The sequence below is a fragment of the Lutjanus erythropterus genome, chromosome 5 (genome assembly GCF_056507025.1).
Source record: "Lutjanus erythropterus isolate fLutEry1 chromosome 5, fLutEry1.hap2, whole genome shotgun sequence".
Taxonomy (NCBI): Eukaryota; Metazoa; Chordata; class Actinopteri; order Lutjaniformes; family Lutjanidae; genus Lutjanus; species Lutjanus erythropterus.
In genome coordinates this window covers 23468072-23525745 of record NC_139321.1, presented here as the reverse complement: position 1 = coordinate 23525745, position 57674 = coordinate 23468072, and the positions used below count along the sequence as shown (strand labels likewise).

Below are 57674 nucleotides of genomic sequence, written 5' to 3'. Positions count from 1 at the left end.
TTACATAGGTCAGGTACAACAGGGAGACAGGGAGCAGAGGAGAAAGACAGTGACAATGATGTTTGGTTGTCTTCACTTGCTACATTTTTTTCTGAGTCCCAACCTCAAAACCTGCGCATTGTTATTGGCTGGTGGGTGCGTGCCACTGTCCAAAGCCTGACGCCCAGAAACATCTCGAACAAAACAAAATATGTGAAAATACGAAAATACAGGCCGAGGGCAAGGTCTCTGCAGAGACAGACACCACCACATACTTCTGTTTTTATTAGTCTATACATTTTAGGAAAATCCTGTGCAATAAGCCCTTAAAAGAGTGTTGAACTGTCTGTTAAGGCAAACTTTCTATTTCTACTAAGATCTTGGGCTGCACATAATGATAATTTTCATTATATATTAACTCTCCTGTTGTCTTAAGGGTCAAAAATGGGCCATTAAACTGGTTTAACAGCTGAGAAAACGGCCTAAATAACACTTTTATAGCATAAAATTTGAAGACTTTTCCTGAAATAACCATTAGGAAAATCACTACCCTATTTTATGTTTTTACAAAAGCTGTAAAGCAACAGAGTGCGAAATTAGTGTCAATAAAGGAGTTATAGCATCTATAAAACATGACTGTTTCAGAAAACAAAAACTATGGAAATAATAATATTACAGCAAAAAAAAAAAAAGTATGAAAAGACAGTTATTGTCCAAATTGTTGAATGACAGATGATGTTTCTACAGGCAAAATTGATATCTAGGTTAAAATGCAATTAAGAGGCCTCTCCAGCGAGGCATGGCAGGGCCGAGTAATTTTATTACCCTTAGGGCAAGGCAAGTATACAGAATATAAAGACGTCAAGAGTGTTGATTAATCTAGAAATTGTGTTGTCTATAAATCACATGCATCACAATTTTCTCAGAGCACAACATGACATTTTGAAATAGCTTGGAGGGAAATTATACAACAACAAGTGTTTTATTAAATGATTTAATCAATTATCAAAACTATTGTTACTTAATTTTATGTCGGGTTGCTGAGTGATGAATGGACTGAACAATTTCTAACAGAATCAGCTTTTAAATTCAATTGCTTGTCCGTAAATCACTGATCACAGATCTCCTGATGCAGTATGAGCCTTGTAGAATTTTCAGTTCAGCTGATTCTGGATCACTGGCTGTTTAGAGAGTAAAAACTAAATATGGTGGAGCCACCTTTGGATTCTTTACCTTTTTTGCTGCTCAAATGTGGAACAAACTGACAGAAGACTTGAGACAATAATGATGACTTTCAAATCCAAGCTAAACACTTACCCGTTTATCATTGCTTTTAATCAATTTTCTTCTAAATCAAATTTATTTGTTAGTTTTTTATGCTCTGTGTTTTTGATTTGCTTTATTTTTTTTACTCTGTATGCTTGTGTGCTTGTCTTTATTGCTTTTATCATTTGTTTTTATGTGCTTTAGCCCGTGTTCCCTGTAAAGTACTTTGGGTTTCCTTTGGTTATAAAATGTGGTATATAAATACCAACACTTGACAACACTATTCAGATGAAACTCAATAAGGGTCAACGCCACTTAGTCAAGAATTAACTGAATTAACAAACCCCTATAATCAGTTGCAACTCTAGATGGCAGAGGGGCAAACTTGAGTCATGTAACTTGGACTTTAGTCACAAATTTAATGACTTTAGATTTGACTTGACAAAATCAAAGAGACTTGACTTGGATTTAAACACCAGGACTTGAGCCTTTTCATCTTCATGTGCATATACACTGATATTAGGGTAATATTACATATATTTATGTGCGATAATTAGTTATTCTTGTGCAATAATTATGCCCATACCACTGCAATAAGCCACTTATTATAATGCAAATATATTTATTTTTCATGTTCCAGATTACTAGTTGTTTTCCTGTGCTTACTTGTTACACTATTCATATACATATATATACATATATATATGTATATATATACGTGTATATTGCACTGGTCAGGAGTAGTGCTCCTAATTTAGTTGTATTCTGTTCAACAATAAAGGCTTTCTATTCTACTCTATTCTATTGACACAGATAATAGACAGTGTTATGTCTTGTATATTCTTTTGACATTTGATAAAAAGCCTGCAGCATAATTGTTATGCTCTCTCTGTTTTCTAACTAAAATTTCCTGCTCAAGTTCCTGTTCTCTCTAAATTGACTCCAGCTGATGTTATGAGTCTTCAGTGACTCGTTCAGGCCTGATGACATAGACGGATCAGTTTCAGCGCCTGTTCGGAGGTGATCCTCTGGCTCCACCATGTGTCTACAGATGATAATACACAAGCTGTCATCCCCAGGCTGTTTTAGGTATTAAATGTTAATGTTAAACTTTATGGATCCCCAACGGGAGATTCTCTTTTCATTTGTTGTCCTGGAGGAAAATCAAAGGTCAGGTTCGCCTACAAAACAGCACCCGTGGTGCTGATAACGGTTCAGTGTCTTACTGAAGGACACTTCAGGGGGTGAACACACTTGCTGACACAGAGACTTCAACCAAGATGGCCTCTCTAACCCACGTCTGTGTCAGGGTTGTAAAATATGCAGGCTTTTATTTCAACCCAGCATCTGCTGATTTTCATGACATTTAATTAAGTTGCTGCAGAATTTAGTTGGGATGAAAACCTGCAGCCTCCACCAGCCGTTTGACACACTTAGATCTTCAACATCAAACACCACACAATGTTCAGAATTTAAAAATTAAAGTAAAAAATCATTCATCATCAATTGTGATAATTAACTTTTTTTGGGGGTGGGGGGGGGGGGGCATTTTATGCCTTTAATGACAGGACAGCTGAAGACGTGACAGGAAATGGGGAGAGAGAATGGAGGAATGACGTGCAGCAAAGGGCCATGGGCGAGAGTCGAACCCATGGCCGCTGCAGATGACTCACAGCCTCCGTACATGGGGCGCACGCTCTACCAACTGGGCTATCCAAGCAATAATTTACTTTTGTTCAGATAACTTTAATTTGTATTTCAAATTGCTATTGATTCAGTTGTTCACTGTGAGCTATAAACCTGATTATTTGGGTGTCTGAAGTTAAATGGTTGCAATTGTAAATGTTAAATTATTAACCATTTTTCACTTTTACTTCAATGAGTTTACTCAACAGTTTTTGAAATAGTATATAGAATAGAAGTTTTTGGTGGTTTCTAAAACTCGAAGTAAGAAGAAAAATAAATTATCTCAACAAATCATTATTACTTCTTAAAACTTTTTTCAAAACCTAAGAATTTCAGTTGGGCTCAGAACAATCTATTGAGGTAAGTTACCTTGAAATTTTGAGTTTTCACAACTTCTTTGTTTGTGTGCGGCATGAGCTTGTAGTCTGCTTGCTTAAATGGCTGATACGGTCACTGGACTGAAACAGAAGAGAAAAATACAAGAAATAACCTTGTCACTTTGTGTGACACAATTAAAGGGAAAAAAAAGTTAAGAAAAGGCATAACTTCAAGGCAAATGCTTTTACTATTTTTTGAGTTTTCAATAAAGGTTTTACAGACCTATAATCTTTTGAGATAATTTATGTTTCTAATTTAGATAAACTTAAATCTTAGAAATCCCCCTATGAAAACCTGATTTGTCATTTTTTAGGTGCTTAAAAATTAAATGATTGTAAATGAAAATAAGTTAACTGATGTGGAAATTTGTATATTAATGCGTTGGAGTCACAAAGCAAATGTTTTAGCTGAAAGGGCAAAGTCTGACCCTGAATTCAAGATAGAGGTGGTCAGGTGGCCAGTCAGTTCTGTTCTCATGACCAGCATGCAACAATTAAAAAATACAGTTGAGGACAAAATTATTAGCCCCCCAATGAAATTTAAAGTTTTTTTTTTCAAAATTCTCCCAAGCGCTTTTTTAACAGAGCAAGGAATTTTCAACATAGCATTTCTAAATATACTAGTTTTCTTTAGAAAGCATAAATTATTTCTATTTGCACACAATAAAAGAATAATTTCGGAAAAAACAAAAAATACCACGGTCAATATTATTAGCCCCCTTAAGAACTGACCTTTTTATTGAGCCATAGCACAAACCACTGTTGTGCAATGATGTACTTTAACTTTGTAATGCTCAAAGCTTGTAAAATCAAGTTAAAACTGAGGATTATCTTCCAATTTACACACAGTATAAAAACTTCAGTAAGCGTTTGAGCTGTCACTTGAGAAAGCATCACGCCAAAAACAAAAGAAATCGCATTAGACTTGAGAAAAAGAATTGTTGATGCCCACAAAGCAGGAGAAGGATATACAAAGTTATCATAGCGTTTCCAAGTGTCAAGAACTGGAGTGAGAAGTATCATCAAAAATTCAAAGAGAGCCACACAGGACAGAACAAGCCTGGCAGAGGTAGGAAGTGAAAGATTTCAAAGTCTCTGGAAAGAAAACTAGTGAGATGAGTCTAAAGACCCCAGAACAACTGCCAAGACACAAATGAATGACTTAGCCAAGTCAGGAATTGTAGTCTCAAAGAAGACAATCACTAGAGCTCTGCACAGGAATGGACTGCGAGGCTACAGACCAAGAAAAACTGAAGTATGCTAAGGACAACCTAGAGAAAGATTATATATACTGAAGTGTGTTCTTCGGTCAGATGAGATGAAACTACAGCTCTTTGGCCACAGAGATGTTGCTTATGTTTGGAGAAAGAAGGGAGAGGCGTATAACCCAAAGAACACCGTCCCCACAGTGAAACATCTAGTGTTAAATCAAGTCAGAAAAACTGGGAAGAAAAAAGTTTTAAAAACAAGTAAGCAAAAGGAGGCAATACAAGGAGAACAGATATAGAATTTATTTTCAATATCCATTGCAAAGAATAAGAGGTGACACAGCTTGAAACAGATAATATAGAATTTATTTTCAACCAGAAGTAGGAAAATACATAGGTAGGTGTAAAGGAAACAAGCAGAACCTGTAGTCAAAACGGAAAAAATAAAAGAACAAAACTAGTCCAAAGAGAATCGAGAGGACGGCTAAGGGGTACAACAGAAAGCATTGTTTACCATTCAGTTTCTTTTTAAAACAGTATGTGTTGATTTGAAAACAGCTGCCTTGATTTCTCATCTGGGTTAATGGACATTCTACAACATTGTGCAAGTGTTTCATCGTTATTCTTTTTTTTTTTTGCTGGTATTTCATGAATGGTAAACAATAGTTGGTCCAGTGCATAAACACAGTGACACAGATCAATATATGTACTCAGCTGACTACAGATAGACAATCCTGATCATTGAACAACTACCACTAGATCGGCAGGGAGGAGACGAGCAAATATACAAGATGGATGATAAAGGGAGGGAGAAAAAGCATAAAAGGGTGTTCAGGTAACAAAGAAAGTCAAAGATGGAGAGTTCAAGAAGAAAAAAAAAACAACAAACGACCACAGTTTGAAAGATGAAATAGCTACATTTTCCAGATAAAATATTTAAAAACCCATTCTGAGTGTGTCTGAATGTTTCTGGGTATTATTGCCAAGTTTTTTTTGGAAAAGGGTGCATTTAAAATGAGCTGAAACTCCAACAAGAATGACAAGTATGAATATGGATGCAACGTGTTCATGTGATTCAAGGAAAGGGACGAAAGTACCTTGCTTTCCTTACAGCCCTAACATTTCATGAAGACTATGATTCGGAAAAAAAAAAACAAAAAAAAACAAAAAAAAACATGACTGGTTGGTGCAAGAAGTTGCTCTACAACAGAGAACTGAACTACAAGCAGCTTTGGTGTGCACCATTACAAAGATGCAGCCTGGGAAAATCACTCTACGTCTAACAAGCCAACTATGAAACACAATGCAACAGTGGAAAAGTACAAAGCCAACAATGTGATCACTCGCCGAAGCTCACAGGGCAACATAACGCAGCTCTGTGACTCGCCAGACTTTCAATCAGAAGCCATAGTCTGTGGTTTTAACAGGAGGGCGATGAAGAGGAGGAGGAGGGGAGTCAACAACGGAAAAGCTCTAAGAGTCAAATCAGTGACTATCAATAGTAGCTAGCTAGTGTAACAGATTTAACCACTGTGATGCACAAGAACAGAGTGAGATGGACTAGTAGTACTCAAAAATCATCACAGGACCAGTCTAGCGACCAGCGGCAGGTCATTAGCTTAGTCTTACAAACACGTTTTACACCAGTCAGAACAGTGTTCTCTAGTACTGAACTGCAGCCACTAGTAAGACAGCGCTGCTGCCCTAACCTACAGGCACTAGCACTCTCCAGCTAGTGCCACGCAACATCCAAAATAAAGCTGAAAAGTAAACAAAAAAAAGAAGAAAAACTGAATATCCCTGTGCTGAAAGTTTTTTTTTTTTGTTTTTACTGATACCAATGATGCAGGTGCTTTTCCTCCGCTCAATCCTTCATTCTACGAGGCTTCGTCAGGAACATTCTACTCCTCCAGTCAACCCGTCAAGACAACGTCTCATCATGATTTCTACAGAGGATTTGGTTTGTGATGGGAATAAGAGTATATGGGGAAAAAAAAAATTGAGTAAAAACAATGTAGCAAACATAACACCATCATAGAATTCATGATTTACACATCAACAACACAATTCAATATCTTTTTAGAAAGGAAACATGAGATACATCTTTTATTCACACTTTACAAAAAAAGCTAGCCTTTAAATCTACTACAATACTAATGCCATTCAGGAAAAAAAAAATCAAACTGGACACATTGGTTTCCATTGGAAAACAAACAAAACAAAAAAAGTTAAAAAACAAACATGTAGGGAGAAAATAAACGGGACAGAGAGACCTTGATCTGAGGACTAGACTTATACTTCCTATTTACTTGCTTCCCTCTTGCTTTAAAAAATGTCATTTCAACATGTACATTAAAGTAACGAGATCTTTATTTGCTAATATGATGGAGCAGGGAGTGAGGGGAGCTGCATCTGAATCTACTAAGTGCTCATCGTATGTTCAATCCGTGTAAAAAGCATGACCGTTGAAATAATCAACAGATTTCACTTGTTTGTTTGGGCTATAACAAATTAAGATTCATAGTGACACGTTTGCCTGGCTTTCAGAGAGAAACAGCTGAGCTCACTGGCCCTCCTCCCTCGTTCCTCCAAAAGCAAGAGCAAAGTGGGCCTTCCACCTTTTCCAATGCAGAGGTAGGGGGGGGGGGGATCCACAGATGGCACTATAGCTGCAGTGACAAGGGTAAGAGAACTATACAAAGTGGTTAAGCAAAAGGGTTTAAAAAGACACAGCTTGAGTAATATAGTGGGCAGGGGAAGTCTGAGGGTGGGGTTGGGGGTATAGGGTGATGGACAGGCTTAAGGAGGTTTAAAATTCATGGCCAGGGAGGGAGCTAAGGGCTACATTTTTTTTTTTTGGGGGGGGGGGTCCGGGCGTGGAGCTGTGCTAAGGTACAAAGAGGGAGCAAAACAATCTGAGAAGTGTGCATTTAATAAAGATAAGACATCCTACTCATGTTCCTTTAAGGAGAGGAGAAAGGGTCGGTGGAGAAAGCATACCTGATTACTAGAGAGCTCAATGAATAGGAAGGATATACACATCATCATAACATTGTCACAGCTCATAAAAAAGGAAATCAACATTAACAAAAAACCCAATAAAGGACATAAAATCTTCACAAATGTCTCAACAGTATTTAAAAATAAAAGGAGAAAAGGTTGTTCAGGCGTTCGTCGTGTGTAAATAGTGCAAGACAACGACAACTGCTACAGTGAGGCACGATGTTTTTGTTGTACATGTGGGATTTATGTATCAGGCACACGCCGCTGGTGGGAGCGCGCGTGCGTGTGAGATCTATAGATGAACAGATGTGGAGCCGGTGGTGGGCTGCGACTCATCCTTGCGTGTCCTTTTGTCTGAACTGATGGCAGCAGTGTGGATCAATGGCTTTGTTAATGGGCAAGAAGCAACAGTTTACTCAGTGTCTATTTACAATCGCAGCAATATGCCGGCAAATCAAAATCAACAGCAGAGGCAGAAGAGAGGGGGAGATTTAAAAAAAAAAAAGAAAAATCAAAACAATACTGATACATTAATTACAGTTAATCTCTAGGGAGTGCAAAGTAGTGACAGCGAACGCCTTGAACAACCTCTTCTTACGTCTTTTGTACAAGCTGGTAATATCAATTCATCTTAACATTAACTGGATAAAAATTTAGCCATAGTTTACAATACAATCTTTTTTCTCAAATCTGATCATAATTTACTCTTAGTACAAAAAACGCCAGAAAACAGGTCTTTTGTGGTTCATATACAATCATGTAAAGACTGAGTCTAGATTTCTATTCTGTACAAACACTTGTGAAAAAACCACTGCTTTTGTGTATGGAATTTATGGCTGGGGAAAGTCACTACTGGCCTCGGAGACAGTGCTACAGATCTGCCTGCAAATTACCTGTGTTATGTGTTTGTGTGTGTGTAAGCTTGCATGTGTGGAGTTGCGGATGGCAACTCCAGACAGTGAGAGGAATGCTGGTTTTACTCCTGTGTATCAGCCATTACTCGCTCTCTCTGCCTAAAAGCAACAAGACAAAGAAAAGATTTGTGATAGCCCCTCATTGCTTTGCCCATCAGCCTAAATCCATTGCCCCTTGACCACAAAGAAGAGGAAAAAAAAAATGGTGGGCCACGTGAGCTCCTAGCACAAGACTAGCCTAACAACTATACAAGCTGGGGTGAAAACAGTCTGCAAAAGGATGGTAGCTGCTCTCAGTTTCTCACCATATCCTTCCTTCATAACATACGGCCCACGTGGGCGAATGTAGTTCTCGGACGTCTTGGTTCTTGAGGCATCTGTGGGTTTTGGTAGCTAATGCACCAGGGCCGAGGTCCGAGGTGTAGACTATCTTGTAGCACCACAGGAGGCTGTGACCATGCACAAGGCCTCAGCACCACAGAATGACAGCAGGAAATCTCACCTCGTACGAGCTGCGCTACATCCACCTCGAGGGACGCTTAACTACCAGCTAACAGCTGCTCTAACCCACCGATATCCAACTCAACAAAGACTGAGAAACTACTTTGGCTGCCCCAGAGTGCAGGGAAAACAAGCTCAAGCCAATGATGGAGGTCTGAGACTGACAAGTCTGCTGTCTTTGCTGGTTTCAGATTTATACAGGACAGACAGACAGGCAGACCATCAGCTGTGGAGCTGTTCAGGTGAATGTCATCCCCTCAGCCACTTCTAAATTTCCCCTTAAACCAAACAGAGCCCCATGTGATGAATCTGAATGAGCTACCATCCCCTCTAGTTTGAAAGACAGAAGCAAACTGGGTGGGTTCGTGGGTGGATTTGAGGAGGAAAAGGGAGTCCAAAAGCACAAAATATGATACACGAACAGGACTGAATCGAGCAGTTAAAAAAAGAACAAAAAAGAAAAACGGAGAAAGAAAAAAAGAAAAATATAGAATATCTATAACATTATACGAAATCCCTGTCGGCCAGACCTCACTGTACGAATATTTTACAGGTTGTGTTTTTATGTCTTCCTCCTCCGTTAAGGTGGAAGGAAGAGCTGGTAGTGGGAGGGAGGAGGGCTGGAAAAGGGGTGAGGCTGTGGTTGCAGCTCCCCCCCCGGTGGTGTGGCAGGGACTCACTACCTGCGTGCAGGCAGATGGAGCCCGTTGACCTGGGAGGGCGCGTTGGGCAGGAGCAGCTCCAGCTGGGCAAAGAGGGAGAAGTGGTCGGAGGGGATGTGGGGGTGTGGGCAGCCAGTGACATTGTTCTCTACGAGCCAGTGGGGGTCCAGGGGGCCCAAGATGCCCAGCACGTTCAGGTGAGGCTTGGAGTAGAAAATATAGTCAATGACACCCTGTGGAGAGAAGAGGAAGAGAGGAGTCACCTCAATGGCAGTGTTTAGAGGAGCAGGTGAGGCAACAGTCTGTTGTCATGACCATGAAGGAGTCTTTCTGAAGGTATAGGATTAGGCTTGGGCGGTAGAAAGGTATTACAGTATACAAAGTTGACATTATTTGAGATGGCTTTGTATGACAACTTGACATTAACCAATAAATATAACCTGTCAGTGTTTTTTTGTCATGACAAGTTAACATTACAAGACTTAAAGAATTATTCAGTAAGCGTATTAATAACAAGTTTCATCACAATATGATATTATATCAATACTTTGGACAACAATATATTTTCTGATATTACAAAGCCTGCAATAATATGATTTCAGTTTGATTCAATTCAGGGACTTTCGATTGATATCAGCTAATATTATGTCCATTTAACATCTTTTGTTACATTTTTGTCTGAGGAAAAAAAGTAGGCATCGATCATTCAGGGCCTTTCATGTGTCACACTAATAATTCCCACCAACTGCCAACTGTGCGAACTGCAAAAACTGGGGTTCACTTTGATGGATGATTTTTAAGGATTTTTTAGGATATAAATTGTCCTATGTATTAAGGAACAAATTTGTACTAAGTACTGATACTTTTTGTATATTGCTAGAATAGTGTAACATGGTGTGCCAGAGTGCCTCAGCACTCCGTTTGGGAACCACCAGGGTAATGGAACATTAAAACATGAAGCTCAAGAGTTTCTTTAAGTTTTATATTGTCAAGCTGTCATGACAAAGACATTATTGGCTTGGTTAATGTGACACTGTCATAACAAAGGCAAACAAAATCAACTTTGGACTAAAATTGACATCACTGACCAAATGACACTTACAATCATAAACATTAAGTCCTTCATGTTCATGACAGGTGTCATGACATGGTAATGACAGTCTTATACAAACCTCTTCAAATAAAGTGATCAATAAATGCTTGATATGGTGCTTATAAAGATATGAATTCTTTGCATGTTTGTTAATTTTTCAACAGAATAAAAGCTGTACATTGCTGCCAAAGGTGCCTCTCCACTGCTTATCATCACCACTAACCACAAAAAACTAACACGTGCCATCAGTATACGCACCTTGAAGTCGAAGGTGTAGTTGGTGTAAGGCATCAGGCCGTTCTCGTAGGCGCTCTTCAGCTTGAAGCCGTGGGTGATCATGCCGTTGGACGTGCTGTTCTTGCCGTTGCAGTTGAATTTGGTCAGACTGTCGCTGTAACGAAGCTCCTTGAAGTCCTTGTGGGTACAGTCCACTCCACCAGAACTAAGGTACTCCACTACGCCTGAACAGAGCAGAGAGATGAGAAGTCATCTTCATCAGGATCAAGAAAAAGTCAAGTGGCAATTCAAGGTCTCAACAGACCAAGGCAAGTCAGATCCTTCTGTTATCATAGGGACCACTATATAGTGTTTCCTAAGGCAGAAATTTTAAATACTATAGGATAAAAACAGTATTGGCTGTAACATGAAAGTGGTTATTCAATCACAACCTACTTTGCAAGTCATGCCACCGTTTTATAGAAATGTATACAGGATCCAAAATTAACATTTTAGCTCATCAGCCAATTGTCTGGTAGCTGAAAACTCTACCTGGTAATGTTTTTTAACCAGCCAAAGTATAAAATATATATATATATATACAGCCTTTTTGTGTCACATATCATACATACATAAATAATAACTAAGGTTGGGTAGTGTTCATGTCTGAACTGATATGGTACCAATGCCAAGACCTGAAATTCAGTACCAGTATCAAATGGTACCTTTGTTTGAGAACTTTACTCTCTGTAATAACAAAAAAAAAAAAAAAAAAAAATCAACTTCAACATTGTTCTTTATTGAGATTATTTTAGTTTTTATTTTACACACAACCCTCCCCCCTTCTCCTCTCCTCTTCTCAAACCGCCCCTAGAACCTGCCTGCCACTCAGTCACAAAGCCAACACTGTTTCTGTCACGGAGAAAACACACGGGATATCCTTCCTGTTATGTTGTTGTCGTTGTGATAGTCTGCAGTTCACAAATATTGGTCTCCTACTACAGTTTCGGACATACTAATAAGACTGACACATTGTTGAGGTGTAGTAAATATAATGGTCAGGAGTTTCAGGTGAAGCTGGTAGCTGACTGCTGGTAAAGTGCAAGGACAACCAGGACAGTTATTAAGGTCAACAGCCCCGTATTCTCTTACAACAAGCCAATTAATCACCTGATGATGTCGAAGTTCTCATGCCTCGATTAAATTCTGCTGTCCATTCAGGGTTAAGATACACTGTTTAGACGCTGGCAGCGGGTGTGCTTACGACAGCTGCAGCTAAAAATGGTGCAGTCTTTAGCCTTTAGTTACACTGTATTCTGAGTTTGTTATATGTGCTGTCCTCGCCAGTTTTGCATTTCACATTACATATACTGCAGCCGGTGTTGGCACTTGGTGGGTCTTAATTTTGGACCCTGTGTACAGAAACAATTTTGTATCCGATTCCCCTTTCCAGCACATTTGCAGCAACAAACACTTCAATAAATCTGTGATATCAATCAAGCCCTGTCCTCTTGTGGGCTAAAGTTAACAATGCAGCAAAACTGAAGTAGGAAAGCTTGAATACATCTTCAGGACAACTTGACCTTCAACTGCTGCACCTCAGAGTGGCTGACATGGAAAGGGAAGGTCACAGCAATTAAAAAAGGAGCAAATCTCTGGATAATTGATTTATAAATTAGCATGGACAAGCGTGCATGTGAGGTAGGTACATCTTTCCATCTGTCCACAGATTAATTGAATACCACTTAATATGCCATCCTGCTGAGTTTAGCTTGTATTTACAAAATTTTGGAAGTAAATATATGTGCAATGTTTAGGTACAGGATATTTCGAGAGTAGCTTCATCCCATACTAGCAAAATTCAAGAACACCACTATTAATTAAATGCACTATCAATTAATCTGCAGATCATTTAACTGATTGTTTGGTGGATAAAATGTGAAAATTGTTTAAAACGTCAACCATAATTCTCCACAGCCCAAGGTGATATCTTCTAATTGTGTGTTTTGTCCAACCAGCACTCCCAAAAACCAAATATATTTAATTCATAGGGCTGTGGTCAACCAATGAAAAATCTTGGTTGACTGAAATTCTACCCACTTTTCAACCAATCGACTGGTCGACGGGGAGAAAAAAAAACTGCATGTTATCTGTAGATTAATTAAATCAGCACACTGAGTGCACTCTTCCTGCCTAAATGGGTGCTAATCAAAGTTACAGAATACTGCCAAGCACATGAATACCTGCAGCTTGACTATTACTTTAAGGAATCATTCACTCCTAGTTGGCCATCACCAGACTAATTTGCTTCCTATCAGTTCATTTTTTTTTTCATGGGCATGAACAATGGGGCAAAGACCATAATACTTCCGAACGCAATTGAATATCAATGAATACACATATGTAGGTCCATATTTTCATGTCTAAATAACCAATAGGTACATAAATATTTTGGCATTGATCCAGCAGATTGCCTCAGTCAGCAGCTGCAAAGCGTGCTGCAGAAGTAATCCCTGGTATCTTAGTATGTCCACTAAGAATGTTTGTAGGTGTAGGCTTGGATTGTTATTTAAAAGTGTCAACATTATGGAAATCCCTACAGAGATAGACTTCTTTGTTTGTGAGTAAACGGCTGTTTTATCACTTGTTCAACGCCGCGAGACTCCAATGACAAAAACAGTAATTTCACCACCCAGATCATCTCAAAACACTTCATTCAAACTCAACAGAAACATAAAACTCACCAAAACCATCTTCGTTCTTTCCACTGTTCCAATCACCAGTTCTGGTTTGGCTGAAATGAACCCTTAATTCACCAAGTTACATGTGAAAATATTATGGCTCCACACACGTTGTGATGACCGCTCTCTCACAGCCATTTTGGTTGTTTCGTATTAACCTGCCCCATATTATCTAAGCAGCTGTGACCCAACCAAGTCCAGGATGGGTGGAAATCTGTCTGAACAAGAGGGGGTCCAGACAGATCCGGAAAAACGAATCAAACATGAGCTTGCTGATTCGTCTGGTTTCCAAGTTGATTCACTCCCATTAGGTCTTTGACAAACATTTTTTGTAAATAAGGCTATACACAAGATTACTGATATAGATAAGATCTTTTAAAGATGAGATCAGTCATGAGGGTGATGCTTATTCCTTTTTCTACATGTGTAGATTACAGTCCAGTCTGCTCTTTACCTGTATTTGTTCAGCTTTGTTGTTTGGCTCTTTTGTCTATTACAGTCCAAGTACATTGAGTCAAATTCCTTGTTTGTGTACACATTCTTGGCAAATAAATCTTATTCTGTTTTTTTTCTCATTAAATTGACAAAGTAGCCATGAAATTCATTGAGATTATATTCAAATTCTGTTGTCAGATTCAGCACAGCTCCATTCAGCCTTGCTTACTTACCAGAGTCAGGCAAGGAGTTGAGGTCAGCGCACAGCACCAGTGGAATGGCATTGGTCTCACCAGAGACGGAGGACAACTTGAGGCTGCGTGTGGCCTTGTCCACTATGTTCTTCACCTCTGACAGGAACATCATGGTCTGGACCAGCTTGACGTCAGAATACTCAGGATCCCAGTGCATGTGGGCATTGGCTACCAGGAGCAGCTGCTTCTCCATGCCATGGAGCGACTTTCCAGCTGTAAGGAGGAAAAAGGGGAAAGATAAACAAATGCAGTAAAGTTTAGTGAAATGCACTGCTATACAAATAGTTAAGTATGCATCATGGACCAATTCCATTTTGGATAAGAAGGACTAGTCAATGATAAATAAAAACACACATAAATGACAGAATAAGATGGCTACTCACAGGAGACCTCCATCATCTCTTTGCGGACCTCAAGCAGTACAGCTACTCCGATGTTGTCCTTTGTCATCACCCGGTTCAGCATAGCCTCTGAGCCCTCGGAGTTAGCCATGGCCAGCTGGTTGAACTCCACTGTGTGCTTCTGCACTGCACTGAACCTGGAGATTAACAGAGGGAGACGAGGGCTTAACACTGCATTTTGTAACCACTGGTGGGAATAAAGGAATGAAAACAAGCAGATAATTTATGATGACTTATAATAATCTTCAAAATTATTGTTGCTGTATCCCACAATGGCTCATGCATGAGTACACTTAGTATTTTTTCCACATTACCAATGTAATTCAACAAGATAGCTCCCCAGACTAGGTCACATTTGGTTAATTTGCTAAAATATACAATGATTTAAATGCTAATACAGGGAACAAGTGAGAATATTTCCTACTTGCCCTTAAAAGGGTACATCCTTTATCATCACTATAACATTAATGTCATTACTATACCACAAAATGGCAGAAAATGTGAACAGATGCAGAAATTCAGTTATAAAATTTCTTACATCTACTGCTTTTTATGAGTGAGTGGAAACACGGGTGTCAACTGAAAGGTGACTGATCCGTTTCACCAAAACTTACAGCCTCAACCTCAGGTGAATACTACACTGGCCACTGCAAAACTGCTAATGGAAACTCAGGTGATGTGATGTATAACATAAAGATTGAACTGGACTTGTTTGCAGCTTGCTTTATGGAAGCACATGGCTGCAAAGTTTCTTGAATAGAATGGTTTACTGTAGCTTACAAAATTCAAGTTTGTTATGTTGTGAAACCAAGAATCAGTATTTTAGGATGATTTATTTACAGTTCATAATAGGTCATAATTCAATGTTATCACTTATTGTGTCACATAAAAAAGAGATTAAAAGTAGATTGTTCTGTATTTTTGTCTTGGTATTATTAAACAAACACTCCAGTGACTTCGCATTGCACTTTTATGACACCATCAGACTTACAGTGGACAGTTAAAAAAACAGAATCAAAATCAGTGCAGCAGAACTACACATTCAGGTTGTGATACATGGATTTTTTCAACAAAAAGCAACATATTCCCACAGAACAGGGCAGCACGTAATGTGTGTGTGCACAGAGTGAACAACAGACTGAGTGTAACAGTGAATGTTCGTGGAACAGAGGGGAAAGGTTAGCAGAAAGTCTGACAGTTAAGGTACATTTTAGTTTACAATATGTCAGATAGGCTAATAAACACTGCAGCTTCTGAAGACCAAGAAAAGTTTTGTCTGTCTGCCGGAAAGGTGACGGTGGTTAGTCCCAAAGTAAGCTGAGCAGGAATGGCTAACAATTGGCCACGTCTTTGTGCCTACAGTATCAACTCTAGTGTGACCATATTCCTTTCAGAAGCTTTGCAATCCAACCTTGAACTCCCATGTCTTTTTGGTAAAAATCTTTTTCTAAAAGAAATCCATAATGATAAATCCAACACTGAATATCCTCCAAATTAGCTGTGATGATGGTAACGAGCTCAACCCCACGGTTTAGCATCACAGGACTGCGGTATTGCGGTCATGCAGTTACTGTCACGACCCGTGCAGATTTCTTTTTCATTCTACACCCTCTTCCCTGTGCGCAAGTCTTGCCTCGCCCCACTAACCTCAAGCACAGATGAGGAGTGGTCTGGCAACTATCACTTCTTTCTGTCTCTACATCGCCAGAGTTTTATCTTTTCAAATTTGGAGACATTCAGACCCACTGACACTGTTAGAGGACATCCATACAGACTTCACACAGCTCCCTCTAGAGCCAATTTTTTCCTCATCCTTTGTCTCATATCGAAGAGTACAGACAAGAAAAGAAAAAAGGAATAGAACCCAAATTCAATTATTCCAAACTTTTGTGGTTTAGATTGTCTTAAGAGCTACCAGCCAGAGATTCTGGCATTTATCAGTCAACAAGAGATACAGGCCATAAATAGAAAATTGTAGTTACATACTTTTCCGTCTTGTAGAAAATTGCACAACCGTCCACGTGTTTACGGTCCGACTCTGACATAGTCCTGGCTCGTGACTTTGGACTGAAGAACCCGTCGTATCCCTGCTCTTTAAGTTCAGGCAAGAAGAAACTGTAGTACTGCTCCGTCTCGACTTCCTGCAATTAAGGGAAAAAACTTGTGTCAGGCTGGACATCAGGAAAGGCCAACAGTCATAACAAACATCTTCTTCCAAAAACAACATACATGGAAGAGAGCAAGATAACACAAGATGCCTTTTCATTAAAATGACACCATTTGCACAAGTTAAAGCAATAAAAATGATAATGGCTAAAAGATAGTCCCCTAGGGAAGAGCAGATGTAATACCAGCAAAAAAGGCAAATGTTTGGGAGTAACAGTGCATTGCTGAATACAGTGAAGCATCTGTGTGCAAGAGAGAAAGACCTTAACCCTGCTGCTTGTGACATGGAGCCATATAAAATTCATGTTTTTGTTTTTTGTTTTGGAATATTGTAATTTAAGTTTTTTAACTTTCTGTGAACTTTGTCCTTGTAAAAAAACTACACTGTATTTCTGCACAGTTAATCAAAATCTCAATATGGCCAAAAACAATATCCAAATCACTCCAATGAAGTACGTTAGTGCTGCCGAGATAATATGGTCAACAAATGTTCAGAGACATAAGAAAACATCATCATTTTTTGTAAGCAAAAATGAAAATTGTGATGCAGAAATTCGTATCCCCACTAGTGAATCATTGCAAACAGTCAAAATAATCACAATATGATTTTTTTTGTATTGTGCAACCCTACCATCACAACACAAAATTGAACTTAATACCACAACCAAACATCCGCCCACCACACCTCAGAAAGTAATCAAATTATGCAAAAAGTATAATAATCACAACCTAATGTAGTAAAAGCAGTCTGACCTGTGCCAGGAAAATGAGAAAATGGCCACACATCAGTGGTCAGTGTTAACACAGCATCAACACTGAACTACACAAAAGGGAATATTTACTGCACAACATTTGACAGGTGTTGCATTCATTGTGTCAACTTCACTGTGTGGTGGTCCTTGCAACCAACACCTAACCCACAATTATTTTATCTTGCTGGATCTTCACTGAAATACAAAATAACAATGATTTCTGTGAAAACCTAAACAAATATTTTGACTCCATCTCTCACCTGCAAACTGACGATGTCTGCATTGCAGCCCAGGATCTCCTGCATGATGGATTTCTTCCTGTACTCCCAGTTGAGTGCCCAAGAGGGGCAGTAGCCATATAGCTGTCGTGTGGCATACTTATCACACAGCACATTGTAGCACATCACAGAGAACAGTGCTGAAGAGAGAAACACAAAAGACATATCTTAGAAATGTTAAAGAAGCTAAAGCCTTTTTTTGGTTTCTTCAGAAACTTTTAAGATGGGGGTACAGGAACACTGTCACACTTGTTTAGATACTAGCCTTAAAATTAGATGACGAAAATAACATCGAGTTCTGTGGTGTATTCTTTTTCCTGTCTATACATTGGAAACATTCATTTTTTGTTATTTTATTTATGCAGTATTTCGTGAACAGGGTAAACTTGATACCACTTTGTAATGCGTTTCCAAAAAACATATTCAAATAGTATCTACTATTTCTAAAATTCCTTATTGACATGCAAAGCAATGGTGCAATTATCTGCAGTTTTAAACAGCATTTAGCTGACTGACTGTCAGTCAAAACAACAGTTACAGATGCTCCTAACAAGGTCAACCAGTACGACTAAGTTCTCAACCCACAAGAGACACTGAATATATTTGTGTGAGATCTATTGCTCTTTTAGCAAAAATGGCCAATAAGTTTGTTTTGCTCAGTTTCAACCACAGAAAGTGTACATATACTGCAAGTGTCAGAAGTAATGCTTTTGGTTTAAGCCCATCAATACTTCCACTACTCACACACAAAAAACATGCAGCTGCAAGGATGAATCAATTATTTATCAAAAGAAAATTTGTAGCCTATTTGAAAATCAATTAATCATTTCAGTCATTTTTAAGCAAGAATGTCAAACATTGCTGGGTAAGCATGTTAAATGAGAGGATTTGTTGCTTTTCTTTGTCATTTATGATCATAAATGCAGACTCTTTGGGTTTTGGTCTCTTGGTTGCACCAAAGAAGCAATATGAAGATGTTACTTCAGGCTCTGGGGAAATTACAATGAGCCTTTTTTTTTTTTGGACATTTTACTGACTAAACGATGAATTTCAACGATCCTCACTACTCTTGAATTGTACAATGAGGAAGTACCATTTTCTGTCTTTTCAGCTTGTTCATTTTTCCACAACAACAACAGATAAATCTGACTAACATTTTTATTGATACAAATCATATCTACATTTATGAAACGGTTATGTGTTGCAAAGCTGATTGTCCAGAGTATGTGCATCTGTTGAAGACTGTGTTTTCGTGTATGTCATCCTTACCTGAGGGCCATGTTCGGTCTGGGTCCTGGAGTGTGATCCATGACCGAGCTGGGGGCTGTTCTGTTGGTACTGCGCAGAGGGAAAAATGGTTCAATATGGATGACGAGATGAAGGCAGATGTCACAAAATGACTTCAACAAAGTTAAGGGCAAAGAAGCTGTTAAGACAAAACTTTCTCCATCTGTATGTTTATACACTGATTGGCCCATCTTTAAAACAAGTGGCAATACAAACTTCCTGTTCAGGTCTCAAAACTGCCAGACAGAGGGGATACTCACAGCGCTTGATAGCCCCTGCCAGATTGTCTAACAAGTAGTTGAGCAGTCTCCTCGTGCCATCAGGTTCCTGGTAGAGGCTCATAATTTCTTGTGCAAGTGGGTTTCCTGTTGAAGGAAAAGCAACATGGGCTGAATCACTGCTGGGGAAACAATGAGATTTCAAGGATGCAAAGGCTGCAAAACACATTGATAAGTCACTCACCTTTCAACCCCAGTGTTTGTAACTGAAACAGTTTCCCCAATTCAAATGGCAGAACCCGCAACTGGTTGTTATTTAAAAGCAGTTCCCTGTGGAGGACATAGAGGAAAATGATCGTTAAAAAGCAACCCCCCTAAGAAAAAAACATCTTTATTACCTTTCAAAAACATTATTTACTACATTGCTGTCATTAGGATTGTCTATAGCATGCTTGCCAACTTTGGATTGATTGTTAAAGGACCAGTATATAGGATTTAGTGGCAGCGAGCTTGCAGATTGCAACCACCTCAGCTCACATTCCCCTTATGCACAGGTGAAATTAAGGTGTGAGTAACAAAGCGAACAAACAGCTGTATCTAGAGCCATTGTTTGGTTTGGCCATTCTGAGCTACTGTAGAAACATGACGATACTACGTGGAGGCCCCTGTGGAAGAGGACCCACCCCCTCTGTAAATGACAATCTGCAAATGACTCATTCTAAGGTAACAAACACAATAATTCTTATTTATTTTCAGGTAATTATATGCTGATGAAAACAAGGGCTGCACAATTCTTGCCAAAAGGTGAATTGTGATTGGTCTCCCTAAGAATTGAGATCACAATTTTCTCACACAATTATTATTTTTTCAACAAAATGTGTATCGCACTCTTTCAACACTTGAGTAAAAAACAGCATCTGAGTTGCTTGCTGTTTAGACAGGGCTTTCAACATATAACATAAGCCAGTGTTTTCCCCACCATTTTAAACAAAATATTCAAATCATTTTGTGTGCTCAATTCTTCTTGTTCACACACACCCTTATTTTGAAATTACACTTTTGTTTTCATTTCCTTGTCTTCCCACTCATTCTCTGCTATGTTTTTACCATCAATAAGTTGGTGGAGTCACTGACGAAGTGCTGTCAGGTTCCTGTACCACAATTACTTTTTGTCATTATGGACGTAGTGCTGTCCTGTTGATGTTAAGTGTATTTACTGTGCCACTGTAATGTTGGTAACAGACATCAGTAATTAGCCTGTTTGGAAATTAGACATGCTATGTGTTAAGTGACCTGGCTAGCCCAGCTAACATGCCCCGTATTACTGTAAACACAAATGTAAACAAAACAAACAAATTCCAAGTAGACAAATTCCAAGACCAACCCTGCGGCAGCTACTTCATTCCATTGAGCTCAAATTAAGGTGGTAAAAACACAGCCTGAAATCACCCACCTGAGAGAAACCATGTTGCCGAGCTCTGCCGGCAGGCTCCTGATCTTATTGGATGAGAGATCCAGGTACACCAGGTTGTGTAGTTTGGCAATGTCTGGCGGGATGCGTGACAATGAGTTGTCACTGAGGTGCAGGGCAGTGAGGTGGGTGAGAGACCACAGGGCTGTGCTGAGACTCCTTACTCGGCCTGTAGTGACAGTGAGGAAAGGACACACACCAGAGAATTCAGTCCCAGCATCCAACCATTACTCCTCTTGCACCAGAGAAAAACCTTCAAGTCACTTGTTTCCCACTGGTGCAAACAGGTCAACATACATTAACTAGTTTTACTGATTTCATAGTGATAAGATGCTTGAGCATGACTGTAAGGTAGCATTCATTTCCAAAAATACGACAGACCACGGAGACAAACAAAATCATGTTAAGACTATCAATTACGCACACCATAAAACAATTTACAGTGATCTACACAAAACTCTTTGAAACCCAGTTTGGGACTACAGCTGAAATAATTAGCCAATTAATTCACAAGTCTATCAACAGAAAATTAACAGGCAACAAATGTAATAATGGATGAACAACTTAATTCAATTTTGAAGGTGAAATACCCAAGATTCACTGGTCCAAGTTTGTGTCCTGGGAGAAATATGGATATATTCCGATTGTCATCGGATTTTTCTATGATAATAAAGTGATTATCTTTGGGTTTTAGACTGCTGGAGAAAAACGAAACAAAAAAAAAAATCACATAGGGCTCTGCAAAACTGTGGTAGACATTTAAATATTACTATTTTATAGGCCAAGCAATTAATAAAAAAAAAAAAAATGGCAGATTAATTGATAATGAAAATAATCCTTAGTTGCCGCCTTATGTGGGACTTTCATGTGCAGAGCTACAAGTGGCTGTGTGTACCCGTGAATAAATATCCTGGTTCTGAACCCCTCTCGGTTTTAATCTTATTCAGGATGATGTTTACATCAAATATGAAAAACTTGTTTATTTATATCCTTGAATACATGATCTGAACAGTATCTATTTTTCTGCTAATCTGTGTGCAGTTCTATTTTGATCTCTCACTGTCTTAACCACTCAGTTCTGTACCGATAAAGAACGCTCAGAAACCAGGATAAGGTGATTACATGCTACAGTCTTCTGGTTTCTATTGGAGTACGCCAGGTAGCATATCCAGGTTTCTCAAAACCGTGAAAAGGCCTCATCCAAGCTTCAGGAAATAGGATATGATGCTTATTTGCACAAAATAGCGCTACAAGACATGGTTCCAAAAAAAAAATAAATCATATTGCTATTATTTTGACAAGTACTGTGATTGCAATATGATTAGTGGGAATTACCATTTTTGAATCACAATGTCACTGAAAAAGAGAGAGTAAAAAAAAAAACATAACAAAGAAAAACAAACAACTATTAAAATCATGATGATGTGATGTGGGGTCTGTATAAAAAAAATCCATGTTTTCTTACATCTGTAGAACAAGATTAGTAGGCCAGGGCACATCTGCAGCACTACAGTACTTATCATGATGCTATTTTCTCACAAACTTTACCTTTATCAAAATAAGTGCAGTTTGCACAATTTGAATATTGCACATGGTTAAACTGCGTTTTTCTGACAGCATTTCATTGAATTCTGCAGCCCTAGTGCAAAACACAACAAGGATACTTCAAAAACATGATAACCAGGATACTTGTGCACATGTAAATGTACTCAGTGGTGGATGCACATCTCATGTAAAACAGTGAAGATACAGTAATTACCCACACCCAATAGTGTGCCGTGAAAGGTAGATGTATCACACGCTCATTAGTATTATGCTCTTTGACACCATCAAAAGATGTGTGAACAATACAAATTCAATATAATTACATTATCTACAAAACTAAAAATCCCTAACAAAACTCACCGCTGATTTCCAGCTCAGCCCAGTATGACTTCTTCCCGTTGGCTGCCTCCTCGCTGGACATAATTGTGTACATCCGCCTGGGATCCGGCGGGTCATATTTTTCCTTGGGCATTCCTATAACACTACAAAGATAATTTTGAAATGAAATGCCATTCATCAACAGATTTAAAGATCCCCCACCACGCAGTCTATTGTAAATCGATTTAGTCATTTTATCCTCAAACTAAAGCTGAAACACTCTATATTAGGCTAAACATTATGTATAACTTAACAGATAGCCCTATTTCCATTGAGAATTTCAATAAGACACCACATGTACACATGTTGGCAAAACACATCAAATGCAACGTAATTTTTGTTTTTTACAAAGATATAGTTAGCTCTAAGTGACACGCTGTTGTCGATCGTTTAAAATGCAACATAATTAACATTTAAACAGGTTCTATGAAGACTCAGATTTGATCTGAGTTACATAATAATCAACAATAAAATGAGCAACGTGGTGCAGCATTATCCACGCTAACCCAGGCTGTTAACAACTGTGCAGCTAAAGCTTCAATTAATCAAAGAATTCAAAATGAAACTGCATTTTAAAAACGAGTAAAAGATAGCTAACGCTAGCTAAGATCGGACGATTTTTCTTCTCATTGTGGCTAACTGATTAGCCTAGCTTAACCTAAATAGGTAGCTATCAAACTATACATAACAAACGCTAAATAGCTAACGCTAGCTCGCTCGCTAACAATCATAATGCAAAACGGACACGCGAAGTTAGTGACATTAAGAAACTGGCTAACTTTGACGCCCTGCTCAAGACAGTGAGCACAAGATGTGCAAAATGATATTCAAACATACTGTACAATTGTTGTTTACATAATAGCAAAGCACTGACTTGCGCATTAACACTAGGCCACGAAACAGCGCATTAGTTAGCTGCCGCTAGCTAGCTTCCAGAAGCAATAATCACTATCTTTGAGATAAACATTGACCAAACGAGCTCACAAAGCTACACAACGCTGGGTTTGCAAGCAATTCCGAGCTATTTAGCTTAGCCAGAGTTAGCTTGCTAGCTAAAAGCTAACAGATACCAATTATTCGAAGCTGACCGACTTCTTATTCAAATAATTCCTACGTCGGATATTTGCCACATTGCTTTAGCGATATAAACAGGATTGCAGTGAAACGAGTGGAAATAGTTCAGGTCTAAAAGAAAGGATTCCACTTTTACCTGCAAGAGCATACCAAATCGCGAGGACGACTGCGTGTTCTCTTTTGTTTTCTAGCTACTTCTCGCCCGTTTCCGCTGCTGTATCATGGCGACTGTAAGGATTTTTTTTCTCTACCGATAACAGCGCCTGATCCTATTGGTCAGCGTGTAGACGGTCCAACCAGCTGTTGAGCCAGAGTAAATAAAATCCTCAAGTGATGAGTGATGGACCATGAGATGGATGGATTAAGATACCACACTTAAATTAACTGTAGCTTGTGCTTAGTTAGCAGAAACACCACTTTAGCAATAGCTGTGCAGTCAATCAAGGTAATGATGTAATGGTTGCACCTGTATCCAACATAGATTATGCTGAAACACAAAACTGGTATGTTTTTGCTGCCTAAAAGACAGTATCATTTATTAATAAATGCCAGATGTTAATACAGTTTGAGTATAAAAAACAAGGCACAGCCTTGATTCACACCCCAAAAATCTCAACTGACACTCATGCAAAAAATATTAAATATTAAAAGAATACAATTCATCAAGTCATCCAAGAACATGTCAACAACAAAGAGTGTTTTTTTAATTTAACACTGACAGACATCTAGCAGGTGATCCTGTAGGTAAGTGAGTGACTCTTCTACGTGGAGAGGTAATGCTTGGCCGATGTCGCTCTGTGATCTGAACAGGAAGGACTCCACAGCTTCACGGACAGCAGTCTTGGATATCATATCGTCCTGCTTGAAGACCAAGGTACCAACTCTGCCTCTTTGTTCAGTGACTGAGCTGCACAGGTAGTCTGGGTATAAACAGTTGAAACAAATTTAGAGTGATCCAAAGTGGGGTTGGGAGAGTCAAGGAATTTTATTAAGTGTCAAATGTTTTAATGTTAACGGATATGCTATTGTCTGACTGCTGTTCATATACAGGGCATGTGAGAGGAGAAAGGAGATGAAAGACAGATGGCTATACAGAGAGAGGCAGACATATTTATGGTACCTGTAGTGTCTCAGAGAAATCATGAGGACTGAATGTACATTTAGAAGATTTGTATCCTATTAACAGATATCAAAATCTAGGTATCAGAATTGGATTGGAACTGAAAAGAAATTGATTGTGCATCTCTGGTTTGAATGAAGTGTTTTTATATCGTATAGTCTCAGTTTTCCTTAAGATGCATGAATAGTGTATACTTAAAAATCCTTTTCACACCACTGTACTCCAGTCATTTCCATGAGTTGAAGGCCACATAGGGGAAGCAGTTCATGGAAATAACAGGAAATAAATAACAGGTAAGAAGGAAGCGCTCATGGAGGAGCTGATGATGCTGGTGTCTCAAAACTCAGAGCTGTACAACACAGCGCAAGCCACATACAAAGATGACAAGACGAAAAAGATATCAGCCACAGAGATGCCTGTCTTCTCTCCAATATGATGGGACTCAAAAATACATTTGAAAAATTCAAAACCAGTGTCTCTTTTCAAAAAACATGACCCAGTTACTCAAGATAACCCACAAATCTCGTTGTGACCAGTTTCTTGCAGGAACTGTTTTCTTTCTAATAAAAAGAAAGTAGTTCCGGTAGGTTCTAAAGTAGTTCTAGTAGTTTCTACTGCAGACAGAAAGTAGTTCCTGGATGAAACTGCTCACAAGGTCTGTGGATCATTTTGCGCAATTGGGTTATGATTTCTGAAAAGAGACACTGATTTTGAGTTGTTCAAATGTATTTTTGGTGCACCACACAGCACCACAAGTTGAATGTGCTTTAGTTCCATCATATTGGCGAGAAAGAATACATCTTTACAGTTGATATCTCCAAAACTGCGACACACACACACACACACAAAATTCTAGATGGATAAATAGCACTACGGGCTAGGAAAATGTGTATTTCTGATTTTGTGGTGAAGTGTCCCTTTAAAAACATTTGCTATTTGAGGGAACACTCTTGCAAGCAGGCAGTTGTCATGGTGGTGTTGGGGCCTCTACTGTCCAGTTAAGATGAGTTAGGAGTCAGCAGTATAAAAGTGGTATACAACTGAACAGTCATTATAACAGGTTTTTCAAAAATTGTGAACCATGCAAGGTCCTTGAACATACAATCATAAATGTATTCAAAAATGTTCATGGGTCCAGTGGTATTTAAAATAAGCTGTGGACAGATACATACATGGACACAGATAAATGCACACATACAACCAAAAGCATGTATCCTCTGGGGCTTACGCCTGGCAGAGGTAAAGAGGAGCAGCCACAGGAGTGCTTAAAAATATGCAAGGTCATCAACTATTATTTTAGATACAACATAACATAAAGAAAATTATTCAATATAACACACCCACAGATATTACAAGATATGCACCAAAGACAGAAACACATAAAGTGGGAAAATGAATGATTGAAGACAAGAATAATGTTAAGTACAGAGGAAAGGAAAAGACATTTGATTGATCAAGACAGTCCAGCTCTTATTTGATCTTTTTTAACTACACTTTTCTTTCTCTGCCGAGAAAACAGGATAATCCCATATGGTATCACACCCACATATTGCACATTCACTGGAGTCTGAGGTTTCACACAGGCTCCAAACACTGTCTGCTTCCTGGCAGCAGGGCACTGGAAGGCTGGCCTAGTCAATAAAGATGTTGGTTTTGATTCTGATCAGATCACCCAGTTAACCACATTTTTTTTTTACATTTAATGACTAACAAGACATCTGATAATAATCTTCTGAGACTCTCTTTAGTCTTTACAGAATCTTTAGCAAAATTTACCAACATCTCACCTTTCATAGCTTTGTTGTAGCTAAGCAGCAACATCCAGAGGAGATGGACCAACTCTTCCCACCTCTGCCACCTTTCAGTACCATCCTGGAGAATACAGTCATGGATCAGTTGCATCAACAGTTGCGGTTAACACTTAAGTATCATATTTTTAAAAAAATAAATCAAAGGTATCTCCTCAGAAAACTATCCTTCCTATCCATTATAAATGAGATGTCTTAATACCACTATATCTTTGACGAGCAGGGGTTGGCCAATAAGATAAGATCAAAAATAAAATACAGGATTGATATTCACCGTAGGGTCTGGTGTCAGAGTGCAGTTCTTCATAAAGTGAAGCAGAAGACTGAGCGACATGGGCAGACAGATTTTCATTGGGCATGCATAGTCCAACAGATGTTCCAACAGCTTACATCTCAGCAGTTTACTCTGCAGGCTCTCAAGCAACAACATCCTGGGTGTCAGAAACACATTAGTCAATGATAGCTTGAAAAACTGGGGAAAACAGGCAGATTTTTATTTTTATTTTTTTCTGCGTTTAATTATGAATAACTTGATTGATGTGTTTTTCAAAATGCTATTAACATTTGTAAATCATGAAAATTACTATTACATGAATGTGAATCTATGTAATATCCTTTGTTTTAAAGATGAATACAATCCTGAAATTAATAAATATGAATAAAATATCATTTAAAAAGTATTTTTGTTACTCCATTTATTAATGTGTCCTGTTTTAATATACAATTTCTAATCAATTAGTCTGCCTGGTTTAATGCCTTCAGTTTCTGTTTCACCCACACTTATCTTTAAAAAAGCCTCTCTAAAATTATAGGTACTTAGATATTTCAAGATAGAAAATCTAAGGAGGTCCATGTTAAAATGGAAAAAATTGATTTTCGATGCACTATAATGGAAGTCACTTTAGTAAATGGAATTTTTAAAAAGTTAAATTTAAAATCCTTTATGAAGATCATTTTTTTAACTATCTGAGACCAACAAAGGCCAGTCTGACGACAGGGAACACAGTACTGAAGTGGTTTTCTTGCTGAGTTTGGCTGTTGGCTTTTCGGGACTCGGTTAATACGACCGCTAGCTGTATGGCTAACCCAGCTAACTAGCTAACCACAGCTACAGTTAGCAGTTATTTTAGCAACAAGTAAGGCTATCAGTCCATCAGTAATCTCCATAAATCACCCCAGCATTGTATTCACTGCCATCAAACTGGGCTTATAACATTTAATGACATCTTCATGAAATGTGTACCACTCTATCTAAGGTGAAGGGAATTATTCACGACATGATGATAATGGCTTCATGACAGCCAAAACCAACCACATGACAGTTAAATGTAATGTTAACACATAAAGATAAATAGTCTAGCTCTTAAAGTTTGATATATAGGCCTGTTATGGCATGTTTATGACAGGTTGTGTTGTCTTAGGTCCAGTTGTCATAACAAAGACACTGACAATTTATGCTGTTGTAGTTAAAGCTACTACAAGGAGTTTTTAACTGGTTGTGAAACAGTCTCAGTTTAATACTGATGCTTCTATATGACCTACAAAAGCAAAAAAGACCATCCATGAGAACACTGGTTATTTCTATTTAGTGATTCTTGGCTACCAGCAGGTCAGATTCTCCTTGAAATCAGATGAAACAAGCCTGTGTTTACATTTACAGTGAGCATTACAATGAGAAGTACATCAGTCAGTTAAAAGGAAGCAGGAAGAGATTTTCATTTATATTTCTAACATTATATTTTGTGGTTATGGCAGTTGTAACACTAACACTTTTGTCCACAGGTCTTTGATTATTGCAGTGGTGCAATCCACAGGAAAGGGTAGGTCTTGTATATTAAAGAAAATAATTCGTCACACAGTTCACACTTAAATTTTCCTTTAAGGGGTACAAAACCTTCTTCTCTTGCTTCCCTTTACCCGTCTCATATCTCGTCCTCACCTGTGTGCTCGTAGAGGTATATTGCCGATGAGCATATGGAAGAGCTCTTGGGATAGCTTGGCAGAGGTCAGAGCGGGAGAGCGGTCAACCTCCAGAGCCAAAGACAACATCCTCTGGAAGATGGACACCATTCTGCAGGAGATAAAAACTTAAATGTGGAAAAGATGGGCATAGAAAGAAACCTTAATTTTATAACATGCGTATAAACCCGTGTAAGGTCACATTCTTAATATTTCCTTCTGCTCGAGCTGACAACCCATTATTTAAAAAAATGGTCAAGTCTTTCTTTGCAACTCACCTGACTTGTTCATCTCTCTCTCTGACTGCTTCTTTACCGTCTCTGTGCTCTGTTGATTTCATAATGGCAGAAAAGAGCCACTTGATGACATCCCTGGTAAACAAAGAAATGAAACAAAGCACAAACGGTATTACTTTAACTAATACTTTAGTACTACTAATAATTGGTTATAGATAATTGATGGACTTTTTTGATCTATGTAGCTTCAGGGCATCTAATACTGGTAATCAGAAATTACTAGCCTCACAAATCTAGTTATTGGCTGGCTGTGTTATTGTATAAAAGACAGTGTATAGGCATGATCATTTGTGTTAAGAGTTTACACATTTTGATCAGAAGTAGATTATCTGTACAGTATACAGCATACTGAGACATGTCTCTAATATTTTGTGCAGCCCAGTTATTTAAATGAGAGTAGATTAAAAATCAGAAACACTTGTAATTATAATACAATACAATGCAACAGCATCACAAATAAAAGCTTATGATCAGATTTAACAAAAACTGAACAAAAATGTTCATTATCTATGTCTTTTTTTTTTTTTACACAACAGACCCCTGTTTATCAACTTCACCTAACACGAGGGAACTGCTGATCACACGACAATGTTGCCTTGGCGATGGAGTGGTGGTGAGCAGAGGTAGAACTTTTGGCCTGGAAGTCATCCTCCATAGTCTGCACAACGTACTCAAGGAGCATGCGTACAATCTCACATCTATATCTCTTTGTGTGGTCCTATGACAACAAGAGGGCCACAGATGAAGACATGACGATCCACTGAAATCACGTTTACTGATGCTATATATTGATCTATCAGCCAGCTTTACTGTGCTTTGCTCCTAGAATAGTACCTGATTGGCCATGACTGAGGTCAACAACTCCCAGTCCCATGGAATTGTGGTTTTATCAGCCATGTGGTGTCTGCAATCAGAAAACAGCTTTACTCTCTGAATTCAAAAGGGGAAAAAGGGTGACACAAGATGGAAGACAAGATGTAAGCTACAGTCGTGTTAACCGAATATTTTCTGCCTTTTTTTTTTTGTAACAATGACAGAAAAATCTGAAGGCCATCTGTTATTGTGATGAGGATGGGTAAAGAAATCTTTCAAGTTAAATTTCTTTTTAAATTTACAACATTTTTGAAAGTTAAATGCTATACAAATGGACCATGTCTCATTATTATTAAAATTAAACCTGAAATGATGGGTAAAAAAATTATTATGACAGAACATCTAGATGGAAGAGAGTTTAAGAATAACATAAGAAAGGCTAAAAATCATATACGCATATTAGGAATTTATATAGGTGCCCTCACCTTTGTGTACGGATCAGAAGATTAAAGGCCTGCACACACAGGTGATAAGGACACTGTAGGTCCAGCAGAATGCCATGCAGCAGGTGGCAGGTGATATCTTTGGGGGGATAGTAACCAGGTTGTAGCAGGTCAGACAAAAGCTGCAAAGTGCCCTCTGTGTAGTTCTCATCAATGGTACTGTAAACCAGGCTCAGGCTCTGACGGCAAAGCATCTCTGGAGTTCCAACAACCTCATCTTCAATATCAATCTAAAAAAACAAAATCAAAACAAAAAATGCTGATGCTGTACATTCAGCCAAGTATATAATCATGTGATGAGCTAGACAAAGGAACAATAATATGAATATAAATATCTGGAGGAATGTCTCTCACCAGTGCTTGAGTTGGTCCAGACATTATTTTCCTGAGTGTAGATTGGCACACATAATGCCTGTCCTCTCTACTGGCGTCCCTGAAGTCCATATCAAATCTGCTCTCTTCGTTCACTTGTTCCCCATCGCTGCCCTCTTGCCAAAGAAAAGACACTGGACTGTCAACTCCTAGATCCCCTCTATATGTCCCGGTCCCAGATCTGTCATCCATGTCCTCGGTTTTAGACAATGACAAAGGAGATTCTCTAGGGATGCTACAGCGCTCCGGGATGTTTGAAGCTTCTTCAGCTTTCACCTCCTCTGAATGACAATCAGACATTTTCTCAGCTTGCGTATGTTCAGAGGCAGGTGATGGGTCGCCTTGTCTCATAAGATTTTGCGATATGGGACTTGTGTGGGACACAGAGTCAAGGCTCAAAGGCTCAGAGGGGTTCAGTTCGGTGGTAGCGGAGTGGGGGGATGTGTTATCAGAGAGATGGTTTTGTCTAGAGTCTGCTTGGTCTAATTCCAGTTGTTCCAGGTCAGAGCAGAGGGCTTCTCTTTGGAGGGAACCCTGTGCTTTATCTTGAGGTGAAAGAGGGGATGTTGGAGAGGGGATGAGCATGGATGAGCAAAGGCCGTCCCTCTCGTCTGCACCAGTGATGTGCTCCTTTGAGGTGCCAGCGGAGCTTCCTTCATGTGAGCAGGGAGTGCATGTGAATTCATTACAGATCTCTTGCTGTTTCTGAAACTCATCCACTGAAGGCTCCACGTGAGGACCATTTGATGAAATAGTTGTCCTCAAATTACTAATGCATTCTGGTCCTTCACCGTTACTGTCGTCTGGTTGTCTGGGTTGCAGTGACATTTGCATACAATCTTTGGTTAAGAGGACAGAACACCTTGATGTTTTCAGTTCTGTGACATGACTTTCAAGAAAAGGCAGTCGTTTTATTTTGACACTTGGTGCATGATGATGTGCTTCACAAGTCTGTTTTTGGTGTTGTGTTTGGGAATCCAAACGGCTCTGCTTTGGCTTTAGGAGACCACAATTTGGCTGTAATTCAACAGGTGGGTCTGTTGGAGAGCTTTTCTGTAAGTCTGAATCTTGTTTGTTTGAAGTTTGTGTTTTATTTGCAATATCATCCTTTATTTGACAGTCATCTGATGACAAAGCCTGTTCTATCTTATTTGCTACTTCGCTCTCAGTCAAGTCTACCACTGCCAAAGCAGTTGAATTCAGTCTTTTGTGCACCTTCAGCTCTGGAAGAGTCCACTTTGGATCCGTGAGGTCAATGAAACGCTAGAAAAGGGAAAAATAAACAGGAAAAGATTTCAGTAAATGCTCTTCTGTGTTCTTCTGGATTTCTTAAAAGCAAGGAAGTGGGAAATTTAGTCCAAAACATCCATTAAAAGAAATATGGTTATTTTGTAAAAGAAATATGGTTATTTTGTCTGCTAACAATCTTAAGTCACTATAATCACATCTGTTACTGAAATTTCTGTGAGTTAATTTATTTTGAGCCACCAATATTAGAATATTGTATATTAACACTGCATATTAAAATATGTAATACTGCAGCTTTATCACGGTATGCATGTGAAATTTTATAATGAATGTAGAAAATCTAATCTGCATTTTCTCCATCAATTTCTATGGTTCTACTTTCTGAATGTTGCAATGTCTCGAGAAATTGGCTTATACATTTTTCAAATCACAATGACATTGTTGTTGTTATTGTTGTTGTGACCCATCGACTATGGATTGTGACAGCTGGTCAGTTGATGAATAAAACATCAGTTTCAGAGTCATCTTTAAACTGCCCATGGCCTTGATAGCCATGTTTTTAATGCAAGTTAAATTAGTGACTTTCATGGCTCCTTTATAATACTTTTATAGGCAACCATTAAAGAACTAAAAGCCCTATTTATCTTTTTTTGTCTCAGCCACTAAGGAAAAAGTACACAAAGTTATCAAGCTTGTGCCTAGCATCTGTACTGTTAGTACCCCTCATGTACTTTAGGAGGAAAACTGATTTTATGGCATTAGAGTAGGGCAATATGACAATATATACTGTACTGTGAGAAGGAATACAATTGTTAAATGTCAGATATTTTCCCATACCTTTTATATGAAGCTCTTCTTTTTGTATCTCAGGGTGTTTTAGGCAAATGTGGACAATGCTGCAAAGTAATACTTAAAGCCAAAATGTGCTGATGCTTTTTGCATCAATGTTCAACTGTGGCAACTTATTTTGTGTGAATGATAATTTTTCAATCACAACTAACTACAGTACTTCATTATAATGCTGTTTTGTCTCACATTTTTCCTCCTTAAAAAACCTGCATCTTCTGCACTTTGGATAATGCATTTGGCCATTCTGTGATTTCAATAATATTTCGATTAATTGTGCAGCCCTAGTCCTGGTACATGTAGGTACTGCAGACATGGCCTGGAGCACAAGAGCTCATCCTTCGTGGTCAATCTTGAATGCACTGTGGAATTTATTGCTTCAGTTTACTAAATTTACCATCAAGACTGACCACATGAAAACTTCCAAACAGACCTTGAAACAGTAGAGCAAACATAGGTGATACCAATGACATTAATTAAGCTTCCCTTCCATTCAGGTCAATCAGAGTCAGGGTTGCCATTATGGCTGAAACTAAAGAGTATTTTCTCAGTCGATTATTTTCTTGATTAATCAATTAATAGTTGTTTGTTTTAAAATTTCAGAAAATTGTGAAAAATGTCAATCAGTGTTTCTCTAAGCCTAAGAGGACATCCTCAAATGTCTTATTTCACTCAAAACCCAAAGATACTGCCATAGAGGAGTAAGGAAACCAAATATATTCATATTTACAAAGCTGAAATCAGAGAATTTTGACGTTTTTCTTAAAATTACTCAACTCAATCAATTATCAAAATAGTTGGTGATTAATCTAATAATTGACTGATTGTTGTAGCTCTATCTGCTGTTGCAAAGGTTGACTCACTGGAAGGGCTCTGCTACACTAAATGCAATGAAACCTTAACTAGTATTACTGATTACACCTGTGTTTACCTGACAATTTCATATCAATATAGCTGCCATGAAAAAGGTCTATTTTCCCTTAACTTTAAGGTAGCCACTGCTAATTGACGGCAATGTTCATAAAATAACTAATAACAATGGATAAAGTATGAAAATATATTAAAAATAATAACCTTTAGCCGCACCAAATATAAAGTCCATGAATATTCATAATGTACACATTAACGTTATGGTAGCCAGGGCAGAGCATAAGATGTAGCATAAATAATTTAACATTAAGAAAGCTATATTTTGTTAAATTAAAACTATATGACAGTTCAACAGTATTTTGGGATTTGCTCATTCCCGTCAGAATAAAAGTGCACCTGTTAGCTAACTAGCTCTAGTCTGATACATTCATCTTGACAAGCCTGTAAAAACTAAAGTATTATTATTATTCAATATTTTCACTTTTCCTAACTGACTGTTGCGCTCGTGAGCAGAAATTACCTGTGATATAATCCTGTTTTTGTGTTCTTTAACACCTGTTCCAATTAGCCGTCTGAAACCTGCGACACGTTATGGCAGCTAGCAGCAGTCTGAGCACTAACGGCAGAGTCGTTAGTTTGTCATCTTACCGTTGGGACGTTGACCTTCAAGGCGTCAACGTGAACTCGCACCGCCGTGAGGGGCAGCGGGTCGGTCTTGGTCATAACGTTACTGTAGGAGCCGACTATTTCCACATCAGAGTCGTCCTTATCACTGTCAGAGCTGAGGGTGATCACATCAGCCATCTCTCGCTCATTCAGACGCTCAAACAAGACGGAAACTTCAGCAGCTAACGCGAGGTAAGCTTATAGCCAGCTCACTAAAGCATCATTCAAAGCAGACCCACGATCGCCCCGACAGTCCTACAGAACCAAGAGCTAAAGTTAACGAGTAACTCCCCGTCATGTTTTTATAAAATGCAAGATAACTGATCTACTGTCTGTCTAGGAGTTGTGGCATTTCCCTGTTAAGATCGTCATTTAATGTACACACATCTCATGCTGCCTGTTTTGAATTTGATTGCATTCATCGTAATTCACGGAGCACCGTAAGTTAACTAGCTAGCTAGCTATCATCACATTAACGCCACATCCGAAATAATATAATCCAATGGCATGATTCATATGGTCGGTTCAGTTGTGTACTGGAACGACTGTCACATCTGAAATTTGACGCTTCCTGGTTTTTGTTGTTATATTTCTTCTGTAGTATGGCGGATCACAAGCAGCCGTGGGTCTGCAAGTATCTCCACCTGCTGTACAGGAGTGTGAGGACTTAACCCGACATCATTTGTCACTGATATGACCTGTCCTTCCAGTGACGTGGAAGGACATTTCCACAAATGTGATGGGAAAAAAAAACGCTAAGCCATTGTAATAAGAAAGGTTCTCGAAATAATGAGCTCAAAATAATGAGACATTTTCACAAAACAATGGCTTCCTGAACTCATAATGACTTACTTATAAGTCATAAATAATGAGTTAGTATCTCAGAATAATGACTTACTTATGTCAAAGTAATGAATTTTATTCTCGAAAAAATGAGCAATGTTCTAAAAATATGAGTTAGTATTTCAAAATAATAAGTTAGACTATCTCAAAATAATGACTTCCTTAAGTCAAAAATAATGATTTACTTAAGTAAAAATAATGAATTATCTCAAAATAATAAGATCTAAAAATAGAGTTAGTATCTCAAAGTAATAAGTTACATATCTCAAAAAATGGATTTTTAAAGTCAAAATGACTGTATATTGACTTACTTATGTCAAAAGAATGAACTAGTATCTCAAAATAATAGGTACTAACTTATTATTCTGATAACATTTCTCATTATTTTGTGATTCTAACTCATTTATTTGATATAGGTAAATGTGAGTGTAAGTATAATACCTCATTATCATGACTTACATGACCTACTTTTTCAACAAAAAAATGGTGTAAATTTTGATCCCCTTTACTCATTTTAGTTTTCCAGATCCCTCAATACATGCACCTTTTCAGTGTTGAAATTTTGCTCCACATCACCCCTTTACAGATACATTCACCCTGTCAGATTTACTTTTCTTGCCACTGTTGTGTCCCAATATTTTGGCCTTTTTCCCTGACATACTCACATGTAAAGTGTAAAATTTTAGCACAATCTCTGTAATTATTCTGCCAAAATGACTCAGCGTGCAACTTCACCATAACCAGTAATTAGTTTTCCCCTCGCCATCTGTAATACTCACTAAAGTTACACACTCACGACAAAATGCTACTTTGACCAGTCAGTAGTCTGCTGTGTTTGTTAGCTTACTTTTATCATCTGAACTGAATCCAACAGAGACATTTTTTAACTTATTAGTCCTGTAACTTAATCACAAGACACCATATTTCATCTTCTTATGAAAACTATGTTAGCTAGGTATTGAAAATAGGGTTAAGCGACTGGATGAATATATTTTATATCGACGATGGGCTGAATTCATCACCAGTTGCGTTTTTCGGCTGGTTTTCGGGGTAATATTTCTCATTTTATTTTGATAATGCAGTGGTCTACAGAGTGACAGTTCTGCTCTGCAGCGTGCTCTCAAGGAGCAAGGATGTCATCAAACGCTGATTGATGGGCTGACAATGGTTGTTCGGAAAAATTGAAACATATCGCCCAACTCTTATTGAAAATCATACCATCAGGATTTCTTAATATCTGGTACGCCATACTACCTTTATACCACCTGAGCCTAGGTGTGTCATTAATAAAGGTAGATATTTATTGGGGGAAAAAAGCCGTCATGGTGGCTCAACATGAAAAGCTTTAAACGATCTCCTTAAATATTTGTATTTTGTTTAGTTCGTTTTGTTTTGTTTTTTTTGTTTTTTTTGTTCTTTTTGTTTGTCTCTGAAAAGAATTAAACTTGTTACTGTCACGAAGAGACCAAAAACAGCTTTGCATTACCTAAAGCAAACAGAAACACCTGGAACTGTTGGTGTGGTTTCATACCAGTCACAGTAGTCACTGGCTAAGTAAAGTGTTTACCCATGTAAAGCCAAGTCAAGCACATTAAGGCACTATCACGCATTTCATATATTCCATAAACCTAATTTGCTGTAATAAATAACATCAAATCTCCCCGTCTACAGCCAGTTTTGTGAAATTGTGCAGTCTCACACATCACCACTGGAGTGCACTCATGTTGTGGAAAAGATTTTGAAATTTGCCATACATGTCCACACTCAGAATTATTTAGAGCAAGCATATGTGTATTCTTCTTCTTTTCCTATATGTGAACTGTTAACATGACTACTTAAAGCTCAGAGTAAGAAGATCAGATGAGTTTTTATTTGGACTTATTCTCCTTTGGAGTTTCTGGCCTCTGAAAATGTATTTTTCTTCCATTTACTTGTTTGCAAGGGCGCTTTCTGCTGTGCTTCTGTGATGATATGAAATGAGACATGTCATCCAAACATATACTCGAGCCCTAATCCTTACTCTGTTTTCCTCTTATTTCTCTGATCCCTGGGGACGCACGTCTGAAACCAACTGGACATGAAAACTGAAAAAAACACCCAGTGTCTCACAAACCCTTGTGCTATAATGATATAAACACAGTGTCCGGGTCGACCAGGCTGCAGGAAACAGATGTAATGCATTTCTATATTTGTATGCTATCCACAGATGACACATTAAACCTCATGCTACATGTTATTTCAAGCTTACTTTCCTGTTATAGATGGGAGCTTTCAGTGTTTTTTAATGGTGTGTGCCGTCATGAAAAGCTGCTTCCTTTTGATGGGGAGCTGTAACACATTTACACATACTAGTGTGTTGAGTTGATAAGAAAACTGTAACTGTGATAAACACAGTGCTTAATATGCACACTAAACTGTTGTCCGTTTACAGCCTTGTTTATAGTCATTTTCATCTTGTAAAGCCCAATATCTCTGCAAAAGAGAATTCTGTTTGTTTTTAAATGTGCGTGTTGTGGACAAGAGACATTCCAGGGAAAGAGAGAGCATTATTCTGTAACTTGTGCTTGTTTTTCAAAGAAATGTAAATTTTGGTACTGCATTCTCATGTAATTGGATGAAAGGAGCTATTAACCTCAGATGCTTCCAACCATTACACCCTGTGAGGAATATCAGGCAGGATGAGTCATCATTACCAGACATACACAACCTCCTGACACCTATTCAGCAATGTGAGGACTTTATTATGATGGTTGTGGAGAGAAAGAAATAGTGTGTGTGCGTGTGTGCGTGTGTGTGTGTGTGTTCAATGGACCTGCAGGTATATGTGTATATGTCTTTAAGTCCGTGCCCACTGGTGTCTTTTGTGCCTTGGAAATCATCTTTACCTTTTGGACTCAGTGCCACAATGCTATCAGTTCTGGAGCACACATTTTTCTTCAGTTTTAAAAATTGGCTGGTAAAAGTTATTATATGGGTAGTAATGTCATCCACACAACAGTGGTTAATGCCAAATCTTTATTGTCAGTCAGTCCACATTATTGCACACAGTTCATTAGTTCTGAGAACACAAATATTGCTACAATGTCAAACCTAATTCAGCTGGAAAAGGTGGTCCAAGTTCAATTAGACAGTGAGGGAGAGGTCTGGAGATGTTTGAAATCCCAGATGAACCTCCTCTCAGTCTGCTGCCCATACATGGACACAGATTAAGGATGAAATACTTTATCAGCAACAGAGCATGCGGTTTCCTGTTTTAAAAGGTGAACAAAAGCATGTCTGTAGTCATTAGTAGTTTGTTGCATTGGGAACCAGTGATGTCTGATACGAGGCCAGCTGGCTTTAGATGGATATGTTTGAGGAGATCTGTGAATAGCACTGGACTGAAAATACAAAACTGCTCTTTTTAAAGGAGGTTGAGAAAGTAAAATTCATTATCTGGAATTAAATTGACTAGGTAAGATTGTAATATCTGCCCTCTGTCTGACTAGTGCTATTGTCTATATGTATTAATAAAGCACTGCTAGCTTTTCTGAACTGACTTGATAGGAACAAAATTAGAAAATAACAATTTGTGGGTTTTTTTGGGAGGTTGTGCGTGTTGGATGGGTGCAGTGACTCGTTTGTCTCCCATGAATTCTGGTAAACTTAAAGTGACAACAGGAACCCAAGACATAACTGTTGTAGGAATAGTCCTGCATACAACCCCCCAGATAGTCAAAATATTTAATGTTCAAACTGATAAACTTTTTTGGTTTGAATTTTATTCCTGCAACATGTTCCAAAAAAAGACTGGACATGGAGAACAAAAGACCGAAAAAGACGTGTAATGCTCAAAGGACACCTGTTTGAAACCTTTCGCAGGTAAACAGATTGATTGATAAGGTGATAGTATCATGATTGGGCACAATCCATAATATCCCTTAAAGTTTTAAAGTGAAAGCAATATATCTACAATATCCAGATGCTGACTTGATGCAAAGTGGAGAAGTATGTAGTGGTATCTGTCAAATAAAGGCAAAAATGCCCCAAAAATATTCCTGTATGCTGTAGTGTGAAAAGTCCACATTTCAAATTGTTTTTGGAAGTCATTGACATCCTGTTCTTTGGGGCTAAGGAGGAGAAGGACCATCCAAATTGTTACCAGTGCAAAATCAGTGTACTACTCCCCATGGCATGGGAAAGTTGCACATCTGTAAAGGCGCCATTAATGCCGAAACCCTTTTGACACTAAAACATACACACTTCAACCAAAATTTGCATGTTCAGATTTGAGAGAGAGAGAGATAAGAATGGCCCCTCCTTCACCCTGGTGAATTTTGGTATCTTTGGGCTGTTTCTTGCTCCTTTTACCATTTTTTGTGTGAGGTTAAACTAGACTTCTCCTGGCTGTATCTGTCTACAAACAGATGTGAGAGGGTTATCAAGTTTATTTCCCAAAACTCACTTGAGTTTTCCATGTATCATCTTTTGTTTGGCTTGACTTTCTCTTGCCGAGTCAACTGTGAAGGACAGACCCATAAGACTTAGTCTGACTGTGGTTAACTCCACTTATGACACTGCACGTACTATATATTGCCAATAAACAAAACCCTGAGGCTGGTGATGTTTCAGTCTTTATCAGCTGACGGACACAACACGTGTCCCTCAACTTAAATCCACTCTATCTGAAAATATTCCTTAAAGCACATTAATAACAGAAAAGAAAATAAATAATATGTTCCTACTTTCTTTTGCTTTGGGCTGTATCAGATGAGATTCTCAAAGGACATGGAGGCCCACAAGGACACTCACCTGAGACAGGCAGCCATGCATGGTGTGCAGTTATTATCCATCATAAGTATTGCAGTGAAAACGATCATAACCTCACAAAGTTTATTTTCAAGAGTTTCGAAAATAAGTCTTATCTTAGTTCCAGACATTTTTAAAGAACAGAATCTGTTGAGGAATTGAGTTCATGCCTCAAGGCATAAAACTGACTTTGCACATAGAGGCATGCATACTTTATTTCACCGAAGCATGTAAAAGAAATGTGATAAAAACTTGGAGTGCAAACTTTTACCTGGGAAATATCATAAGGTACAAAAATACCATTGTTCAACAACGTGCCTGAGAAGAAAAGCTAGATAACAGCAATAGATTCATCAGTCAGCATGAGGACAAGTAGGTTCAGTCTCACACAGGGGATAAAGCAAGAAGAGAGAGGAACTAAGTAAGACAGCTATATGTGTGAACTGAGGAGCAGACAATGACTTAGAGACAACTGTGTTTATCCCTTCCTGTCCCAGACTGTGACAAAGGTGACAGAGGAGTTAGCTAACACTCTGCAGTAGGTCAAAGGTCACATCTGCTGTCAAATCCTATTTAGCAGAGAATGAATAACACTTTAAAAAACATAGAGAGCAAATATCTTCTGGGGGAAAATGCTGTGTTCTGAAAAACACTGTCTTAATTGTTTGAGTCAGTTATTAATACCTCGAGACAGACTACTTGACAAATCTTCCATTTGCATAGCTCTACAAAGCTATAAACAAATACCAAAGTTGCGCATTGTAGGGACAAAGTTACAGTAGTTTTCAAGGGAGCAATAATGTGTCAAACTGCATGATTGATGGCTAGGTCATAATACTTATATTCAAAAATATCAGACAAATTGGAATGAAAAAGAAAACAGGTAGGCGGTGTTTAACAGCTGTGGATGAAGTGCCCAGTATATTATTAGCTATATACTGAAGATATCAAAGTAAAAGTCTGTGTTCCACAGAAAAGTGGCCCCTGTGACTGATGTATTACATTATTTGACTGTCATTTGACTTAAAACTTATGCCTCAAAGTTTAAGCATTTTACCAGTGATTCCTGTTTTAGGATTCGGGTCATGAGATTTTTGTTCCTTTAGAAGTTATTTAAAGGGCAACTCCACCGGCGTTCTTTTCAGGGTTTTTAAAATGAAAATTCCCACTCAAACTTTAGTAAAAAGCAGTGACATAGGTACCCTCCCCTTCGTGTGGTCATGTGGGGAAACGCCTCTAAAAGGGCTTGGGAAAATAGCATTTTGACGCTAACACATATGTACATTACCCCAACATTTGAATGTTTGGATTTGAATACATTAGAAACACTAAGTTACAGAATGACACAAAACCTGAAAAAATATAAATATTGAGCTGTCCTTTAAGTGAAACCATCTGAGAGGTTTTATAGGGGAAATCGCTGGTGGAACTCATAGACATCTGAAAGATGACAAGGAGCCACAACTTTTTTTAAGTGGTCACAAATCAATAAAGGTTGGTAGGAAAGGCAGGTAGGAAATCTAAAAGACCATAAAGGCCGACAAAGTAAACAAAACTCCAAAAGAAAACAGAAAAACACAGGGGCTGGATGCTTGATTGAAGAGGAAAAGACAAAAGACTAAAAACAGAGTGAAGTTTATCAGGATTGCGTGAAAATAAGCCACAATCAAGGAGGGCAAAAGACAGGCAGTAAAGCAACAGAAAAAAGAGGAAAACCTCAGAACATGACAACAGAAGCTTATCATATGTTTTTTAATGAGGAGGAGGCTGGGGACGTAGAGTCCAGTCAGTTGAGCCTGAGAAACAGGAGGCTGAGGCAGCACAGGCACTGAAGACTCCTGCAGCTCAGGATCAGTGGACGGGTAAAGGGGACTACACTGGTGACCACTGCAGCTTGGCACAAACAAAAGATGACTGCAGCAGACTGGGAACTGAGGACTGCACTAGCCCAGAATAGGGATATGGAGGAGGTTCAGGAATGAGTGACTTCTGCAGCTCAGGACCAGGAGATGGCTGCAGCATCAGTTGAAACAGGAGATGGCTACAGCACAGTTGGAGCTGGAGATGGCTGCAGCTGAGCTAAGACTGGAACTGGGGATGGCTGTGGCCCAGCCTGAACTGGCATTGGCGAGACCAAAGACTTGAGACTGGAACAGGTGTCCACTGGACCACTGTCTGCGAACCAGAAGCAAGTGAGCTGCAGGCTGACTCATGAACAGGCATGGTTTTGGCCAACCCAGAGACTTGGGTGACTCAGATGTTGTCTTGGCATCAGCCAACCAGGGGACTGGAGAGACATTCGCTGGTCCAGAAGCTCTCTTCATTACCCGGGGTACTGGGTAGTGATACCCTCATGTCACTGAGCAGTGGCGCCTCCATGGTGCTGGGAAGCTGTGAGGCACTGGGTAGCTGAGTCTCTGTGACATGTGGCAGCTGAGAACCACAACCACACATCGGCAACGGCCACATTTCTTTCTCAAAGGGTTTTAAAATGGTGGCTCCAGGACAGGACCAGGAAGGGAACTGGCTGGCTCTGTGCTAGCCCATTGGTCAAGTGGCTGGAAGCTTGTTGTGTGAGTATTGCCTGACTCTAGAGCAAGGTCTAACAGGAAGGAGACCAGAGAGCTAGATGATATGGTTATATATGGTTATGGATATGGTATGCTGCAGGTTCACAAATCTGAGCCTAATTGACTGGAGTGCAGGCCACGTTGAGGGCTAATTGCTAGCAAACTGGGAAGCCAATTGGAGGCAAAGGGCTGGATGCTAGCAAGCGGAGGTGCAGACAGGAAGCTAGCAGGTTGGGGTGAAGGCTGAAAGTTAACAAGATGGAAGAAAACTGGCAGAGATGCAGGCTTGGAGCGAGCAGGAGCTGCAGCAGCTGGAGGCTAGCATGCTTAGCAGCTGGATGATTTTGGGGGAACACTGAGAATGTAGCCTCAGACTTGAAAGACTCCCAGCAAACTGCCATCAGTCATGTGGCTAAAGCTGGGTACTCCTTGTGGACAGACAGAAAAAAAATGATCATAGAGCCACCATCAGGGTCACTGAGATGAATAAGGGGCTCAAAAGCAGGTAGCTGGAAAGTCTCTGCTGGATCCATGGCTGGTCAGTTAGTCCTGGCATGGTGTCAAGCAAGGTAATCAGAAATTCAGACCCAAGGACAGAGAGCAGATTGGACTGGTGAAGTTCAAAATGATTTAATAACAAATGAATCAATCACAAAAGGATTCCACTTTGGTCAGGGAGGAACAGATCCAAATCAGAAAACAGTCCAAAAGGCAAACAAAAATTCCAAAGCGGCAGTCAGGAAATCCAAATACCACAAAACAGACAAAGTCCAACAAACTAAACAGAACTCCAAAACCCTGAAAAATACTGGGGCTGGATGCTTGACTGAAGATAAACTAGCAACTAAGAAGGGCAAGACACAAGACTAAATACAGAGAGAAGGTAACCAGGGGCAGGTGAAAACAATCTGTACTCAAAAATGAAGGGAAAAAGATAGGTGGTAAAACAGCACAAACAAGAGATAAAAACAGAACTTCAACATAAAACCAAAATAAAAACCCCAAACCATGTCAATAGAAGACTATTATTGTTTTTTAAAATGTAAAATCTTAATGTGAACAGTAACTAGTAACCATATTTGTCAATATTTCCCTCTGAATTGCAGTGGGGAGTAAGTATCAAGTCGCAAAATGGATGTAGTCATGTAATTGGATGTACTCATGACTCATACTTGTGGTTCTAATCAAGATGCAAAATCCATTTCTTTCACATGAGATGACGGTGATGCTTGTTTTGCCAGGGTCACAGTAGTTTTTGGACACGGATGCTGGTGGGTAGTGCATTCCTGTGGTGATTATGGAGGATGGGACATGAGCAGTAGAGCCACAGGTTCATTGCCATACATAGCAGCATGGCAAGCAAAAGGGCTGAGCATCCCAAAAAAAAATCAGTCCACCAGATGGTAAGGGCAGAGAGTTTCCACTCATGGAAATGCGACGTGACAAGAGGCAAGAGAGCGACAGGTAGCAGAAGATAGAGAGCTTAAGTGAAACAACAGCTTACAGACCCTATAGGTGTCAGCTGTCAACACAGGAACTGGAAAGAGACAGCGAGAGATACAGGTCTGACAAAGTTAGACAGGGATGGGTAAAACAAGAACACTGCCTGAAAAGTATCCAACCATCACCTCCTTACATTTTTGTTTGCTGTCCACATCCATGTCATGCCCTTAAGCTGTTTAGACCATGCCTGCCACACAACATGCTTCACATTGGCATCGAATTCAGAACTGTGTCAGTCACCTGCTCTTTTTTTTCGCCGGCTGAGGACCCTAACAAGGTTCATTTGACTGGCAGAGCGTGCCAAGTCCAGAGACAGCAGAGGCTGATGGTGGACCAGAGCCCGATGACTCACTCTGCAATCTGTAACCCCAGACCTTTACAGTCAATACCCCGAACACTGATGGCTGTCATAACACTGGACAGCTATATACTGTAGCTGTGAACTATGAATGAATACAATGTCAGGAGACTGGACAGATATTTTGGTGTCCCCCATTTTGTAAACACCACAGGAATAAGGAGTGTATCGTGATTTTTAAGATGCCTTATTATGTTATAGTGCCTCTCTTAGGTATGGAGATTCATCTTGGTCTCTTGTAGTTGCTTGAATAAAGTACTTCTGAGAAATGTAGATGTAAGAAAATAAGAAAAAGTTTTTATAGCACAGAATTCATTTCATGGATGTCTGAGTGGAAACCTTGGTTAAACAATACATCTGATCTATAAAAAATTTCTTTAAAGATTCTTGATACAATAAAAGTATAGTTGACATAAAAGCCTGGATCTTAGTCTATGAAATAAAAAGGCAGTCCATTATTTTCTTTTATATGTACTGTTTGCAATAAAAGTTTGTCTTGTGGCTTTAATCTGTGATCTTTGGGAGGTTTTATATAGAAACTGATTTTCAACTAATGGGAAAAACACACGATTGAATCAATCATGATAAAAACTAAAGATAAAAAGACCAGAAATGGTCCTCTTTTCCATTCTTCAGGGTTTTTTTTATTCCTGTAAATAATGTGCAGCATCCGAGAGAGCAGCACTGTGTGCCAACAAAAATGCTCATGGTTAATAAACAGAGATGTTTTCTGCGATAATGAAAAGGCACAATTGCACTCTGCAGGCTGACGCAAAAATAACAGGGAACAGGGCCAAAGTCAAATTCAGAATGAATGCTCTAATGAGCACTTGGCCTATTGACAGGATGCAGAGGGATACCTAGAATACTAACAGGTTACTTTCAAAAGCTGGGGTGCGTTCAAGGCAGAGTAAAAAAAAAGTGTCAAATTGTGGAGATTAAGAGTTAACTACAATAGTTTTGAGGTAAATTGCTTCATTTTCACTGCTGCCACTTGAGAACAGGGACTGTGAAAACCACGTCCTCATTCAAAGTCACCCAACTGGTGTTAGAAAACTTTCTCTCAGTCATAGAGTCACAAGTGTGAAGGCTTTTACAGAAAGACAAAGAGAGTCTACAGCCATGCTGGCAGCTCTGTGCCAAATGCTAACATCAGCATGCTGACAAGCTCTACCTGGAAATGTCAATATGCTGATGTTTAGAGTGTATAACCATGTTCATCATCTTAGTTTAACATGCTAACATTAGCAAACTAGAAGAGTGCACTCAGTCGAGTGCAGATCTCAGCCAGGCAACTTCTGGTGAAGCACCTACTGCAATGCAACCACTACTGCTTGTACCAAGGTTAAGTTTAGAAATTCCCTCCAACCGCTCCCAACATATCACCTTCATGAGAAGAGGACAGACATGAGGTCACAGTGACTTTGATGTTTGACCACCAAATTATAATATTTTTATCCATGAGTTCAAGTGGACATTTGTGCAAACTTCTTGAGGCATTGCGTTCACAAGAATGGGATGACCCAAACAAAATTGTGAATCATATTGGTCCTTCAGCATACAGTCATGCATGTACATAAAAAACATAAGGGCTGTTGGTCCAATAGTAACACACACACACACACACACACACACACACACACACACACACACACACACACACACACACACACACACATGCAATTGCATGATCCCTTCCAGGCTTACACATTGCAGGGATCAAATTAGCACTAAACATTAAGTACAACTTATAGTAACTTATAGTATTGTCATTGCTGTTGAAATATTACAGTCTGGACTGAGTGGGTGAACCCACATAGCCATCTGTAAAGCCACACTACTAATGTGACAAATAAGAATACATCTTTTTATGATCTCTCTGCTCCCTGTTGAATCAGATCACAAACAAAACTGCATTAGTTTAGGGGTTCTCAAAATGCAGCCCGCGGGTCAGTGACCACCCTCAGAAATATTTGGTGCGGCCCCTAAATATGACATGAAATCCATGTACTGTTTTAAACATACCCTTTCAATACAATTCTACTTTACACTTTCAATTAGGGCCTGACCAATACTGGATTTTTGGGGCTGATGCCAATATATCAGGGAAACAATAAACTTTCCCCAGTATTTTTTATAACCATAAATAACTATATAAAAGGCCAATACCAATCAATAAAAACAATCATATAGACACATCAGACAACATATAGGCCCATCCCTATTTAGGCTGATATAGCTGTGATAGGCCAATATTAGGCTCTACTTTCAATAGCCCACATTTAGTACAGTACTTGTGCTCCCCTAACAAGTGTCTGTCAGGTAAGGAAGGACAACCTGTAGAAAGCTACATTATGTATGGAAATTAGTGTCAATTTAACTGTGTTGCAGGGATTACACATTACACACATTACACACAATGCTAGTGATGTATTTCAGTGGACAACTCAGCAGTTTAATCTGGAAGTAAGATGAAAAAATGCTGTATGGTTGAGGAGAAAAGGAGGTTTCTGGAAAAATGGATCAACTCTTACTTAATCCGACCTTGGAGGACAGATAAAGTAATATTTGCAAAACAGGTGTATTTGGTGCTTGAGGAACTTAATGTCAGATGTCATTATGAAATCAAATAATCACAAATCCTTGGAAAAGTTCTTGGATTTTATTGCACGGCTCTCTAATATATGATGACTCCCTAAATTAGCAGTCATCAAAGTTTTGAAAACCCCTGTGTTAGCATTAAGTGTTGTGACAGGGTGTTTGACTTGCCATGCCTGTGAGACAAATTAGAGTAGTGGCTTTCTAACAGCCATATGGTAGTGGTGCTACTGACAGTTGTGTTGTTGTTGTTGTACAGTGTTGATCCGCTGAGTTGTCTTCTTATACTTAATTACACTTCATTCATGACCAGATTCCTGACAAAGTACACAACTGTTTTTGTGCCCCATCCTCGGGTCCAATACTACTTTTTATGCTTAAGAACACCAGCGTTTTTCATTGATTTACCATTCATCAAACAATTATGTTCTTTCATGTGTAATTACAGCTTCTTTTGATCTCATTCTCAGCGTAAAAATACCCAATCTAAAAAATTAAGTTAATCACATAAGTAGAACATTCACAAACCGACTTGCCTCTATTCTACATCATCTGATAATTCATATTTAATAGTAAATCAAAATGACTAAATCATAATGTTTTGTGAGTCATCACACACCATAAGGACTTTGCTATACCTTACAGAGTAGCTAAGACTAAATAAAACTAAATAAGGCTTGATTTGCTTATGGCTCACTTTGTTGCCTCTTAGTCCACATCTATCTTTCTTATTTCTGAGCCATGGCCACCCGTCGACAAGGCAGTTAACCAAATCACACCACACATCCTGAGCATCAGCCACTTTTAACCAGCTACAAATGTGTTCTTGCCCTTGATACGAGGTGAAGGATCTAATTCACTGAAGTGTTTTTGCAGGAAGCCTATTCTCTCAGATCTTGGAAGTGAATTTTAAAAGCGCCTTCCTCTGCTGAATGTGTACACAACCATTACAGCTCTCTATCAAAGATGAAGCTCTTTTTACCTCATTCCAATTCAGAGAGCAGCTGATGAAACACGTTGATCAGTTCTGGTTTAAACGCATCCAAGGGCATAATGACGTACAGAAATGACATCATTTAAGTATTTGAAGTTACTAAAAAGAGCCAACATTGTTTTAAAATGTTTAAGTTAAGCAATTGCTGATATGTTTAATACCCTATGAGCCTCAACCACTTCCTTGGTAAAAAGCCACCCCGAACTGCAGCTGAAGTATAATGCGAGGTGAAGGGAATGCAAAAACCACTGCAAATGTGCTAAATTCGATTCCCCCATGAGAGTTAAAGCATGATCCAGTGCCCTTCAGGGTGGCCCAGCATTCAAGACGTGACGAAGTGATGATAATGTGATGAAGTACCCTCTTGGGTGCCCTTCTAGTGAATGAAACACAATGTATTGCCCTCTGGTGCCTTTCCAGTGAACAAAACTTGATGCAGTACCCAATAGAGTGCCCTTCCAGTGGAGAAAATGTGATGCTGTGCCCTCTAGGCGTTCATCCAGTAGAGAAAACATGATAAAGTGCTCGTGTGCAAAACATAATGTAAATAGGCAATAGTTCCCTGTGTGTTTTCATTGCAGAGTTGTAGTAGTTGCTGTACTTCAAGTCACAAAAATGGGTCATGACTCTCAGCACGCTGGTGGACCACTGCATACAGCTGATGCCCTTTTTATGTCTTTCGCCCCTACCCCTCTGACAGCCTGAGTCCGCCACTGAGGGGACGTGCTGACATGTGTGACCTTCAAGGCTTCATTAATCCAGTCACCCTCTTAAATTCCAGTGCGGTTTTGTCTAAACCTGTGGAAAAATCTGAGGGAAATCTTGTTTGTTTGGGACACAACAAAGGTCAGCAGTGATGTATTTATCCAGACCCGCCAGGCCTACTGACAGCAATAGCAACACTAGAAGAAGGTGGGAGATGTGGAGAGATGTGCGATCTCTGAAAAAAGAACATGTGAATCACAGTGTGGCTGTGACACAAACACAAAGAGTCCGCTCCCACTCCCTTGTACGCTTCTCCCACAAGTACACAGATCCACAAGAGCCAAGGATCCTGTAACACACACACACACACACACACACACACACACACACACACACACACACACACACACACACACACACACACACAAATAATTCTACATATATAGTATGTAAGTAATTATCCCAGCTGAATTTCTGCAGGTTGAATTCCCTGAAGAAAATGTTTACTATAAGAAATCACCTGCAACCTGAGATGAGGTTTTCACACACACCACCTCAGGCCATTTATTCCTGGAAGGTTACATAACGCAGCAGTGGGTTCTGCTCACAACCAGCCTAAACAGCCTCCTTAGAAGAAAACAGGAAGGTAAGAGGATTGAGGCAGCGAGAGAAACACAGCAATCAGTCCCTCCTGTATATGGCTGCCCTCTCAGAGATCTTTTCTTTGTATCTACACAGTCTTGTATGGCCAGTAAACACTGCTATCAGCACCATCACATGTCAGCATACCATATTTTTAGAAGGCCTCTGCCCATGAAGGCTAAGCAGAGCTGGCAACCTGTCTTGTTAGTCTCCTGCAAGCCTAGATGTATATGACACACTTTTGGTTTTAGGTGAGCTAAGAAGCATCCACAAATAAGAGATATGACAGTGAAATGGTGTTCAGCAGGCATATTAATAATCACTGCTAAGCTAATGAGTAATTTCTGGGGGCAGCAATTATCCTAAAACCACATTACTCAAAACATGACCTGCTGGCAGCGGGACAAGTTGTCAAATCACAGTGCGTATCTAATGATTGATGAGTTGACGTGATTAAGGCCATTCAAGTAACTCGGTAAACATTCGTGCGGCTCCCAATGTGTCTGTGGTTTCATAGCGCTTCTAATATTTTAAAATGTTACATTAAATGAAGCTGGCATTTGCGTCACAGAGGGGTCATGTGTGTCACAAAGATGTCAGACATGTAACATGCTGAATAGCTGATGAGATTTGTTTGTTAAATGATGTTTTCAACTCTCAATTGGAAACTTAATTGGTTGATGAGGGATTTGATTTGTGTAATTTCTTCATTTGTGGGAAAACCTTTAGCCAGACAGAGGCAGGGGACCTCAGGACGGGCATGTCGGCATATCCACCCCTCATTAGGTGTGACGACGGCATCATAACAGGAAGCTGGATCCGAAGTGACAGGATGCTGGGTATTGTTGTTTTACTCAGAATAGAAAGTACGGAAGCCGGGGAGGAACATGTGCATAATTATTTTTCATATTTAATTTTCCTGAGATCACAAAATATTGTTTTTTGCGATAATGTCAAAATTGCATGCATTTTTTTTCTCTATTTCTTTCTTTCTTTGAAATATATTGTCCATGTGCAGCTCCTACATGCATATGTATATTTTGTGATGTGTATGAAATGAAGGAAGATGTGTGGGTGTGTAAATGCATTACCTCACAATACAAAGCATACTGAAAGGTTTCTAGAGTGACTTTCATGTTTCAAAGATATTTTAAAAATGTGTTATGTAACTGTAAACTCTTAGCAAATTGTGGATGAGACAACAACATTGTGGAGACAATTTTGTTCTTTATCTCTTCATCATTTGTCTGCAAAGTTTTGTGTAGAAAGTGAAGCCAGTGCACAAAGCAGACAGAACAGTTTGTTGTTGCTTTGATTTGATTTTGTCAACAACTGCAAGCAAAAAATGTTGCATAATTTCTGTTTTAGCTGTGGTGAAAGTTAAAAGATTTTCAGTCACACAGTACAAAGCCACTTTATGTATATTTCACTTTTTTTTTTGTCTTTGTCTGGTCTGGTCTCTGCTTTGAAATCAAACTATACAGTTGTTAATGTCAGAGGTGGATGTAGAGGGTTGGCAACTAGGGTGGCAGGTGTCATCAAAAGTTGTGGCTGGATTTAAATTTAACTCTGAAGAGTGAGTGAAGGCAGCTGCCTGCATGGCCAAGTATTTAATTTAATGATCTGTTCTAATCACATTTTATGCTAAGTGACCTCTGACTTCTTATGTTGATGACAACCAGTGAGATCACCACTCCTGGCCCCTGGGGTTTATGCCATTTCCTTTCAATAGCAGCAGCTGTTATGAAAATAACTCAGTTTGCCTCATTATATTCCCTCTGTAGAAAGCTGATAAATTTATTAACAAAACTCCAGTCTTTGGTTTAAATTTGAGATTGTCTACACATTTGTCATATGCATAAATGATGTACTTGTAATCTAATACATACAATGTAATGATCTGTTCTCGTCACATTTTAGGATTACCGTCAGTGAAAATGGACATGTATTTGGAAAAATTTTAGAAGATTTGAAACTAAAACAATTTGTTTTTTATTGCCACCTTTAAATGTTTCAAGGCTTTGTGTATGTGCCATAATAATGTAATACTTTTGAGTTAAAATATTTTTATTTGGGGGCTTTATTATTTTTAATAATGTGATTGTTTGCAATTAAATTGGTATATTTTCTCCCCTTAAAGTCTCCATGCCATCCTCTTGAGACCCCATGAATATTCCCCTCGATCCATCCCTGCTTAATATCCATTTAATGTTAAAAAGAAATACAATCAAACAGAGGAAATTTGAGTAATTGCATCTTCCATTGTAGGCTTGAATAACACAACAACTCATTTGTATTAATTACAGTTGTATGTTGTTTCTTGGATCCCCCTCAGGTCCTACAGTCAGACACAACAAAACTCTGTTTTTCTGCTTGTATAAAGAGCATGTTTGTGTTGGAAGATGCTGGTCACTGAGGTCATTGTTTTTTTCTGTTTTTATGCAGCAGGTAGAGCCTTCAGGGAATGTCTACACAGCACTGATATATGGTGACAGTCACCCTTTAGATGATCTTCATTGTTTTTTATATTCATCCTGCACGGGGAGTGAGATCATAGCAAGAGAAAGAAGCAAGGGAACAGAGAGGGAAGCGAGATAGGCTGTCCAAAATCCTCCTCCACCTCCTCCTCCAAATCTACCTCTCTGTTTCGTCTCATTGCAGCCACTAAAAGATGTTCCTGCTGAGCCTCCAGACAACTCACTTTCAAGGATGAACACGTGTTCACACAGCACACATACACCAACATTAATGCAGGGATCCATCGAACAGCTTTAGCTGGACTGCAAATCCCAGAGTGACAGGCCTCCAGCAGATGCCATTTGCTTTACAAATAGATTTTTTTAATGAAAAATTAGTGAAGTGCATCTGGTGAGCAGAGCTACAGTCTGCTGTTGAGCTCAGCAGTGATTTTATATGATACTTTTATTTCACAGTGACCCCTGACTAGCTGTGTGTGTGAGTGTGTGTGTGTGTGTGTGTCTTTTTGTATCACTCCTGACTGGTAAATATCTTCTGGCTGCTGCATACATGTTATATAACTAGACGTCCAGAGAAATGAGATGCAAGCCTCTCAGTAGCAGGTATTATGGTCACCTCCATGTGCCTGCACAGAACAATTCCTGATTACAGTGTTGGAACAATGGAAATGCATAAAGATGTACCTTATACTGAGTATATACCTGATACTGTTCCTTCACACTTCCATATAACCTACTGGAAGTCTTGGGAAATGCTTATATTTAAGCATTATGTAAGAGCCATAGGAATAGAAAAAAGAGGGGGGCATTTGTTCTAACTTTGTGTCTGGGCTGCCATAAAATTTTAGGGTGATTGAATTTGAAAAGACAAGTTGACATTCAAAACATTTTTTTTAGTCGAATATACTTGATCTGAATTTAATTGTACTTGACAAAATATGTTCAATAAGCTCAAGATATTAAGTTGAACCAACAACTCTTCAGTCACACTGACACACATCAGAAACAAGTGGGATATCATTTTACATTTTATCACACAAAGAACCTACAGTCTCAGCTGTGTTTTAGAGACACACAGCAAGATTTCATCATGTGTGTTTTCTTCAAACTATGAAAAAAGAAGGGTCACAGGAGAGTTTTAGCTCTCAAACAGTGCGTGCTGGGAAGTCTGCTAAATACTGGGCATGTTTTCATAGAAACTTAATTTAATGACTTGATTGAACTCTGTAGTGTACATTCATTCAACTCATCATTTCAAGTCAAAAGACTTCAAGTTAGAATAACTCTGCTCATAAGTTCTGAAGTGCTCTGAAAATAAATATTAGACATTTGATTCACTTGAATAAATAAGACTTGTATATTTATGTTAATGAGAGAAAATTTGTTGATTCCACTAAATTTATGCATGATTTTTTACAGTGTACAGAGAACCGAACCAACTCTGTTTATTAAATTTAAATCACAAAAAATTAAAGAATTGGTTGACTTCAAAATGCCTCAAATCATGTATGAAGCATAACATCAGTTATGCTTCATACAATATACAGAGGCTGTTTGAAATGAAACACTAAAAGTCACTGCATTGCAATCAAAAGAGTTACTCTATGGAATAAGTGTAGAAGAACAAAAAAGGAAAAACAAAGGAAAATATTTTTGATTTTGGGGTGAACTGTCCCTTAAAGTAGTTGATTCCACAAAATTCCTGCACGATTTTTTATAGCCCATGAAAAATGAATCACTAAATTTCACAAATTTCATCAATCAATCACTGTTGCATGATGAAAGCCTTTTTACTTTGAACACTATGGCCTCCTAATTGGCAGCCCTGCAGTGCTGATAAAGTTCAGAGAAACCTCCCGCTGTGCTGTTTGTCCTCCATCTCCATCCATCAGTGACTCTTGATGGCCATGACACCCGAAACAGCACCGTCAGGGGCATTGGGACGTTTTAAAAATAAAAAAATAATCATTTGTAATGATTACACTGGAAAGCAGCAGTGGTACATTTTGTTCTGCAATACAACGCAAGCCAGTCGGTTTTTTCCTCCTTGCTCTCCTTACATGCTGAGACGTGTAATGCAGAGAAAAGTTAAATATTAAAATACAGAAAACAACAAAGTGTCGGTGTATGAAATCAAACACAACAAGCCCAGGGGCTCGCCTCGGGAAAACACTTCCACTTTCAAAGACATCTCAAATCCAACTGTCTAAACAATGCTCCCGCTCTCTCTCCCTCACTACACCCCCCCTTCTCCTCTTTAAGTTAGAGAGGGGCTGATGGGCTGGTCCTCGGAGTGATGTCACCTCACTCCTGTGTGGGCATTCATTCCACCAGCAGTGTGCGTCTCCAAAGCGATGCTGCTGCTCTCCAAAACGCCAGAGAAGCATTTTTACGCACGACAATTTGACAGCAAAGGAATAACTTTACTGGTGCACTGTGGACTCCGTTCGTCTCACAGATATTTTCGGAGCTCTGTGTGTCTGTCGGGACCATTTGTTGGACCTGTGATGATGTGATGGATTTGGCATGCGAGGAGCTACATTTGTGCAGGGTCTCTGTTTGTGTTGACCAGGAGCGTTACGCACAATGTACCTCCATGCGTTAGAGGAGTTAGTCTGAGCTGTTTTAGAAGGGAAACGGGTGCAACACAATAAACATGATACGAAAGGACAAACTTGAGCCAGAATGGATTTAACCCAGTTAAATCTGTTGGCGGAAAACGTCTCTAACGATGAGAACAGCACGGACGCACCGCTCGCTCTGCCACACACGGAGGCAGCAACTGCGCTCATCATCCTGGTGGTTACTGTGATCATTTCTGTGACTATTGTCGGGAACGTGTTGGTGATTGTAGCGGTGCTGACCAGCCGGGCTCTCCGTGCGCCCCAGAACCTTTTCCTGGTCTCTCTGGCCTCAGCGGACATCCTGGTGGCCACGCTGGTCATCCCCTTCTCCCTCGCGAATGAGGTGATGGGGTACTGGTACTTTGGGACTACTTGGTGCGCCTTCTATCTGTCTCTGGACGTGTTGTTCTGCACCTCATCTATCGTGCACCTGTGCGCCATCAGCCTGGACCGCTACTGGTCCGTGACAAAAGCGGTGAGCTACAACCTGAAGCGGACACCAAAACGCATCAAGTCGATGATCGCGGTGGTGTGGGTAATATCTGCTGTCATCTCCTTCCCTCCTCTCCTCATGACCAAACACGACGAACGGGAATGCCTGCTGAACGATGAGACCTGGTACATCCTCTCCTCCTGCCTGGTGTCCTTCTTCGCTCCGGGTCTCATCATGATCCTGGTTTACTGTAAGATCTACAAGGTGGCCAAGCAGCGCTCCTCCACCGTGTTCGTGGCCAAGAACGGTCTGGAGCGGCAGCCCTCTCAGTCCGAGACCTGCTTCGTCAGGAAGGACCGCTTCGAGTTGGAGAGTCCCAGCAGCCAGAGCTCCGGCAGCCACCAGCAGAGGCAGGGGGAGCTGGACGACATCGACCTGGAGGAGAGCTGCTGTCCGTCGGATACCAAATCGCGCAATCACCGCTTCACCAAGCGGAGGAAGGTGGAGGGGTCGGACTGCTGCCCTCCTCAGAACTGCCGGCTCTCCTGGGCTTCAGCTCGGGCGTCACAGCTCTACCCGGAGCAGAAGAATCCAGCTGTGCGCCAACAGCTGGCCGCGGCCAACAAAACCAAAGTGGCCCAGATGCGAGAGAAACGTTTCACCTTCGTGCTTGCGGTGGTGATGGGGGTGTTTGTGTTGTGCTGGTTCCCTTTCTTCTTCACTTACACCCTGCATGCCATCTGCAGAGACAGCTGCTACATTCCTGGCGCACTTTTCAACCTCTTCTTTTGGATTGGCTACTGCAACAGTTCTGTGAACCCCATCATATACACTATTTTCAACAGGGATTTCAGGAAATCCTTCAAGAAAATAATTTGCAGAACTTCTAAACGCACATAAACACAGACAAATCTGTTTTCGCTTCACTCACACAAGGAATTAAACTATTAGAACTCATTATTTCCCCTCCCTGAAATCATTTAAATGTAACTCATATCGGAAAAAAAATGATCCAGTGTTGTGTTAAAAGTCTATGAATAAAATGTCAAGTTTAGCAAAACAAAAGAAAAATAATTTCAGTGTTTCAGTGTTTTCAAACTTGATGCAAGCGTCAAACACAGTCAGTTATTTCATCATTAGACATAAAGTTGTAATATGTAGGTCACTGTATAATGCGTCCTGCAAACCTGCACCTTTGAATAAGAAATCCCTGTATTGGATCAATCTTTTATGCTGCAGCAAGCAGGAGGAAGGAGCTACTTCAGAGTGGAATTGAAGTCATGAATGCAGCTGGATTCCAGCGCTGGCGGCTGGTTCACAGTGGGTGTTTTGTGTTGAGATAAATAGAAGATTAATCTCCACCATCTCTAAGATATGAATATAGGGAGAATGGAGGGAGGAATCTTCCCTCAGAGTGTGTGTCATGAAAAAAAAATCTAATTAAATCCTACAGATGATTTAAAGGAGGTTGATCATCAAGTGCAGATGATTGCATGGTTGAAATGTTTGGCATGATCACAGGTAATTCAGATACATGCACTTATCTTTGCTGGCTACAGCGAGGCTCTCAGACATTTCTTATCAGTGAACCCCCAGACTTACATAAGAGTCTAATCTTGCAGCCCCTCCACACCATTACACCACCTCACACCAGAACAATGGCCAGCTGGGGCCTGAGTGTGCTAAATCTATTGGATAAATCTGTGTGTTTCATTGCAATAACTCACAATAGCCCAGTGTTTTGTCAGCAAATATTTAAACCCTGTGACACCACAATTCTGCTGTACGACCTGAGTTCAGAGGTCAGATCTGGGTTATATTGTCCAGCAAATATGACTTTCATTGTGTTGTAAAATTCCTATTTTTATAAATCTTACAAATACAATGGTAATGGGAGGGTAGGGCTGCATAATATGGTAAAAAAAAAAAAAAGCAATTATTTTGACAGTAGCTCCCCCAACTTCTGAAAAAACATGAAGTTCTAAATAAAGTGTAAATGACATGTGCATCAATTGTACCTTTAGATTGATGCAAATCAGAAGAGTCTTAGTGATGATGTAACTAAAGTTTTTACTGGAAAAAATAAGGCACAACCATAAAACACTTGCTTTTAGAGTTTGGTTTAACAGTCCATTTTAAAGACTGCTGTTAGCAGAGGATATTTTAATGGTAATGGTAATGGACCCACCAAACTGCTGTTTTGTCATGTTTTAAAACTGAAGGTTCTGCAATTTGTATATTCCACATGGCCATATCGCGATTTTGATAATATCCTGATTAACTATGCAGCCCTAGGGGGTGAGAAAGGCGAGAAAAGCAGAGTCCAGGAGATTTTTACTGATTGTCACATTCCTGAACATGCCAGAGAGGAAGGATGCTCACGTGACCCCAGCAAAATACAGTCCTGCATCCTCTATCTTAAAACCAACATCTCTGGACACAGTCGTTGTAGGTATAGAGCTGGACTTTCATCCAGCATCAAATCTCTCTGGTTCAATAAGAGAGCTTAATATCCACGAGCCAAGCCTCAGGCTGTAATCCTCTGCTTTATAAAGCTTTATCATCAGAGGAAAAGTCCTGCGAATTATGACTGCAACTCTCCTCTAACTTCCTCCAGATATATAGAAATAATTCACAGCAGGAAGAAGTTTTGAATGTTTATGTTAAAAATATATAAAGCACAGCACCCTTTCCATATTGTGGTCTGGTCATGATGCATCTGGGATATAGTGT

General features: G+C 39.3%; 3 protein-coding genes across 3 annotated transcripts; 1 reads left to right on the top strand and 2 right to left on the bottom strand.

The window, feature by feature from the left end:
- Positions 1–4860: 4860 nt before the first annotated feature.
- Positions 4861–24194, bottom strand: LOC146326926 (CCR4-NOT transcription complex subunit 6). Its single transcript, XM_084719289.1, has 12 exons — positions 24042–24194; positions 22814–22935; positions 20891–21077; positions 19682–19767; positions 19480–19584; positions 19202–19270; positions 17915–18072; positions 16723–16877; positions 14719–14873; positions 14315–14548; positions 10948–11150; positions 4861–9829 (listed from the first exon to the last, which is right to left on the bottom strand). The coding sequence occupies exons 2-12, from the start codon at positions 22923–22925 to the stop codon at positions 9614–9616; spliced, it is 1680 nt and encodes a 559-aa protein (XP_084575415.1). The 5' UTR covers positions 22926–22935; positions 24042–24194; the 3' UTR covers positions 4861–9613.
- Positions 24195–24413: 219 nt separating this feature from the next.
- On the bottom strand, positions 24414–35010 carry simc1 (SUMO interacting motifs containing 1). The gene is made up of 10 exons (XM_084719288.1): positions 34389–35010; positions 30759–32039; positions 30387–30634; positions 29923–29992; positions 29646–29806; positions 29071–29163; positions 28773–28904; positions 27108–27264; positions 26813–26897; positions 24414–24825 (listed from the first exon to the last, which is right to left on the bottom strand). Exons 1-10 carry the CDS (start codon positions 34542–34544, stop codon positions 24614–24616), a joined length of 2595 nt encoding a protein of 864 aa, XP_084575414.1. The 5' UTR covers positions 34545–35010; the 3' UTR covers positions 24414–24613.
- Positions 35011–53540: 18530 nt separating this feature from the next.
- On the top strand, positions 53541–57179 carry adra2db (adrenergic, alpha-2D-, receptor b). Its single transcript, XM_084719287.1, has one exon. The coding sequence runs from the start codon at positions 54570–54572 to the stop codon at positions 55839–55841; it is 1272 nt and encodes a 423-aa protein (XP_084575413.1). The 5' UTR covers positions 53541–54569; the 3' UTR covers positions 55842–57179.
- The last annotated feature ends 495 nt before the right edge of the window (positions 57180–57674 follow it).

Bases quoted from the DNA above. Each gene is read 5' to 3' on its own strand.
- LOC146326926 (XM_084719289.1), bottom strand. From the start codon at position 22,925: ATGCCCAAGGAAAAATATGACCCGCCGGATCCCAGGCGGATGTACACA. The intron at 19,768-20,890 runs GTGGGTGATTTC...TGTCCTCCACAG, and splicing joins GGCAACATGGTTTCTCTCAG to GGAACTGCTTTTAAATAACA. The intron at 19,585-19,681 runs GTGAGTGACTTA...TTCCTTCAACAG, and splicing joins ACAAACACTGGGGTTGAAAG to GAAACCCACTTGCACAAGAA.
- simc1 (XM_084719288.1), bottom strand. From the start codon at position 34,544: ATGGCTGATGTGATCACCCTCAGCTCTGACAGTGATAAGGACGACTCT. The intron at 32,040-34,388 runs GTAAGATGACAA...TCCCTTTTCTAG, and splicing joins TGAAGGTCAACGTCCCAACG to CGTTTCATTGACCTCACGGA. The intron at 29,993-30,386 runs GTGAGGGCACCT...TTCTGATTGCAG, and splicing joins CTTCTGATCCGTACACAAAG to ACACCACATGGCTGATAAAA.
- adra2db (XM_084719287.1), top strand. From the start codon at position 54,570: ATGGATTTAACCCAGTTAAATCTGTTGGCGGAAAACGTCTCTAACGAT.